This window comes from Lycium barbarum, chromosome 12, assembly GCF_019175385.1.
Source record: "Lycium barbarum isolate Lr01 chromosome 12, ASM1917538v2, whole genome shotgun sequence".
Taxonomy (NCBI): domain Eukaryota; kingdom Viridiplantae; phylum Streptophyta; class Magnoliopsida; order Solanales; family Solanaceae; genus Lycium; species Lycium barbarum.
In genome coordinates, this window is record NC_083348.1 from 43151785 (window position 1) to 43223873 (window position 72089).

General features: G+C 40.9%; 1 protein-coding gene and 1 pseudogene across 1 annotated transcript; one reads left to right on the forward strand and one right to left on the reverse strand.

Annotated features, from left to right (window-relative positions):
- Window positions 1-22362: 22362 nt before the first annotated feature.
- LOC132621180 (uncharacterized) lies at window positions 22363-25813 on the reverse strand (annotated as a pseudogene).
- A 22562-nt stretch (window positions 25814-48375) lies between these two features.
- On the forward strand, window positions 48376-51100 carry LOC132624236 (uncharacterized). Its single transcript, XM_060339044.1, has 3 exons — window positions 48376-48451; window positions 49328-49501; window positions 50484-51100. The coding sequence occupies exons 1-3, from the start codon at window positions 48376-48378 to the stop codon at window positions 51098-51100; spliced, it is 867 nt and encodes a 288-aa protein (XP_060195027.1).
- Window positions 51101-72089: the final 20989 nt, after the last annotated feature.

Below are 72089 nucleotides of genomic sequence, written 5' to 3' on the forward strand. Positions count from 1 at the left end.
TGGCCAACGAGCAAGGAAGGCTATGTTTGCAAGAGGCCTGATGAAAGATGAAGAAGATCAAGAAATCCAAGAAAATCAAGAAACACAAGATTGAAATTCAAGAAAAAGAAAAGTCCAAGAAGCTCAAGTTTGAAGATTATTTCCCATTCTTGTTTCTTGAATCCTTTTCTAAATAGCTTTCTTGTTTCTTGATTTATATTATAGTAGGATTTAATTTCCTATCATTAGTAGGATCTTTATCCTAGTTCTAGTAGGATTCTAGTTTTTTTTTATTCTTTTCCTTGTAGAATAGGGATTTTATTTTCCTTGTTTTTAGTTATTTCCTTTCTAGAGTAGAATATGGATTTGTAGTCATAAAAGAAGAGAATCTAGGCCTATATAAAGGGTTCTCATGACTTGTAAAGATACTATTCACGTTTTGAGCAGAAACCTAAATTTTGCAATAGAGTTATTTTCTCTATTTGGTGTTCTTTATCCTTGTTTTTGGTTCCAAGCAAGGTGGTGATAGTCTTTATCTTGTGGTGTTTCTTTATCACGTTAATTGATTTCAAGTGGTGGAGAAAGATGACGATTTGAACTATAAAAATAACTATTGAATCGTTTAAATCAAGTAAGTATTGAGGCCGGCACGATGGAAAGAAAATTAAGGTTTTGGGTATGAACTAGAACGAATTTTAATCAAGAACCGCGTTCTTGAATGATCAAAACAAATAAAGTTCCTAAGTCACCACTTGAAATCAATTAACGTGATAAAGAAACACCACACGCTATTGAAAACAAGATAAAGACTATCACCACCTTGCTTGGAACCAAAAACAAGGATAAAGAACACCAAATAGAGAAAATAACTCTATTGCAAAATTTAGGTTTCTGCTCAAAACGTGAATAGTATCTTTACAAGTCATGAGAACCCTTTATATAGGCCTAGATTCTCTTCTTTTATGACTACAAATCCATATTCTACTCTAGAAAGGAAATAACTAAAAACAAGGAAAATAAAATCCCTATTCTACAAGGAAAAGAATAAAAAAAACTAGAATCCTACTAGAACTAGGATAAAGATCCTACTAATGATAGGAAATTAAATCCTACTATAATATAAATCAAGAAACAAGAAACCTATTTAGAAAAGGATTCAAGAAACAAGAATGGGAAATAATCTTCAAACTTGAGCTTCTTGGACTTTTCTTTTTCTTGAATTTCAATCTTGTGTTTCTTGATTTTCTTGGATTTCTTGATCTTCTTCATCTTTCATCAAAGAACACCAAATAGAGAAAATAACTCTATTGCAAAATTTAGGTTTCTGCTCAAAACGTGAATAGTATCTTTACAAGTCATGAGAACCCTTTATATAGGCCTAGATTCTCTTCTTTTATGACTACAAATCCACATTCGCAAATTCAAGATTTTCATCTCCACAAGACTAGCCAAACAAGGCCCTTGCCTCATTAATGGCATATATGTAATAATAGGGTCTTCTATTATTTAGTTATTATAAATAGCCAGCCTTTTATTTCATTGGAGGCTTTTGATGAATTATGAAAATATTTTGAGTGTTTTGTGTTGTCTCTAGAGAGAGAAACAATTGAGAGTCTTATGGATTTAAGCTCTTGTTGATTTGAGATTTGTTGAGAGGTTGGTTGCAAGGGAATCTAATTCTCTTAAGGTCTTCCTAAGAGTTTGGTGCTCGTTAATGTTAATTAATTGAGGTCTTTAGGTTTAATATACCTTTAGGTTGCTTTTAATTCCATTTTCTTGTGTCAATCTATCTATCCTTTACTTTCCTTGTTATTCTATTGCTTCCGCATATCCGTTATTATATCAATTGGTATCAGAGCTTAGTTTAGGTTTGTTCCACCAAATCTAGTCTTGGGTTTTGATTCAACAAAAAAAAAAATCGAAATTCAAAAAAAAAAATCTCAAATTTTCTTGTTGATTTTGTTGAATCTAGTGTTAGATTAGAGTTTCTTAGTGTTTCTAGAGTCCAAATCTTCCATTTCGAGCTATTTGGAGTTAGGGTTTGTGTTCCACCATTGTTGAGCTTCAAAGCTTCAAGAGCAAGGTTGGTGAGTTTGAAGAAGGAGAAGAATTGAAGGTTCAAGTTGATTGAGGTTTGTTCTCTAGTGGATAAGGACTCTAAATCCGAAATTTGGAGGTATTTTGACCAAGGATTTAAGGATCTACCATTTTTGGTATTTGAAGCTTTGAAGAACTCAAGAACTTGAAAAGTGGGTCTTGTGATTTGTTTGAAATTGAAGGCTAATTTCTAGTGGGCTTTGTTGTCCATATCAAAGAGAGCCTACATCCGAAATTTGAGCGAATTTGGGTCAAAAGGTGTTTGTGGGCCCAAGTAAGCATTCAAAAAGAAAACAAAAATCAGAAATACTTAAATCTTATTTTCTAATTTTTGCAAAAAAAAAAAAAAAAAATTCACTACACGTGCGGTGCACGGCCATCGCACGGGTCCCAAAAAAAATTCCTAAAATTTTGATTCTCTGCAGAACGTGTGTTGCACAGATTCAGAGAGGGGTATTTTGTGCGATCCTTGTGCGACGCATGGCCATCGCACGACTCTGAAAACTCCGAAAATATTCTAAGTGTCAGATTCAGAGAAAGGTGTTTTGTGCGACGGGTGTGCGACGCATAGCTAACGCACGACCTGCAGAAGATTGTCTAAGTGCTCGAAAACGGTTTGATTCCTTCTTAACTTCCCTTCTTTGATTCTTACAACTAGTTAACAACTAGTAATCATCTTATTAGTTGCTAACTAGTTCTTGCGTCCGCATTTCTTTCATGTCAATTCTTTCGTGCTTTTCTTCGTTTGTGCTTCGTTGTTAATTTCTTGGTTCAAGTCCGTTAGATTAAATTGAGTCGTCCGTCTTTCTTAGTCTAACAAGAATCCATTCCAACCTCGAGTAGAAATTGTGCACCTTGCAAGCAACCGAATCCAATCGAGAATCAACATCGGCACATCCAATTGAGTGGTAAAAGGCAAGAGTGTGTAAGTTCATTTGAGTGGTGCTAGCCAAGCACAAAAGAATGTAAACACGAGTTTGGTGAGTTTCCTATACTACTAACGTTGTTTTCTTGTTTTTAAGTGTTCTTAATGTCACGACCCAACCCCATGGGCCATGACTAGTGCCCGAACTGGACACTCGTATACAGACCTGTTAATTATAGTCAAACTAAAACTAAGGACAATATGGAAACTTGTAAAAAAAACAAACGAAGGATTCACAACACCACATATTATGAACCTGTCTCCTGAGGAGTCACGGCTAGCCACAGCAAAACACAATACGCAAGCCGACGAGGCTGCCACTATACACGGGAATATCAAAAGCAAACCATATCGACAAAGCTGACCAAAACCTATATACAACCCACAAATGTCTATAGACCTCTAAGAATATAAAAGTGAAATATGAAGGGACAGGGCCCCGCCGTACCCCTGGACATATACATAAGTCTATATCAAAAGAACTGTACCAAAATAGTCTAGGCTCCGGAACAATGGAGCTCTCTCCAAACAGCTGAGCAAAAGTCCTAAGCTGGAGGATCACCAAACCGAGTGTCTGTACCTGCGGGCATGAAACGCAGCCCCCCGGAGAAAGGGGGTCAGTACGAGATATGTACTGAGTATATAAAGCATGAAATACAATAAGGAAACTCATAACTGAATAAAAGATTATAGGAGGCAAATATGATAATCAAAGATACCAATGCACCTGTGCCTTACGAGATGAGAATCATGCATGTTTATATCATATACCATACCCGGCCCATTGTGGGACTCGGTGAATAAAGTCATCATATACCATACTCGGCGCCATAATCACATTATATATATATATATATATATATATATATATATATATATGTATACCGTACCCGGCCCTCTAGTGAGGGGCTCGGTAAACAATGCAGTGGAACTGTGCACGAAAACATACCCGGCCCGGGACTCGGTGAAAGATATATTACAGCATGCATGAGCAGAGTAGTGAGCAACTATATGCAAACTAAGTCATGTCTGAGACTCAATAGAATAATTAAAATGAACTATCATTTGAAAATTAAAGACAATAGTCATGTCAAGTACCCTTCGAATGTCACTATGGATTATATCAAATAGAACTTCAGGAATCATAAACACGTATCAAGACATAATGAAGTAGGTTTTGGGAATCAAGAACATTAGCCATCCTAGTGTCACTAAGAATAGGAGTTTCTTTGGAGCTTATACATTCGTCGCCTGTTTGTCTCGCATAGATCATGCCAAAAGAAAGAAAGGATAGCTTTACATACCTGTCGTAGATCAATCGTAACCGAGCTTGCTTCTGTCACGACCCAGCTAGGGGCCGCGACGGGTACCCGGGGCTAGCCGCCGAGCACCTCTCGTTCTACTACTCATCTTACTCATTTAATGCTCTTTTATCACATTTATACTCAAATTATAGGAAAATCATATTTCATATGGAAACATAGATACTTTTATATACATATGCCTCTCGGCCATTAAAATAATTATGTATAATAACATCTCGTGAGACCATCTAATCCACAGTGCGTATCTACGAGCCTCTACTGGAGTGCTAAACATAAGGACGGGACAAGACCCCGTCATACCCAAAATACATATACACGAGTATACACAAAAGAATCATCATAAGCACCTCTGAACAATGGAGTGCTCTCAATCAGCTACTGGCTTCTACGAATCAGGATCAAGCTCACCTCCCTGTCTACCTGTGGGCATGAACACAACGTCCAAAGAAAACGGACGTCAGTACGAACATTGTACTGAGTATGAGAGGCACAAACAATGAAATAAGACAATGATATAAAAGAAATATCAATATGGAACATCTGTATCTAACTGTCAAGTACAAGGGAAATAATGCATGTTGTCTTACTCATAATCATCATCATGTCATGAATGCATAAATGTATAAGCTGCCCGCCCATATAGGTACGATGTAATAATGTATAAGCTGCCCGTCCATGTCAGATCGGTGTGATAATCATAACACTAGCCTGCGTCCAGGCCTCCCGCGTCCGGGGTATCATCTCATGCCGCCCACTAGTGGTGTCTGCCTATGCTGTCTGGCCATAGTGATAGCTGCCCGTCTTAGTGGTGACTGCCCGGCCATATAGGCGCGGTGTTATATCATCATCATACATGCTCATCATGGTATGCTTATCATAATATACTTATCATAATATGTTTATCATAGTACATGCATAGGGCTCAAGAACAACTACACTTTATCGGGGTGACGTAAGGTCGTGATCCCCCGATTTCATTATGGAGCATTCTTTGACATTCTGCCTCACCTTGAAGGAACTAACATATAAGGTGAGTGTGAGAAATAAATGACATCATTATCATTATAGGATCATCATATCATTATAGGGCTCATAACATGTCTCTTATCTTATATAGCTATTCATAGACATAGGCTTTTAGTTTTCTGGAATATAGGAGCTCATGAAGGGGAAAGAGAGTCATGCTATAGGATTCATGTCATTAGAAGGAAAGGACTAGCCTCACATACCTTTGACGTTTAACCAAGCTATCACTTGCTTGTTCTCCTTTGATATCACATTTCTACCTTCAAAAGAGAATTCGCATTAACGTTAGTTAGTCGACTATAAGAACGCGCTACTATTTCTAGAGAAAATTGGACAGCACTTCCTTTGTTTATACTACTTTCCCCACATTCTATATCAACTCTCAAACGTTCATAACAACATTCTCAATATGATAGACAACACTCATCATTCATTTACAATATCCGTATTTCACAATTTGTCTTCAATTTCTCCATAATCATGGCCATGGTTCATTGTTGCATTTTCTCACATAGGATACTTATTCCATGCTCTAAATGTCATTCATAACATTTTCATGATCACAAATTATCAATGATCATGGCTCAATTCAAACCTTTACTCAACAATACTACTATTCACACTTTCATGACCCATTTCTAGAATCCAAGTGTTTCAACTCTTCCATACCATAAATAACATGTAAATGCCATAAAACTTACCTTAGATGTTGTAGGAACAAGCCTTGAGTGGTATTACTCTTCTTGCACCAAAATCCTAGTTTGCTTCTCTTGAAATTTCTTAACTTGGATGAACTTTGATGAGTTTCATACACTTGATTCACTTGGATTCTTGATATTGATCTTTGATTTCCTTTGTTTTCTTGTAGATGAAGAGTGGAGAATATTCTAGAGGTTTCTAGAGAGGAGTATCGTGGAAATGAAATGAATTTAATGAGCTTGGGTCTCCTTTTAATGACTTAAAATCTGATTTGGAATGAACAGTAGTTGAAGTGCACAGTGGTCGTAAACCCAGTTTACGGTCCGTATTCCAGTTTATGGCCCGTATTCGGTGGACTTACATCCCGTATTTTCGTACGTCAGAAAGCGTGCGAGTGAAATGATATTAGTAACGGACACGAGGTTATCCCCCCAAGCTTATAGGTGATTAAAGTGATGGTACACATGTATCGTAAGGATTTGAAGTTAAACCAATCGAAGAAAATAAGTTTTATCGAGTTTCAACATTTATTTGAGTGAAATACGATCCAAGTCATAATATCCCGTATTTTTGGACTAGAAAAATTTAATCGTCCAATATGAGCAAAATTACCCGAGCCTGGAGAATTTGATCATATTCAAGGATGAAAATCGAGAGTTTGGTGTACAAAGAGTTTGAGGTCCCGAAATAATTTAGCCCTTAACAAGTGTGACCACGGTGATTAAGAATAATATTTTTGTGTGTATCAAAAGGGACTATGGACTAGTGATATGTCACATAATCATGGAAATGAGTATATGAAGTGTATTAAAAATAATTGGTATTAAAGTGAATTGAGATCAAAAAATTAATTATGCGTGTTATTGATTAAGAGGGGAATTATAGTGGAAGACAGGAAATTAATGGATATAATTTAAGTGGGCTGCAAGCACTACAAGTACACATGTTTAATTTAAGTGGGCTGCAAGCACTACAGGTACACATGCACGTTGTGCCTTGAATTAGTGATGACTAATGAAAAAAAAAATGACCAGCCAAGGTATACGTGTAAAAAAAAAAGCCAAAGGACCCTTATATGGCTGTTTCATCTTATTACACATAAAAAAAAAAAAAAAAAAAAAAGAGAGAAAGCTTCATTTCTATGGAGCAGCAACGTTGAACTTCATTGAGCAGCAACATTAGAATTATGGATATTCATGAGAGAAAATTCAATACATTAAAGGAATAGTGGATAAGGGATTGAAGTGGCAGACCTTTACACGTGGTTGCATGGAGTAAAAATATACTTGGTGACTAGTACAACCTATTTGAATCTACAAGAATTATCATATCAAAGAAAAGGTTTGTTGGGGTGGACCCCACAGCTATAAAAGGAGGTAATTGCTTTCTTTTTACATATATTTCATTGCTCAAGGTGAAAGGAAGTTTCAGATTTCCATTTTGAAGGGAACTAAACGAGACCTTATGCAAGAAACTAAGAGACCAAGATTTCTACGCCAAAGCAATAAAATAAAAAGAACGACATGGATATCACGCCCACGTCAGTTTCCTCCAGGTGGTAGCAAATCGGAAATTTCATCAAAGTAAAGTAAGATTGAAGAAAAGTAGTTCTTGGCATGTAAGGTAAGAAATCCTCTCTCCTAAATGTATTTGAGTATCTGAGTTATATCTACTTTGCTAGATGAAAGAAATATGAAAATTATATCGGAAATCGGATAAATTGTTATTATTATCGTGTGGGCTATTTGGTGATTGTTATGAGTTACTTTGTGGGCTGGAATATCATGGGGATTGGTTGTAGTTTTAGTTGTTATTATTTTTTTTGTTGCCGTTATACTATGTATATACCAAAATAAAGAAGTGTATACAAGTATTGGTATACATATGTATATTGGGCTGTTTTGGAAGTGATTTAAGAATGGATTTAATTCTAGTTTGATATGAAACTGACGGTATTGTTGTTGTTGGTACGTTGATTGATGTTTAGGCTGAATTGGAATCTCGAGGATTGTTAAGTTTTTAGGGGAGATGCTTCCCGTTTCGTTTTAGAATTAAGTTATTTATTAATATATATGATATACGAAAGCCATCTTAAGTCACGTGCATATTCTTACGATTATAGGTTTGGCATACTAATTGTGAAAAGCTCGTGATTAAGTTGAGTTCCTTGGACGACGTAAGGTATGTAAAGCTAACCCTTCTTTCTTTTTGGCATGATCTTTATGAAACAAACAAACGACGTGTATATGATCCCAAAGAAGTTCTTATTCTTAGAGCCACTAGAATGGCTAATGTTCTTGACTTCCAGAAGCTATTTCATTATGTCTTGATACGTGTATATGATTCCAGAAGTTCTATTTTGATATAATCCGTATTGATATTCGAAAGGTACTGGATATGGATATTGTCTTGATTTTCAAAAGATGATTCGTTTTGAATATTCTATTGAGTCCTTGAATTCCATAAGCTATTTCATGTTAGCTTGATATGTGTCTATGATTCCCGAAGTTCCATTTGACATAATCCATAATGATATTTGAGTGATACTTGACATGACAAACTCCTTTGACACTCAAGTGTTAGTTTATTTTACTTATTCTATTGAGCCTCAGATGATGACTTGGTTTGTATATGGTCACTCACTACTCTGCTCGTGCATGCCGTCATTACGTCTTTCACCGAGTCCCGGGCCGGGTATATTATCGTGCACAGTGTCACTGCATTATTCACCGAGTCCCTTACTAGAGGGTCGGGTACGGTATATGTATATGATGATATGATGATGGCACCGAGTCCCATGATGGGCCGGGTATGGTATACGTGTACACGACTTTATTCACCGAGTCCCTTACTAGAGGGTCGGGTACGGTATATGTATATGATGATATGATGATATAATGATATGATTATGACACCGAGTCCCATAATGGGCCGGGTATGGTATATGATAATGATATGCATGATTTTGTTTCGTAAAGCACAGGTACAGTGATTTCTCGATTATCATACCTGTCTCCTGGAATCTCTACTTCAGTTATGATCTTCCTTAATGTTTCATGCTTTATATACTCAGTACATATCTCGTACTGACCCCCTTTCTTCGAGGGGGGGGGGGGGCTGCGTTTCATGCCCGCAAGTATAGATAGTCAGTTTGGTGACCCTTCAGCATAGGACTTCTACTCAGCTGTCTTGGAGAGCTCCATTGTTCCGGATCCTAGACTTTTGGTACAGATCTTTTGATGTATATATACGTTTATCCAGGGGGTACGGCGAGGCCCTGTCCCGTCATATTTCACTATTGATACTCTTAGAGGTCTGTAGACATATGTGTGGGTTGTATATAGATGTTGTTCAATTGTGTCTATATGACTTACTTTGGGACGTTCCCGTACGTAGTGGCGGCCTTGTCGGCTTGTGTATATGTTTAGGGATGTTCCCGTACGTTGTGGCAGCCTTGTCGGCTCGTGTATTATGATATCTTTTGATTGGTTGTGACTCCTCAGGAGACAGGTTACCTTGATGCATGTGTGTGACGTTTTGAGATAACGTTATGTTTTCGCAAAGTTTCCATATTATGTTTAGTTTTAGTTTGATTATGTCTAACAGATATGTATACGAGTGTCCAGCTCGGGCACTAGTCACGGCCTACGGGGTTGGGTCGTGACAGATGTATTAAAGCATAACAGAACCAGAAAGTCAGGCTGAGGACATGGTGGTTTACGACTCAATTTACGGTCCGTATTTCAAGTCGTTTTTAACCATTCAAGTCTTTGGCAGAAAGTTGAAGTTTTGTAAGTTGAAATACGACATGGTAGTTTACGGGCCGTATACCACTTTACGGTCTGTATTTCATTTTACGATCGACTAGGCCAAAGTGCAAATCTGCAACTTTCACGTCTTCAAAACCTATAATTAGTCATTGTGGAGCATAACCTATCTCTTATTCCCATTGCCTTTGAAATCTTACTTAGGGTCGTCAAACGAAATTCCCTTCTGATTAAAACATCGTATACTCGTATACTCGTATTCTTCGTTAGTCTATTCATTGTACCACGGGGAAATTTCCGAGGTGTAACAGCTTCGTCGCCCCTTTAGCCTATTAATATGAGAGTAATAATATTGTTAATAAACTACGACCTTCCAAACTTATAAATCTACAACCAATCACTTATGGGAATCACTTCTTAGTTCATACTTCTTGATTCGTATTTTAATTAGTGAAGAACTTAATGGAAATCGGGCAGCATTTCCTCTATATAATTCGCCTAACCCGAACTTCCAATTAATCTCCGATTATTACAACAATACCAACAACAACGATAACAGAAATAACCATATCAAATCCTTAAAATCCAGCCATAAACAACTCAAACAACCCAATAACCTCTCTTAATCCTTTTTCAATCCAAATCATTAACATCTAAGACTATACACCAAACAGAACAATATACGCTTCCTATACGATACTTATACACTTCTTTCTTCCAAATTTATGAGCCAAATCAACAATAACACGACAACAACACCAATTACTCATACACAAGAAAACTATCTTAATATCACAATAAGTTCTAAAACAGCCCATAAAATATATACAAGTTCTAGCATGATTTAAACTTTCCTTTCCCAAATTCCACATCCATCAAATTGTACAAAGACCACACCAACTCTAGAACATGTAGGAGGGAATAAACCTTGCAATAACATGCCCCAAGAAGCCCATCAACTACAACAAGAACAGCCCCTAACCACATGAACGTCTAATCCAATTCATATCTCAACAATTTTATATAAACAACTACAACTTTAATTATCATGGTTCCTTCACTTTTAACACACAATCAACGATACCAACAACAATCAAACTTGATTAAATTGAAACAACTCCAATTCAGCCCAACTTACAATACCAACGAATTCATGCAATTTTCTTACTTCCAGTTTCGCCTAATACAAACTAATCTTTCCATTACAACATCATTAACTCCAATTACATTACAAGAAGAAGAAATCTTACCTCGAATTAGTTAGGACAGATCCTACAATTACTTGCACCAATTGCACCACTTCTTCTTTTTCAATTTAAATCCCAAGGTTGCTGCCTTCTTGAATGTGTAGAACACTTTTTAGATTTTTTTTTTTTTTGCTATCAAAATCTTGGGCTTATCGTGAACTGCCATGGCCGTGAGCTGCCATGGCTGTACTATGAATTTTTCTTTCAAGAAATTGTGAAATGAAGTTGTGATTAGATGAGTCATTACATGAATATATATGCACTCAGCCATGTTGACACATGTCCCACTATGGCATGGACCAATCAAATTTGGCCATGTTGTAGTGGGGTCCATTCAGCACACTAATTAACTTAATTTATCATTAATCCCCACTTAATAATCTAATCATGGTTAATTTATCCCTAATCTCCACTAACATTTCTACACTAATTATAATTTACAAGCAAATCGTGCACTTATTAAAATCGGGATTAAAAAGTCCTTGTCTCATATCTCAAAATAATCTTGTCCTTGAACTTATGTCGATTAACTTACAAATAATCCAATCATACAAAAATACGGGATATAACATCCTTCCCCCCTTTAGAACATTCGTCCTCGAATGTTAAACTAGTCCTATAGGGTCTTATTAAAGTTTTGGGAAAGTCTCCTCTATCGCTATACCTACCAACCTGCATTTAGCAACCCACAGATGCCTCACAGGGCCACAATAACATATAGTCTCATCTACCAATCAATGTAGTCAAGTAAGGGATTAATATTACCTGCAGGCATAAGGAACAAGTAAGGATACTTATCCTTCATCTCGTCTTCGGCTTCCTAGGTCATCTCTTCTCTATTATTGTTTCGCCACAATACCTTGACCGAAGCCACATCCTTAGTACGTAACCTTCTGACATGGCGATCAAGTATAGCTTATAGGGCTATCCTCATAAGACAACTCCTCCGTTACCTGGACATCGTCTACAGGGAATACTCTAGAAGGGTCACCAATACATTTACGAAGCATTGATACGTGAAAGACCGGATGTATCGCTTCCAAATCAGATGGTAGGTCCAACTCATAGGCAACCTTGCCTACCCTACGAATAATTTGATAAGGCCCAATGTACCTCGGGCTAAGCTTCCCTTTCTTGCCGAATCTCATCACACCTTTCATGGGAGACACCTTCAAGAACACCCAATCACCAATCTGAAATTCTAAGTGTCGACGTCGGTTATCTGCATATGACTTCTGTCGACTCTGGGCTACCAATTGTCTTTCCTGAATAAGCTTCACCATATCGACAGCTTGTTGAATCATGTCTTGACCTATCAATTTAGTCTCACCAACATCAAACCAACCGATAGGTGACTTGCACTTCCTCCCATATAAGGCCTCATACGGTGCCATTTGAATACTAGAATGGTAGCTATTATTATAGGCAAACTCAATAAGTGGCAAATGATCGTCCCAACTACCTCTGAAGTCAATAATACAGGCTCGCAACATATCTTCTAGCGTCTGAATGGTACGCTCGGCCTGTCCGTCAGTCTGAGGGTGAAATGTTGTGCTAAGACTCACCTGTGTCCCTAATCCCTTCTGGAATGATCTCCAGAAGTTAGCTGAAAACTGAGCTCCTCTGTCCGATATGATAGATGTGGGAACCCCATGAAGTCTCACTATCTCCCTGATATATAACCTTGCATAGTCCTCAGCTGAATAAGTAGTCCTGACTGGAAGAAAATGGGCTAATTTTGTCAGCCTATTCACAAAACCCATATAGAGTCATACTTCCGTGGAGTGCGAGGTAAACCTGTAATGAAGTCCATATTAATTACTTCCCATTTCCAAGTTGGGATCTCTATCTCCTGTAATAATCCACCAGGCTTCTGATGCTCGACCTTAACCTATTGACAATTCGGGCGCTGAGCAACAAACTCCGCATCCTTCTTCATGCCATCCAACCAATATAAATATCTGAGGTCATGGTACATCTTCGTTGACCCTGGATGAACAGAATAATGGGCATAGTGTGCCTCTTCCATAACCTGTTGCCGTAGCCTTGCAACCTCAGGTACACATAGTCTGCCTTCATATCATAGCACGCCGTCAGGTGTAACTTCGAACAGGGTCTTCTCCTTTTGAAGAGCTGTATCTCTATACCGTGCCAGAATAGGGTCCTCGTACTGGTGCCTCTTTACCGCCTCTATGATAGAGGATTCAGCGACTTCTCAAACAGAAACTCCACCATCTCCCGAATCAGCCAAACGGACTTCAAGGTTAGCTAGTGATACAATCCTAAATGGCACAAATGACTCAACTACTCAAACTTCTCCAAGGATTTATGTTGGAAGCAGATTCATGGAGGATGAAGCTTTGGGAGCATTTAAATGGAGTCATTGGAGGGCCTTCAAGCTATGAGAGATAGCATGGGAGAAGAAGTCAAGAGTCCAAGTCCCAAGGCTTGCCTCTTAAAGTGGCTACAATTGCAAGCTTGGGTGATTCAAGGCCGGAAGATGGCTATTTGCACAAAGGGCTATTTGTGCAAGTGGCTGCTTTGCGCAAGGAGGGTTATGATTGCAAGAAAGCCATGCATGCAAGGTTGATTAGAGGGCCATCTATGCAAGGAGGGACGTGTTTGGCCATTGAAGGCCAATCCTTGAATTGAAGACTACACTAAGAAGACTAGCCAAACAAGGCCCTTACTTCATTAAGGGTAGCATTGTAATTGCCTATTAGTCTTCTTTACTTAGCTTGTATATATAGCTTGTCTGTCATTTCATTTGGAGATTTTTGATGAATTGATAAATTGATGAGTGATTTTGAGAGTTATCTCTAGAGAGAGAATCTTGTGAGAGAGGCCATGGATGGCTCTTGTTTCTTTGATTGTTGAAAGGATTGGTTGCTTGGGAATTCAATTCCCTTGAGTTCATCCTAAGAGGTTGGTGCTATCTAGAGTGTAATTAGGAGGTCTTGGTTATTGAAGAATCTTGGTTGCCTAATTGTGCCTATTTTTGTGTCAATCTATCTATCTTTTCCTTTCCTTTTTGTTTATCTTTTAAATTTCTCGTTTCCGCGTATCCGTTATTGTATCAATTGGTATCAGAGCAAGGTTGATGAGTTGTTCCATCAATTCTTCAATCCTTGGTTGAAACAAAAAAAAAAGGTAGAAATTCGAAAATAAAAAAAAATAGAAAATTGTTGTTGTTTGGTGGATTTGAAGTTAGAATCAAGTTCCTTGTGGTCAAATCCATCTAGATCTCGAATTTGGGAGTGTTTGGAGGCGTTTTGAAAAATCATCATTGAAGACCTTCAAGCTTTTTGAAAAACTCCAAATGGGTTTGGGTAATTGAGGCTAAATTGAAGTTAATTCTTATTGGGCTTTGTTCTCTAGGTGAAGGGGAATCTAGATCTGAAAATTGGTGGAAAAATAAGTTGATTTGGAGGTGGATTGGATTTTGGATGTTCTTCATGTTCTTGAGCATCTTCATATCTTCATAGTGAAGAAGAAGACCAAAAAGGGAGTTTGATCCAAAATATTTTCCCAAAGTTGTCAAAAGTTGTTTTTCCACCCCAAAAGGGAAAGATCCTAGATTGAGTGGGCCCAATACATCAGCCAAATTCAGAAAATCCAGCCTAAAGTTCGAGAAAAACCTCACAGGAGGTTGTGCTTTGGTTGTGCTTCGCGTAACCGTCGCACGGTGAGGCTTGTGCTCTGGCTGTGCGTCGCACAACCATCGCATGACCGAAAAAACAAATTGCCAGAATCTCAGAAACATCAGTGTGTGTTGCAAAGATTCAGAGAGGGGTATTTTGTGCGATCCTTGTGCGACGCATGGCCATCGCACGACTCTGAAAACTCCAAAAAATTTCTAAGTGTCAGATTCAGAAAGGGGTGTTTTGTGCGACGGGTGTGCGACGCATAGCTAACGCACGACTTGCAGAAGATTGTCTAAGTGCTCGAAAACGTTTTGATTCCTTCTTAACTTCCCTTCTTTGATTCTTACACCTAGTTAACAACTAGTAATCGATCTTATTAGTTGCTAACTAGTTCTTGAGTCCTATTTTCATTCGTACCAATTCTTTCAAGGTTTTCTTCATTTTTACCTCGTTGTTAATTTCTTGGCTCAAGTGCGTTTGTTTTAATTGAGTCGTCCTCTTTCTTCGAGTCTAACAAGAATCCATTCCGATCTCGAGTAGCAATTGTGCATCTTGCAAGCAACCGAATCCAATCGAGAATCAACATCGGCCAATCCATTTGAGTGGTAAAAGGCAAGAGTGTGTGAGTTAATTTGAGTGGTTCTAGCCGAGCACGAATGAGTGTAAACACGAGTGTGGTGAGGTTTCTTTACTACTAACGTGTTTTCTAAGTATTCTTTGTAGGTACTACTCCATGGATAGAAGATGTTACTCAATGCCAGTGAGGGTGTTGAAAGAGGAGAGGATTCGTCTTGAAATTGATGACTACTTTAGTGAATGCTATGTTACTCCTCGTCTTGCGTTTGGGTTGGGGTTATCTATAGTGAAAACCGCAAAGCAAAAGGGAAGGTTAACTAATGTGGCATATGTGCTTTTCTCTTATGGGGAATACCATGAGGAAGTGTGTTGCGAAATACTTCCTATGGACAATTGTGACGTGTGCTTTGGGTTTGCTTGGTTTGAAGACCATGGGATTGCGGATGAACCAAATTGGCATAAGTATGTTGTGAATGAACGGGGGACACCTCTATTTCCAAACATACTTCATAGAACGAATCCAAGGATAAAAGTGCAAGAGCCCAATGTGAGTTGGCCTACCTTAAGTATGAACGCTAGTGGTGAAGAGTTTTATGAATGGGAACTCATGATGGACGAAATCTTTGCTAGCTACAACTACTCACGACTAAGGAAGATGGACTTAGCTTGTAGAGCTTTTGATGCAAGGCTTGTTGAACATTGGGAGTACGTGAAATATTGTGGAAGACAAGTGAGGAGTCCCATCAAGACTTGGGAGGACATGAAAAGGATATTGAGAAGCCAATATCCCCAGCCACATGTGAGAAGAAATGAATCTTTGAGGGGTACCCCTCTTGAGAGAACCCCATGCTTGCAGGCAAGGACGGTGGCCACAACCATTCCTTCCATTGGTCAAAGGAGTTTGCATGAACACCAAAAAACTTTTATAGGTACTCAAGGAAACGAATTGCTAAAGGAGTCTTCACGTGAAGAACTCCCGTACTTGAAAGGAGGAATAGAGGACAAGACCATCTCTACAATTGGTCAAGTGAGCTTGCCATGGATAGCTCAAGGTAACGAAAATTCTTCGTGTGAACTTCAAGGTAAGATAGCTAATCTTAACACCACAAATGATGTGATTGATCATGTTGTCGAAGTGAGTGTAAATCACTTGTCTTTAATTGAGCTTAATGAGTCTTTGCCTTGTGATGAGCTTAGTGCAATTGTGACAATTGACAATGTGTTTGATATGGGTGATCTAACACTAGTTGATCCTATTGATGACTATCTTGACTCTTCTTTTGAGTTCAAGTTGTGTCCACCTAGTGTTGATTCCTATGATTTGCATGTTAGTACATTGTCATGTGAAATGATAGCTCACCCACTAGTTGATCCTAGCGATGACCGAGTTGAGTCTTCTTGGAAGATTGATTTGCGTCCAACTAGTGTGGATACTTATATTGATCAAATTGTTTGCTATGAAAATCCACTATTTGAGGAACCTTGTGATGTGCTTAAGGACCCTCAATTTAGTGATGATATTAATGTAATTGATCATGTAAATAGTCATGTACCTAGTGGGAAGTTTGGTAATGTTGCAAATGTAGTTTCCTTTGGAGATTACAAGGTATTTAGTAACCCACTATGGGATGATGATGGGCTTGGTCTTGAAGACAAGCATGGGGTGGTTGAAGTTGTTGACACCATTCCCGATGACGAAAAATCCTTCTTGAGGGTTTATGACCCACTTGATGGACCAACGTCGAATTTTGGAATGGCTTCCGAAAGTGAAAAATGCTCTTTAAAGAAGGGGAGTGACATACATGAACAAGGGCATACTTCTTGGAAGGACTATGCTAGATCTTCTAACCTAAGAGGTGAGGAGATGCTACTCTTAGCTTGGCATAGGTTGAATGGGCATAATGGTAAAACACTCTCTCTTGATGAACTTGATTATTTGACTAACTTGCTTATGAAATCTTGTCAAAAGAGGAGCCTTGATGATGAAGACCATTTGAAAGAACCTTATTGGACTACACTTGGGTATGACGTCACATCTTGTACTTCCTTCAAGGACGGTATGTATTTTTGGCTCATGCTTATTCTTGGGCTTTCTAAAGCCATGAAGGTAGTTTCTTGGTGTGTTGAGTATAGTGGTAACACTTCTTTCCATTCATGTGATAATTTGCTAGTGTTATTACTTGATTTCATGTTGGGCTTGCATGGGGAACGTGGACAAATTAGTGTGGGTGATGCTTTTGTGTTTGACCCCGATGTCTTAGGAGTAATTCCTTACTCTAGGTGGGCTAGTGTGATGATTGGACCTTTGACTTGGGTTGGGCTTATTGGTGATATTGCACTTAGTCATGAGGGATTTCACTTGTTTCTTGACTTAAGGGGAGATGTATGCTTCTTAATTGCTAGGACCAATGTAGACTTGCATGTTGGGATTTCTATTTGCATTGGTTTCTTTGATTTACCCTTTTGTCAAAATCACTTGAATAGCCAAGTGTCTTTGGCATTATTTGGATACATGTTCTTTCTAAATCCATTTGATGCTTGGTTATATCATAAAAGCGAGCCATTTAGTATATTGGTTGCATGCTTTGCTTACTTTAGGTATTATCATTGGCCTTATGATGACTATCTTGCTTGTTTTATGAAAGGGTTTGTACTCATTCTCTTTCATATTTTGCAAGGTACGGATTCGAGGACGAATCCTTTTGAAGAAGGGGAGGATGATACAATCCTAAATGGCACAAATGACTCAACTACTCAAACTTCTCCAAGGATTTATGTTGGAAGCGGATTCATGGAGGATGAAGCTTTGGGAGCATTTAAATGGAGTCATTGGAGGGCCTTCAAGCTATGAGAGATAGCATGGGAGAAGAAGTCAAGAGTCCAAGTCCCAAGGCTTGCCTCTTAAAGTGGATACAATTGCAAGCTTGGGTGATTCAAGGCTGGAAGATGGCTATTTGCGCAAAGGGCTATTTGTGCAAGTGGCTGCTTTGTGCAAGGAGGGTTATGATTTCAAGAAGGCCATGCATGCAAGGTTGATTAGAGGGCCATCTATGCAAGGAGGGACGTGTTTGGCCACTGAAGGCCAATCCTTGAATTGAAGACTACACTAAGAAGACTAGCCAAACAAGGCCCTTACTTCATTAAGGGTAGCATTGTAATTGCCTATTAGTCTTCTTTACTTAGCTTGTATATATAGCTTGTCTTTCATTTCATTTGGAGATTTTTGATGAATTGATAAATTGATGAGTGATTTTGAGAGTTATCTCTAGAGAGAGAAACTTGTGAGAGAGGCCATGGATGGCTCTTGTTGAATCTTTGATTGTTGAGAGGATTGGTTGCTTGGGAATTCAATTCTCTTGAGGTCATCCTAAGAGGTTGGTGCTATCTAGAGTGTAATTAGGAGGTCTTGGTTATTGAAGAACCTTGGTTGACTAATTGTGCCTATTTTTGTGTCAATTTATCTATCTTTTCCTTTCCTTTTTGTTTATCTTTTTAATTTATCGTTTCCGCGTATCCGTTATTGTATCAGCTAGTCGGTAAATCTCACAAACTATCTCCTTCCTTTCTGGTTTCACATCTGTCAAGTTACCCATAGATTTACGGCTAAGAGCATATGCTACAACATTTGCTTTCCCTGGATGGTATAGAATATCAACATCATAATCCTTTAGTAACTCTAACCACCGCCTCTGTCGCAAATTCAGCTCTTTCTGCTTAAAGATATATTGGAGAATCTTGTGATCCGTATAAACATCAACATGAACACCATATAAGTAATGCCTCCATAGCTTCAAGGCATGAATTACCGCTGCTAACTCCAGATCATGAGTAGGATAATTCCTTTCGTGCTTTCTGAGCTGTTGGAAAGCATAGGCTATAACCCTGCCATGCTGCCTCAATACACAACCTAGTCCAACACCTAAAGCATCACAATAAATAACATAGCCATCTGGTCCCTCTGGAAGAGTTAGAACTGGAGCCATAGTCAACTTGGCTTTCAGCAACTGGAAGCTTTGCTCACATGCATCAGTCCACTGGAACTTAGCTGCCTTCTGAGTTAGCCTTGTTAAAGGCGCTGAAATCGAGGCAAACTTTTCTACAAATCTCCTGTAATATCCTGCTGGCCCCAGAAAACTACGTACCTCAGTAGGTGTCGTGGGTCTAGGCCAAGTCTTTACAGCCTCGATCTTCTGTGTATCTACCCGAATACCATCAGCTCTAATAATATGCCCCAAGAATGCTACTGAAGTCCACCAGAATTCACATTTAGAAAACATAGCATACAACTTCTGGTGCTGGAGTACTCTTATACCGTCCTCAAATGGTTTGCATGCTCCTCTTCTGAACGTGAATAGACCAGAATATCATCGATAAATACAATAACGAACATATCCAGGAATGGTTTGAATACTCGGTTCATCAAATCCATAAATACTACTGGAGCATTGGTCAGCCCAAAAGACATCACTCTAAATTCATAATGCCCGTATCGGGTCCTGAATGCAGTCTTCGGAATATCTGCCTCCTTCACCCGCACCTGATGATAACCTGACGGTAATTCTATCTTCGAAAAGCATTTAGCACCCTGCAACTGGTTAAATAGATCATTAATACTGGGGAGGGGATATCTATTCTTTATTGTTACTTTATTCAGCTGCCTATAATCAATACACATCTGCAGCGACCCATCTTTCTTTCTCACAAATAATACCGGTGCTCCCCAAGGTGATGTGCTAGGCCTGATGAAGCCCTTTTCTAATAAGTCCCTCAGTTGCTCTTTTAACTCCTTCAGCTCTGCAGGTGCCATTCTATAAGGAGGAATGGATATGGGCTGAGTATCTGGCAATACATCTATAGTAACCTCTATCTCCCGCTCAGGAGGAAGACCTGGAAGTTCGTCTGGGAATACATCTGGAAATTCATTAACTATCGAGACTGACTGAAGAGTCGGTACCTCTGCTTTCAGGTCATGCACACGAACCAGATGATAAATATAACCCTTTCTAACCATCTTCCTTGCTTCGAGGTATGAAATAAACTTACCCCTCGGTGATACAATATTCAAAACGAAAATGAAGAAAAATGACAAGAAAAATAAAGGATAGATAATTTGACACAACTCAAGCCCCAAATTAGCAACCAAAGTTCTTAAATTAACTTGACCTCTAATTTAGGAACTAAAGAGCACCAAACTCTTAGGATGACCAATAGGGATTTGATACCCTAATAACCAATCCTCTCACAAGATTCACAATCTCTAGCTTAGCAAGCTCTCAACACTCAAAAGAGTTCACAATTTGAAGATATCAATATTCAACATAGACTAAGTCTTCTAAATGAAAATAGACTACTATTTATACTAAGGTTTAAAAGAAGACAACTACACTATTACACTTTTACCCTTAATGAAGTAAGGGCCTTGTTTGGGTGTCTTCTTTTGGGAACAAAACTTGAATTTGCAAATCTTCAAGTAATAGTCACATTGCAAGTATGGCCATCTTCCAGCCTCTTCTCCAAACCATCCTCCCATGCTATCATGAACACTTGCAATCCCCGGGAAGGTGTTAGAATGTATTCAAGTATGTCCCTCCTCATGAACAATGCTTGCATCGCTTGAAGTTCCCTCGCTTGGCTCCTTGTAAAAGGTCTTGATGCCATTCGAGTTGTATCATTCTCCCCTTCTTGAAGAGAATTTGTCCTCAAATTTAAGGGATCAACATCTTGCACCACCATAGGAGAGAGATCACACACATTGAAGGTGTTATGAACTTGGTATTCGGGTGGAAGATCAATTTTGTATGCATTATCATTGAGTCGTTCAAGTACTTCAAATGGACCATCTCCTCTAGGCATCAACTTGGTCTTTCTTTTGTTGGGAAACCTCTCCTTTCGGAAATGTACCCAAACCCAATCACCCGGTTCAAGCACAACTCGTTTGCGGCCCTTGTTCGCTCTCTTGGCCGTTTCTTGATTCTTTTTCTCAAGGTGAAGCCTCACCTTCTCATGCAACTTCTTCATGGCCTCGGCTCGTTTGTTTCCATCTAAACTCAACACAACATCTTGAGATAAAGGGGTTAGATCTAAAGGGGGTTAGGGGGTTAAAACCATAAACGACTTCAAAAGGTGACATGCCAATAGTGCTATGAATGACTCTATTGTAAGCAAATTCAACCAAAGGCAATTGATCTTCCCAAGATGTTAATTTTCCTTTAACCATGGCCCTAAGCATAGAACCCAAGGTCCTATTGACAACTTCGGTTTGGCCATCGGTTTGTGGGTGACAAGAGGTAGAAAACAACAATTTAGTACCAAGTCGTCCCCACAATTCTTTCCAAAAGTGGCTAAGGAATTTTGGATCCCTATCGCTCACGATGGTTTTGGGAATACCATGCAACTTTACCACATGTTCAACAAACAAAGAGGCAACATGAGGAGCATCATCAACTTTATGACAAGCAATGAAATGAGCCATTTTAGAAAATCGATCAACCACAACAAAGATGCTATCTTTACCCCTTTTGGTTCTAGGCAATCCCAACAATCTCTAGCTTAGCAAGCTCTCAACACTCAAAAGAGTTCAAAATTTGAAGATATCAATATTCAACATAGACTAAGTCTTCTAAATGAAAATAGACTACTATTTATACTAAGGTTTAAAAGAAGACAACTACACTATTACACTTTTACCCTTAATGAAGTAAGGGCCTTGTTTGGGTGTCTTCTTTTGGGAACAAAACTTGAATTTGCAAATCTTCAAGTAATAGTCACATTGCAAGTATGGCCATCTTCCAGCCTCTTCTCCAAACCATCCTCCCATGCTATCATGAACACTTGCAATCCCCGGGAAGGTGTTAGAATGTATTCAAGTATGTCCCTCCTCATGAACAATGCTTGCATCGCTTGAAGTTCCCTCGCTTGGCTCCTTGTAAAAGGTCTTGATGCCATTCGAGTTGTATCATTCTCCCCTTCTTGAAGAGAATTTGTCCTCAAATTTAAGGGATCAACATCTTGCACCACCATAGGAGAGAGATCACACACATTGAAGGTGTTATGAACTTGGTATTCGGGTGGAAGATCAATTTTGTATGCATTATCATTGAGTCGTTCAAGTACTTCAAATGGACCATCTCCTCTAGGCATCAACTTGGTCTTTCTTTTGTTGGGAAACCTCTCTTTTCGGAAATGTACCCAAACCCAATCACCCGGTTCAAGCACAACTCGTTTGCGGCCCTTGTTCGCTCTCTTGGCCGTTTCTTGATTCTTTTTCTCAAGGTGAAGCCTCACCTTCTCATGCAACTTCTTCATGGCCTCGGCTCGTTTGTTTCCATCTAAACTCAACACAACATCTTGAGATAAAGGGGTTAGATCTAAAGGGGGTTAGGGGGTTAAAACCATAAACGACTTCAAAAGGTGACATGCCAATAGTGCTATGAATGACTCTATTGTAAGCAAATTCAACCAAAGGCAATTGATCTTCCCAAGATGTTAATTTTCCTTTAACCATGGCCCTAAGCATAGAACCCAAGGTCCTATTGACAACTTCGGTTTGGCCATCGGTTTGTGGGTGACAAGAGGTAGAAAACAACAATTTAGTACCAAGTCGTCCCCACAATTCTTTCCAAAAGTGGCTAAGGAATTTTGGATCCCTATCGCTCACGATGGTTTTGGGAATACCATGCAACTTTACCACATGTTCAACAAACAAAGAGGCAACATGAGGAGCATCATCAACTTTATGACAAGCAATGAAATGAGCCATTTTAGAAAATCGATCAACCACAACAAAGATGCTATCTTTACCCCTTTTGGTTCTAGGCAATCCCAACACAAAATCCATCGAAATATCAATCCAAGGTTATTGAGGGGTTGGGAGAGGGGTATACAAACCATGGGGAAGGAGTCTAGACTTGGCGCCGCAACATTCAATGCATTGGCCACAAATCTTAGCCACATCCCTCCGCATATGAGGCCAATAAAATTGCTCCTCAAGAATCCCCAAAGTCTTATCAATTCCAAAATGTCCCATCAATCCCCCATTATGTGCCTCTCTCACAAATAACTCCCTCCAAGAGCTCATGGGCACACATAGTCGCTTGTTCTTGAACAAGAAACCATCAAACTTGGAATAGGGAGTAGAAGACCTATCCCTAATCCACCTCTCCCTTTCCCATTCTTCGCAATGTAGAAAGATTTTAGCAAAGACGGGGTCCTCGGGATACAATGTCTTCAAGCTTTCAAAACCCATCAATTTGGAAGACAAGGTATTAATCAAAACATGTTTCCTTGATAGGGCATCCGCCACTACATTCTCCTTTCCCTTTTTGTATTGGATTACATAAGGGAAGGTTTCAAGGAATTCAACCCATTTGGCATGCCTTTTGTTCAACTTACCTTGGGCCTTAAGATGCTTTAAGGACTCATGGTCGGTCCGAATTACAAACTCTTTAGGCCACAAGTAGTGTTGCCAATTTCCAAAAGCACGAATCAAGGCATATAACTCAAGATCATAGGTAGTGTAATTTAAGGTCGCTCCCTTGAGTTTTTCACTAAAATAGGCTATGGGCTTTTGGTCTTGCATTAAAACGGCTCCAATACCCACTTTGCTTGCATCACATTCAATCTCAAATATTTTGTCAAAGTCGGGTAATTGCAACAATGGTGCGGAGCTAAGCATTTGTTTCAAAGTTTCAAAGGCATTAGCTTGCTCCACACCCCAAGAAAAAGGTTTGTTCTTTCGGATTACCTCGGTCAAAGGAGCGGCTATGGTACTAAATCCTTTAACAAAACGCCTATAGAAACTAGCCAAGCCATGAAAGCTTCTTACATCTCCAATGGATTTTGGAGTGGGCCAATTTCTTATGGCTTCTATTTTGGATTCATCAACCTCAACCCCCCTTGAGCTCACGACAAATCCCAAGAAAACAACTTCATCCACACAAAAGGAACATTTATCAACATTGGCATAAAGTTGTTCTTGTCTAAGCACTTCAAACACACATTTCAAATGACTAACATGCTCACCCATGGTTTTGCTATACACCAAAATATCATCAAAATAAACAACCACGAATTTGCCAATAAAAGGTTTCATCACATGATTCATCAATCGCATGAAAGTACTAGGAGCGTTAGTGAGACCAAAAGGCATCACCAACCATTCATATAGACCAAACTTGGTCTTGAATGCAGTTTTCCACTCATCTCCGAGTTTCATCCGGATTTGATGATACCCACTCCTAAGATCTACCTTAGAGAATATGCATGAACCATTCAACTCATCAAGCATGTCATCAAGACGGGGTATGGGATGGCGATACTTTACCGTTATCTTGTTGATGGCCCGACAATCAACACACATGCGCCATGATCCATCTTTCTTTGGCACCAAGATCACGGGCACGGCACAAGGACTCATGCTTTCTCTCACAACTCCCTTTTCAAGGAGCTCATCCACTTGCCTTTGAAGCTCCTTAATGTCATCCGGGTTGGCTCTATAAGCCGGCTTGTTTGGTAATTGAGACCCCGGAACAAAGTCAATTTGGTGTTCAATTCCCCTCAAGGGTGGTAACCCCTTTGGGAGTTCCGTTGGGAACACATCATCAAATTCCTGCAAAAGAGAAAAAATAGAGCTAGGAAAAGAAGGGGTTAGTTCATTAGTGTGCAATGCATAGTCCCTATGCATGAGGAGAATCACCGGTTGACGCTCCCCCAATTCCTCCCTAATTTCCCCACAATTCGCCAAAAGCGACACCTTAGTTTTTCCTCTAAGCTCTCCTTTCTTTCCACTCAACTCTTGAGAACTACTCTCCTCTACTCCCTCGTCCCCCACATTCTTCTTTTGCAATGCACCATGTCCCTTCTCCTTTAACTCCCTCATTTTGTTATAGATCTCACCCACTTGGGAGGGGGTCATGGGATTCAAGACATGTTTGGCACCATTGTGGCCAAGGTTGTATTGGTTAGTTCTCCCATTATGGTTGACGGACCTATCATATTGCCATGATCGGCCAAGTAGAAGATGACACGCTTGCATGGGAACAACATCACACAACACCTCATCATGATACTTCCCAACCGCGAATTTGATGATAGCTCGCCTAGTCACCTTCAACTCACCACATTCATTGAGCCATTGAAGTTTGTAAGGGTTTTCATGGCGGGTGGTGGGAAGTTTCAAGAAATCAACAAGGGTGGTACTAGCAACATTGGCACAACTCCCACTATCAATGATCATGATGCTAGTGTTTTGGTTAATGATGCACTTGGAATGGAAGAGATTTTCCCGTTGACTTGGGTCATCCATTGCTTTACTTATCATGGTTCGTCGCACCACATATAGAGGTACAATAGGCTCATCATCACCTTCAACACCATCCCCTTCACTATCATGATGTTCATCCTCATGATTGCCCTCTTCATCCCCTTCCTCGCATTCTTCCTCATCCTCACTATAAGTGTCTTTCAAAATAAACGCTCTACGATTAGGGCACTCACTTGCTCTATGACCGAATCCATGACATTTAAAGCATTGAATAGGAGTTTTCGTACCTCCTTCTTTTGGAGCAAACTTCGGAGGTTGCATGTCAACTTGCTTCTCAACTTGAGAATTCTTCACAAATGGTTTCTTGGCTTCTTGCATGGGGCCCTTATTCTTTTGCCAATTGGAGGAGAAAGCTCCTCGTTCTTTGTTATGGTTCCATGAACTCACATAGCCCCTTGATTTATTGATTTTGTCCTCCTTGAGACCCTCCTCTATTTCAATAGCCGCTTGAAGGGTTTCTTCAATGCTCCCATAGTTGTGGAGTCTCATTTGGGAGACAATGTCACCATTTAACCCGGCTCGGAACCGAGTCATAGCATTTAACTCATCCTCGTCAAAGTCGATTCTCATCTTGACAATTTGAAACTCATCATAGTATTCTTCCACACTCTTTTTGTTTTGCTTTAAGGTATACACCTTCTTGAGTTGTTCTTGTTTGTAGCGTTCGGTGACATACTTACGCCGCATGGCCTCCTTCAATTCATCCCAAGTAGGTGTGGGTGGGAGTCCAATAATTCTTCTTGCTTTTACTTGAGTTTCCCACCATGTGGAGGCATACCCCTCGAATTGAGCAATGGCGTAAGAAGCCTTTTTCACCTCGGACATGTCATTCGTCAAGAAGATTCTATCACAATGCATCACCCAATCAAGGAATGTATCGGGATCACTACTTCCTTTGAAGGTTGGGAGAGTAACCTTGATGGAATTGAGACTCGTGTCTCGCCCTCCGCCATAACCGTGATTCCTATTAAAATCTCCATCGTCGTCATAACCTTGATGGTCACGACCTTGGTACCCTTCACGAGTTTGGTACCCTCTTTGCCTACCCATGTGAGGATTAGGACCATGCCTTCCACCCCTTCCTCGATAACCTCCTTGTGCTTGCCCTCGTGGCCTCCAACCTTGGTCACCATAATGTTCGTGCTCAAGTAGAGCTTCCTCTATCTCTTCCTCATTTGGTTGTTGGATGTTTGGACGGTTTTGGGGTGGCATTGGTGCATTTGGGCGGGGGTCATTTAGGGGTGGGTCATTTGGATGTGGGTCATTTGGAACTTGATCTTGTTGGAGTGGGTTGTTCCGTTGGCCTATGGGAATGTTGTTTGGTGGGGTGAGAGTCGTGTTTTGAGGAGCGTTTTGGGGAGTGGGGTTATATAGATGATGGAAGGTGCCGGGTGACACTGTAGGTGAAGTGCTTCGAGTAGCTCCACTTGTGCCACCTTGGTATTGCACTTGAGGCGAATATGAGACCTCCCTACTACCTCCTTCAATTGCTTCCACCCTACTTCCCAAGTTTTCCATTCGACCACCCATGTTTTCCATTCGACCACCCATACTATCCACTTTATCGTTCAAGGCTTGTAAGGCTCTCATTACATCAACTAGTGTGAGTTCCCCGGTGGGAACTCGAGTTTCATCCTCTGTAGCCATGGTACCTATTAAGACACTCAACAAAGCAAGCAAACACGTTAGATTAGTAAAATCAACTCACAATCGCACAAGTATGCGCACCTTTGATTGCCTCACAAATTGCTTCCGCCAAAGATTGTGTGCTTGTCAATGTTGACTAGTCACAAGGGTTCAAATTCTACTCTTGGTCGGAATAGATTCTTGTTATCAAAAGAACGAGGACGACTCAATAAAACAAACGCACTTGAGCCAAGAAATGAACAACGAAGTAAAAAGAGAAAAGCACGAAAGAATTGGCACGAAAGAAATGCGGACACAAGAACTAGCGACACAAATAGGAACAACTACTAAATGGCTACTAGTTAAGAGACACAAGAAAAAAAAATGGAATTTCAAAAATCGAGAAAATAACTAAAATTTCGGGCCCGGGTAGGTGATAACTTGAAAACACGACCGGGAAGCCCCAATTGATCCAAGGTATCAATTTGAAATAATGATTTTTTTTTTTTTTTGTTCCCTACCAAAGGATTAGGGACACAAGATCATCAACTAAGGATCAAAAAAATTTTCAGAATTGGAAGAGGGATCAAAATGAAATTTGGACTTGAAAAAGGTACCTGGAGTTTATGATTTGAGCTGGACAAAATACGGTCCGTATTGTGATTTACGGACCGTCCTTCGTGACCGTATTTAGTGATGCCCAAAACAGAATGTACCTTGCACTTTACGACCCACAAGATATGGGCCGTATTGTGGTTTACGGTCCGTATTTAACACGGTTGCCAACTTCCAGTGAGCTACTATTTCAAGACCCCAGTTTACGACCTCAAATTACGGCCCGTAAATTGATTTACGGTCCGTCTTTAACGAGGTTGGCAATTTCCAGTGAACTACTGCTTCACGATCCAAGTTTACGACCCCAAATTACGGTCCGTAAATTGATTTACGGTCCGTAATTGGCAATGTTCCAGCTTCAGTGATTTTTGTGTTGAACTCGAACTTCTCGAATTTTTTTTTTTTGGACCAAATGTACCCTTTTGGGGTAGAAAAACACTTTTCCCAAATCTTGACTTGAAAACTTTGGATTAAATGCCCTTTTGGAGAGTCTTCTCCCCTATGAAGATTTGAAGATCTTCAAGAACACCAACAATTTCAAATTTTCAACTACCTTCAAATCAACTTGTTTTTCCTTCAAATTTCAGATTTAGACTCCCCAAGACTTTTAGAACAAAGCCCAATAAGTTTCAAGCCCCAATTTCACCCAAAATAACAAGACCCATTTCAAGTTCTTCAACTCAACAATGGTAGAACACAAACCCTAACTCCAAATGGATTCAAAATTGAAGATTTAGACTCTAGAAACACTAAGAAACTCTAATCTAACACTATATTCAACAAAATCAACAAGAAAATTCGATTTTTTTTTTTTTGAATTTCGGATTTTTTTTTTTGTTGAATCAAAACCCAAGATTAGATTTGGTAGAACAAACCTAAACTAAGCTCTGATACCAATTGATAGAATATTCAAAACGAAAATGAAGAAAAATGACAAGAAAAATAAAGGATAGATAATTTGACACAACTCAAGCCCCAAATTAGCAACCAAAGTTCTTAAATTAACTTGGCCTCTAATTTAGGAACTAAAGAGCACCAAACTCTTAGGATGACCAATAGGGATTTGATACCCTAATAACCAATCCTCTCACAAGATTCACAATCTCTAGCTTAGCAAGCTCTCAACACTCAAAAGAGTTCACAATTTGAAGATATCAATATTCAACATAGACTAAGTCTTCTAAATGAAAATAGACTACTATTTATACTAAGGTTTAAAAGAAGACAACTACACTATTACACTTTTACCCTTAATGAAGTAAGGGCCTTGTTTGGGTGTCTTCTTTTGGGAACAAAACTTGAATTTGCAAATCTTCAAGTAATAGTCACATTGCAAGTATGGCCATCTTCCAGCCTCTTCTCCAAACCATCCTCCCATGCTATCATGAACACTTGCAATCCCCGGGAAGGTGTTAGAATGTATTCAAGTATGTCCCTCCTCATGAACAATGCTTGCATCGCTTGAAGTTCCCTCGCTTGGCTCCTTGTAAAAGGTCTTGATGTCATTCGAGTTGTATCACCTCGGTGATGCTGTATTCCCCATCCACTCTATAATCGGCTCTCCTAAGAACTGAAATCAAACTATCTTTTCTCTACAATCAACGTTAGCATAACAAGAAGCTGACCAATCCATACCCATAATAACATCAAACTTAGTCATATCTAACTCTATCTGATCTGCCACGGTGTGATACAATAATGAAAACGAAAATGAAGAAAGAAGGACAAGAAAATAAAGGATAGATAATTTGACACAACTAAAGACCCAAATTAGCAACCAAAGTTCTTAGATTAACTTGACCTCTAATTTAGGAACTAAAGAGCACCAAACTCTTAGGATGACCAATAGGGATTTGACACCGTAATAATCAATCCTCTCACAAGTTCACAATTTCAAGCTTAGCAAGTTCTCAACATTCAAAAGAGTTTTACAATCTCAAAATATGAATAATCAAAATAGTCTAAGTCTTCCATGAAGAAGAAGAGAACTATTTATACTATGCTAGAAATAAAAGATAGCAAAAGGACATAAACACCCTTAATGAGACAAGGGCCTTGTTAGGCTATTCTTCTTTCTTCAAAATCTTGAAATCTCCTTTGCGAGAATAGCCAACTCTTCATCTTTTAGCCATTTCCTCTTCTTCTCTCCAAGCAATCTTCATCAACAAATGGACTTAGGATCCAAGGTGCTCATCAAAAGTATACTCAAGAGCCTCCCGCTTCATGAATAGGCTTTTCAAGTGTTGTAGTTCCCGGGCTTGGCTCCTTGTAAATGGCCTTGAGGAAAGTGGGCTTGCATCATTCTCCCTATCTTGAAGAGAATTTGTCCTCAAATTTGATGGCTCATCACATTCCATTACCATGGGAGATAGGTCACAAATGTTGAAGATGTTATGAACTTGATATTCCGGAGGAAGATCAATTTTGTAGGCATTATCATTAATCCTCTCAAGGACTTCAAAGGGACCATCCCCACGCGGCATCAACTTTGTCTTCCTCTTGTTTGGGAATCTTTCTTTTCGGAAGTGCACCCACACCCAATCTCCCGGTTCAAGGACCACCCTTTTTCTCCCTTGGTTTGCCCGTTTCGCCACCTTTTGATTCTTCTTTTCAAGTTGGAGCCTTGCCTTTTCATGGATCTTCTTCATAGCTTCGGCTCTCTTGTTTCCATCTAAACTTAATACCACATCTTGAGACAAAGGCGTTAGATCCAAGGGGGTTAGGGGGTTAAAACCATACAACACCTCAAAAGGTGACATGCAATAGTGCTATGAATAACTCTATTATATGCAAATTCTACTAAAGGCAATTGGTCTTCCCAAGAGGCTAGCTTCCCTTTTACCATGGCCCGAAGCATAGAACCTAAAGTCCTATTGACAACTTCGGTTTGGCCATCCGTTTGTGGGTGGCAAGAGGTGGAAAACAACAACTTCGTTCCAAGCCTACCCCACAATTCTTTCCAAAAGTGGCTAAGGAACTTAGGATCCCTATCGCTCACAATTGTCTTGGGAATGCCATGCAATTTAACCACATTTTCAACAAACAAGGAAGCAATATGGGGAGCATCATCAACCTTATGGAAAGCAATGAAATGGGCCATTTTTGAAAAACGATCAACAACAACAAAGATGCTATATTTCCCCCTTTTTGTCCTAGGCAATTCCATCACAAAGTCCATGGAAATGTCAAACCAAGGTTGTTGAGGGATGGGGAGGGGAGTGTACAAGCCATAGGGTTGAAGCCTAGATTTAGCTTTTTGGCATTCAAGGCATTGGTGTCACGACCCAACCCCGTAGGCCATGACTAGCGCCCGATCTGGACACCCGTATACATACCTGTCAGATTTAGTCAAACTGAAACTATGAACAATATGGAACTTTACAAAAGAACTCCGAAAGTTCATAGCGTCATCATATATGTATATTCAGATAAATTGTCTCCTAAGGAGTCACAACTGATCAATTCATAAAATGATACGCAAGCCGACAAGGCTGCCACTACACATCAATATTGTTATACCTCGTATTTTTATACGTCGAGTTATTCGCAAAAGAATCGACGTGAGTTAAAGACGGAACCCTTCTCAGACACGAAATAGAAACCCTTAATTTTTAATTTCTAAATTAGAACTAATTGTTATAAATTTTATTTAGTGTAAAAAAATATTATTGGAGATTAGGAATTAATTAATTGTGATTAGATTATTAAGTGAGGATTTGGGATTATTTTAATATTAAATTAATGTTGATATGGCTGATAGAGTGCATCGTTATATGGCTGATAGAGTGCATCGTTATATGATGGGGCTGGATCATTATTTGGTCGATAGCTGTATGGTAATGGCTTCTCAGCCAGGTATGGATATTGCTCGGGTACAGGCATATGCACAGGGGGTAGAGGATCGACACAGAGGGCGTCAGCCCGATAGAGATCATGACAGAGGCCAGCATAAGAGAGCTAGATCGGCTGGTTATCTTAGTGAGTTTCGAGGCGGGCAACCTCAGCAGTATAGTAGATATCCTTCTCAGCCAGCTCGGAGTGCACCCCCATAGTCCATAGGTAGGAGGTTCGATAGCACAGGGTATTCAGGAGCCGGTCAGAGCTCCAGGGTTTCAGGTCCACAGATGAACAGGGGTTCGCGCCAGTCGAGGCCACCTTTGCCTCGGTGTTCTCGTTGTGGTAGGCCCCATTTTGGGGAATGCAGTTTTGCTACAGGTGCTTGCTTTACTTGCGGCCGTCAAGGCCATATTATGAGGGAGTGTCCATTCGGGGGTAGTCCAGGTGGTGCAGCTCACCTTACTGGGTCAGTTGCTGGTTCATCTTCTTCTATGGCTATGCGCCCTATGGGGCAGGGTATTTAGACACCAGCAGACCGTGGTAGGGGTCGTGGTGGAGCTTCCAATTCTAGCGGTCCTTCGAACCGCATATATGCTTTGGCTAGTAGACAGGATCAGGAGGCGTCCCCAAATGTGGTTACAGGTATACTATCGATTTTCTCTCGGGATGTATATGCATTGATAGACCTAGGCTCCACCTTATCGTATATTTCCCCCTTTGTTGCTAGTAGAATCAGGATAAAACCCGAAGTGATAGAACCATTTGAAGTGGCTACACCGGTAGGAGATTCTGTTATAGCTACAAGTATATAGGAATTGTTCGGTGATTATATGTAGTCGTCGTACCGTGGCAGATCTAATAGAGTTAGATATGATTGAGTTTGATGTTATTATGGGCATGGACTGATTAGCTTCTTGTTATGCTAACGTTGATTGTAGAGAAAAGATAGTTCGGTTTCAGTTCGTAGGAGAGCCAGCTATAGAATGGTTAAGGAATACGGCATCGCCGAGGGATAAGTTTATTTCATACCTCAAGGCAAGGAAGATGGTTAGAAAGGGTTATATTTATCATTTGGTCCGTGTGCATGACTCGAAAGCAGAAGTACCGACTCTTCAGTCTGTTCCGGTAGTTAACGAATTCTCAGATGTATTCCCAGATGAACTTCCAGGTCTTCCAACTGAGCAGGAGATAGAGTTCACTATAGATTTATTGCTAGATACTCAGCCCATATCTATTCCTCCTTACAGAATGGCACCTGCAGAACTGAAGGAATTAAAGGAGCAGCTGAGAGACTTGTTAAAGAAGGGCTTCATCAGGCCCAGCACATCACCTTGGGGAGCACCGGTACTATTTGTGAGAAAGAAAGATGGGTCACTGCGGATGTGTATTGATTATAGGCAGCTAAATAAGGCGACAATAAAGAATAGATATCCCCTCCCCAGGATTGATGATTTATTTGACCAGTTGCAGGGTGCTAGGTGTTTCTCGAAGATAGACTTGCGGTCAGGCTATCACTAGGTGCGGGTAAAGGAAGCTGATATTCCAAAGACTGCGTTCAGGACCCGATACGGGCATTATGAGTTTAGGGTGATGTCTTTTGGGCTGACCAATGCTTCAGCAGTATTTATGGACCTAATGAACCGAGTGTTCAAGCCATTCTTAGACCTGTTCGTGATTGTATTTATTGATGACATTCTGGTCTATTCACGATCAGAAGAGGAGCATGCAGATCATTTGAGGACGGTACGCAGGGTACTCCAGCACCAAAAGTTGTATGCTAAGTTCTCCAAATGTGAATTCTGGTTGACTTCAGTAGCATTATTGGGGCATATCATTGGAGCTGATGGCATTCGGGTAGACTCACAAAAGATTGAGGCTGTCAAGACTTGGCCTAGACCTACGACACCTATGGAGGTACGTAGTTTTCTGGGGCTATCAGGATATTACAGGAGATTCGTAGAGAAGTTTGCTTCGATTTCAGCGCCTTTAATAAGGCTAACTCAGAAAGCAGCTAAGTTCCAGTGGACCGATGCTTGTGAGCAAAGCTTCCAGTCATTGAAAGATAAGTTGACTACGGCCCCAGTTCTAACTCTTCCTGAGGGACCAGATGGCTATGTCATTTATTGTGATGCTTACGGTGTTGGGCTAGGTTGTGTATTGATGCAGCATGGCAGAGTTATAGCCTATGCCTCCCAGCAGCTCAGAAAACATGAAAGAAATTATCCTACACGTCATTTGCAGTTAGCAGCGGTAATTCATGCTTTGAAGATATGGAGGCATTATCTATATGGCGTGCATGTTGATATTTATACGGATCACAAAAGTCTCCAATATATCTTTAAACAGAAGGAGCTGAATTTACGGCAGAGAAGATGGCTGGAACTGTTGAAGGATTATGATGTTGATATTCTATACCATCTAGGGAAAGCAAATGTTGTAGCAGATGATGCACTTAGCCGTAAATCTATGGGTAGTTTGGCAGACGTACAACCAGAACGGAAAGAGATAGTCCGTGAGATTTGCCAGTTAGCTAACCTTGTAGTCCGTTTGGTTGATTCTGATGATGGTGAAGTTTCTGTTCGAGGAATTGCTGAATCCTCTATCATAGAAGAGGTGAAGAAACACCAGTACGAAGACCCTGTTCTTGTACATTATAGAGATGCAGCTCTTCAAAAGAGGGAGACCCCATTCGAGATTGCACCTGACGGGGTACTACGATACAGAGGCAGATTGTGTGTACCGGAGGTTGTAGGGTTACGGCGACAGGTTTTGGGAGAGGCACACTATGCGCGTTATTCTGTTCATCCAGGGTCAAAGGAGGTTTATCACGACCTCAGGTGTCTGTATTGGTGGGATGGCATGAAAAAGGATATAGCGGAATTTGTCGCTCAGTGCCCGAATTGTCAACAGGTTAAGGTCTAGCATCAGAAGCCTGTTGGATTATTACAGGAGATAGAGATCCCGACTTGGAAATGGGAGGTAATTAATATGGACTTCGTTACAGGTTTACCTCGCACTCCGCGAAGATATGATTGTATATGGGTTATTGTGGATAGGTTGACAAAATCAGCCCACTTTCTTCCAGCCAGGACTACATATTCAGCTGAGGACTATGCCAGGTTGTACCTCAAGGAGATAGTGAGACTTCACGGGGTTCCCACAGTTATTATCTCCGATAGAGGGGCCTAGTTTACAGCTAACTTCTGGAGATCCTTCCAGGAGGGATTGGGGACACAAGTGAGTCTCAGCACAGCATTTCACCCTCAGACTGACGGACAGGCCGAGCGTACCATTCAGACACTACAAGATATGTTACGGGCCTGTATTATTGATTTCAGGGGTAGCTGGGATGATCATCTGCCACTTATTGAGTTCGCCTATAATAACAGTTACCATTCGAGTATTCAGATGGCACCGCATGAGGCCTTATATGGGAGGAAATGCAGATCACCTATTGGTTGGTTTGATGTTGGTGAAACTAAGTTGATAGGCCCAGATATGGTTCAGCAGGCTGTTGATAAAGTAAAGCTTATTCAGGAGAGATTACTGGCAGCCCAGAGTCGGCAGAAATCATATGCAGATAATCGACGTCGACACTTAGAATTTCAGGTTGGTGACTGGGTATTCTTGAAAGTATCACCCATGAAGGGTGTTATAAGATTCGGCAGGAAAGGGAAGCTAAGCCCGAGATACATTGGGCCTTATCAGATTGTCCGTAGGGTAGGCCGAGTTGCCTACGAGTTAGACCTACTAGCTGATTTGGAAGCAGTGCATCCAGTCTTCCACGTGTTAATGCTTCGTAAATGTATAGGCGATCCTTCCAGAGTATTTCTCGTAGATGATATCCAGGTGACAGAGGAGTTATCCTACGAGGAACAGCCTATAGCCATACTTGATCGGCAGATTAGGAGGTTACGAACTAAGGACGTGGCTTCCGTCAAAGTGTTATGGCTAAACAACAACAGGGAAGAGATGACCTGGGAAGCCGAGGAGGAGATGAAGAACAAGTACCCTTACTTGTTCCCTATGCCCACAGGTAACTTAAATTCCTCACTTGGTTATACTGATTGCCTGATAAAACTATATGTTATGACGATAAGGGGAACCTTTCCAAAAAAAATTTTAGGACCTTACGGGACCAATTCAACATTCGAGGACGAATGTTCTAAAGGGGGGAAGGATGTTATACCCCGTATTTTTATACGTTGAGATATTCGCAAAATAATCGACGCGAGTTAAAGAAAGAACCCTTTTCGGACACGAAATAGAAACCCTTAATTTTTAATTTCTAAATTAGAACTAATTGTTTTAAATTTTATTACATAACAATGCCCGATACACGTCGAAAATCTAAAGATACACCAAACAAGCCACATACGCTTCGTATACGATATCATATACATTTCTTTCTTCCAATGTTACACCTCGGAGATTTTTCCGTACTTGGGTGATGAGTAGAACAATGAAGGGCTTCAGTGTATGACGTTTTACTAAGTCGGGAATGGCTAATTATGAATTTTTGGAAATAAGGAAGTGGCGGAGAATTTTCAGCTCAGTGGTCGTAAAGGGCACTATACGGCCCGTAAAGTGATTTACGGACCGTATAGTGCAATCGTCCTCCAGCTGTCCAAAAATTTCAAGTTCTGTCAAAGTGTTGAAATGGCTAAAAACGACTTGGAGGACGGCCCGTAAACTGGTTTACGGACCGTAAACCTCGGTCGTAAACTGCCATGTCCCTTAGCCAAACTTTCTGTTTTTGAAATGCTTAAAAACGATCGCGGAGGACGGACCGTAAACCACAATACGGTCCGTAAACTGTGGTTTACGACCACTGTTCTTCCCGACAATTTTTCATTAAAAGATCAGTTTTGTGATTATTAAAAGGAACTTAGGCTTCATTTCATTTCATTTCATTTTTCTTCCATATAACTCAAGAATGCTCTAGAACTCTCCAAATATTTCCTCCATAAGAATTCAAGAGAATCAAAGGGTACATCAAGATCAACACCACTAAATTCATGAAAACAAGTGTAAGAACACATCAAAGGATCATCTAAGTCAAGAAATCCTTAAAAAGGGTGGAACTAGGGTTTTAGTTAAGTGAAGTATTTCAACTCAAGGCCTGTTCAATCGTCATTTAGGGTATGTTTCAAGACTATACCACGTGATTCAAGGTATTGGAAGGCTTAGATACTTAAAATGTAGGAGAACATAGGAATGGGTCATTATTGCGTGAATAGTGACATAAACGAATGATAGTGGAATTGAATCATGAATGTTGAAGTGTTGAGAGTACAAATACAATATAAATGATGTTTATAACGTGAAACAAGTAGTAAATGCACGAAAGCACTAAGGTGAGCTATAGGGAGAAATATGGGAAAATTGGAGGAAAATGGTGGATTTTGCTAATTGTGCATAAATGATGATTTTGATTGTGATATTGTGAATAGCATTGTGAATGATGGGGGTAGATATAGAACATGGGAAAAGTAGTATAAACGAAGGAAGTACTGCCCAAATTTTCCTAGAACTAGCGATCCGTTCTTGTAGTTAATTAACTAATGAAGTACGAATTCTCTCATGAAGGTGACGACGTGGTAGCGAAGGAGAATTAGTGGACAACAACTTAGCTAAACGGAAAGGTATGTGAGGCTAGTACTTTATTTCCAATGGCATGACTCTTATAGTCCGAATTACCATCTTTCCATGAGCTTCTACATTCCAAAAAGTTAAATGCCTATATGAGATAAGTTATACGATATGATGATGCTAGGATGATGATGATGTTAGTCCTTGCCTACACTCACCTTATGTACTAGTCCTTTCGAGGTGAGGCAGAATGTCCGTAATTGCTCCATAAAGTAATCGGGGGGTCACGACCTTAGGTCACCCCGATAGAGTAAAGTTGTTCTCAAACATTACGCATGTGCTATGATAAGATAAGTATTTCACAATGAGTACATTATTATGATTATTTTATGATAAGCATGGCATGAGCATTACATACCGGGCCTAGTTGGCCGAGCAGACACCGCTTCGGCGGGCGGCGATACGGATACACCATGACCTTCGGGCGTGGGCAGACACCACTAGTGGACGGCATGAGATGGTACCCCGGACGCGGGAGGCCTGGACGCGGGCTTATATTATTGATTATCACACCGTTCCGACATGGGCGGGCAGCTTGCATATGATGCATACATGTTACGATGATAAGTATGAGTAAGACAGCATGCATTATTCCATTTACGATTATCGGTCAGATCCATATGCTTTATATTGATGCTCTCATTATATTATTGATGCCTTTCTTCATTGTTCATGCCTCTCATACTCAGTACAATATTCGTACTGACGTCCCTTCTTTGGACGCTGTGTTCATGCTCACAGGTAGACAGGGAGGCGAGCTTGATCCAGATACTTAGGAGCTGTCAGCTGTTGAGAGCACTCCATTGTTCGGAGGTGCTTATGATTTCTCTTTGGTATATATGTATATACATTTTGGGCACGACGGAGTCTTGTTCCGTCTATGTATTCATTATGACAGTAGAGGCTCGTAGATACGTAGTGTGGGTCAGGTGGTCTCAAAAGATGCTATTATTATGTATATATTATTTTGATGGCCGAAAGGCATATGTATATAAAGTACTTATGTTTTGATACAAATTATGTTTCCTATACTTTCATGCGTAAGACTGGCAAAAGATCATTAAATGAGTAAAATGAGTAGTAGAGTGAGCGGTGCTTGGTATCTAGCTCCGGGTACCCGTCGCGGCCCCTAGTTGGGTCGTGACAGAAGTGGTATCAGAGCAGTTCGTCCTAGGAAGTGTCTACGAGCCGTGTCTAGTAGAGTTTTGTTTATGGTGTGTTGCGCGCCACATCAATAAACAAGAGGCTACAGGGCATTTAGGAAAATGACCATCTTTCTTTTTACTAGATCGTGCGATAGAGCCATGCATAGGATTTTATCCTTCCCTAAAAGTGCGTTGTGATTTCAGAATGCCGCCAAAAGAAAAAGCTACAGCTGCCCAGAAAGACAAAGTTACGACGAAGAAGCGGGCAGAAAGGGAGCCTCCGGCGAATGTAGAGGAAAGTGAATCACAGAATGAGGCCTCGCCTAATGTAGGAGAGCAGGGAGGAGCCTCAGTCCCAATTCCTCCGCCAGTTGCTTCGGGTCAACAAGTGACCGAGGCCTTACACCTACTGACATAATTGGTTGCCACCCAGGCACAGCGGCCGAATGCGGGCCCGAGTAACCGTTCCGCCAGTACGAGAGCCCGTGATTTCTTGACTTTAAATCCTCCAGAATTTTTCGGGTCGAAGCCGGATGAGGACCCCCAAGGCTTTGTTGATGAGACGTTGAGGACACTGAAACTTATGCATGCTTCTGAGACCGAATCAGTAGAGTTGGCCTCTTATAGACTCCGCGATGTGGCGGTGCTATGGTACAAAAATTGGATGACATTAAGAGGAGAGAATGCACCACCTCCCGTTTGGCAAGAATTTGTGGATGCCTTTATTCGTCATTACTTGCCGCCTGAGGTCCGCCGAGCTAGAGCGAACAGGTTCTTGAATTTAAAGCAAGGAAGCATGAGTGCTCGAGAGTATAGTATGTAGTTCAATTCGTTGGCCAGATACGCTCCAACTATGGTGGCCGACATGTGAGATAGAGTCTACAGATTTGTGAGTGGTTTAGGACCCCACTTGTTTAGAGATTGTTTGACGGCCTCTTTGCAAGATGGGATGGATATTTCCCGGATACAGGCTCACGCTCAAATCTTGAGGAACGACAACAACAGCAAAGGAGTGAGCGTGACGGTGATAGGAAACAAGGTAAGAGGGCTAGATCGATGGGAGCGAGTAGCGAGTATAGAAGGGGACCGAGGCAGACGCACTCTAGGAACTCAGGTCAGTCAGCGACCAGTGCGCCTCCCAGGTTCTCAGACAGGAGGTCCGATCGTTCTTTTCAGTCGGGACAAGGCCAGAGTTCGAGGGCCTCCGATTTTCAGTTCAAGGGAGATTTTAGCCAGAGGAGACCCCCAGTACCGCGGTGTAGCCAGTGCGGTAAATTACATTCCGTACAGTGTCGTCAGGGTACCGATGCTTGTTATGCCTGCGGGTAAGTTGGTCACATGATGAGGGATTGCCCTTCGGTGAGAGATAGAGCAGGGACTCAGCCCACAGGTTCAGCAGCGGGTTCTTCTTCAGTGCGTCCGACAGCACAGACTTCTCAGACTACAGCACGTAGAGGCAGAGGCAGAGGGGGAGCATCTACTTCAGGAGCTGTTCAGCCCCGCGTATATACTTTGGCAGGGCGACAGGATCTTGAATCCTCCCCCGATGTTGTCACAGGTACCTTGACTATATTTTCCCGTGAGGTATATGCTTTGATTGATCCGGGTTCTACTTTCTCTTATGTTACCCCGTATGTTGCTAATTGTATCGGGGTGGAACCCGAGCCGATTAAACCTTTCGAGGTGTTCACCCCGGTTGGTGATCCCGTAATAGCGAGGCAAGTATATAAGAATTGTGTAGTCGTTATATGTGACCGACAAACAAGGGCCGATTTGATTGAACTGGAAATGATAGACTTCGACGTAATAATGGGTATGGATTGGTTAGCGTCGTGTTACGCAAATGTTGATTGCCGAACGAAAATGGTTCGATTCCAGTTTCCGGGAGAGCCCGTACTTGAATGGAAGGGTAATACAGCATCCCCTAAGGGTAGGTTTATTTCCTACCTCAAGGCGAGAAAGATGATAGCCAAGGGCTATATTATCATCTAGTTCGGGTTCATGATACGGAGGCAAGGCCACCAGTTTTCCAATCTGTCCCGGTAGTAAATGAATTTCCAGATGTATTCCCGGATGAACTTCCAGGTCTTCCTCCAGAAAGGGAAATCGACTTTGCTATCGATGTATTACCAAACATCAAGCCTATTTCTATTCCCCCTTATCGAATGGCTCCGGCAGAACTGAAAGAGCTAAAAGCACAGCTAAAAGATTTACTTGAGAAGGGGTTTATAAGGCCCAGTTCATCGCCGTGGGGAGCGCCAGTCTTGTTCGTAAAGAAGAAAGACGGATCTCTACGAATGTGTTTCGACTACAGGCAGCTGAATAAGGTGACAATAAAGAATAAATATCCTCTTCCCAGAATCGATGATTTGTTTGATCAATTACAGGGCACTAAGTGCTTTTCCAAGATAGATCTGAGATTCGGTTATCATCAGGTGAGAATTAGAAAAGCAGATATTCCTAAGACTGCCTTCAGGACAAGATATGGTCACTACGAGTTCCGAGTGATGTCGTTTGGATTGATAAATGCCCTGGCGGTGTTCATGAATTTAATGAATAATGTGTTCAGGACATTTTTGGATCTCTTCGTGATAGTATTTATCGACGATATTCTGGTATATTCTCGCACAAAGTCAGAACATGTAGACCACCTAAGAATTGTTCTTGGCGTTCTCCGAGCCCGAGAATTATTTGTGAAGTTCTCAAAGTGCGAGTTTTGGCTAAATTCTGTGGCATTTCTAGGCCATGTTATTTCAGATGATGGCATCTGCGTCGACACCCAGAAAATTGAAGTTGTGAAGACTTGGCCAAGGCCTACGACGCCTACAGAAGTCCGTAGTTTTCTGGGTTTGGCAGGTTATTATCGAAGATTCGTAGAGGTCTTTTCATCTATTTCAGCCCCATTAACGAAGCTAACCCAGAAGTCAGCGAAATTTCAGTGGAATGATGCTTGTAAGCGTAGTTTCCAAGAGCTAAAAGATAGATTGACCTCAGCTCCAGTGTTAACACTTCCAGAAGGGCCGGATGGTTATGTCGTGTATTGTGACGCTTCCGGTGTGGGACTAGGGTGTGTGCTGATGCAGCATGGCAAGGTTATTGCATATGCTTCGAGACAGTTGCGGAAACATGAACAGAATTATCCGACTCATGATCTCGAATTGGCTGCGGTTATTCATGCCTTAAAGATGTGGAGGCATTATCTGTACGGTGTGCACGTCGATATCTATACAGATCACAAGAGTCTTCAACATATTTTTGAGTAGAAGGAGTTGAACCTACGGGAGAGGCGGTGGTTGGATTTGTTGAAGGATTATGACGTGAATATTTTATACCACCCCGGGAAAGCGAATGTGGTAGCAGACGCTCTTAGCCGTCGATCAATGGGCAGTTTAAGTGAAGTCCCTTCAGAAAAGAAATAAATGGTTCGTGAGCTCTATCAACTAGCAAATCTTGGGGTACGTGTAATTGATTCGGATAAGGCAGGAATTAGTGTTAATGATCCTGCAGTCTCACCCTTGAATGCGGAGATAAAAGAACGCCAGTACGAAGATCCACAGATGTGTCATCACAGGGATGTATCCCGTGGGAAAGAGAAGTCTCCATTTGCAGTTTCCATAGATGGGGTTCTTAGATACCGAGACAGACTGTGTGTACCGGATGTGGCAAAATTACGCCAGTGAATTTTAGAGGAAGCGCACTATTCTCGGTATTCTATCCATCCAGGTACGACCAAAATGTATCATGACCTTAAATTTCTATATTGGTGGGATGGCATGAAACGAGACATAGCAGATTTCGTGGCGCAATGTTCGAACTGCCAACAGGTGAAAGCAGAACATCAGAAGCCAGGAGGCTTATTGCAAGCAATGGAAATTCCTACCTGGAAATGGGAAGAGATTAATATGGATTTTATTGTGGGATTACCCCGTTCCCGAGGCAAATATGACTCTATATGAGTGATTATGGACAGGCTCACGAAAGCAGCTCATTTCCTCCCAGTCAGAACCACGTATTCGGTGGAAGATTATGCGAGGTTGTATTTGAAAGAAATTGTGCGACTTCATGGAATTCCTGTAGCCATTATTACAGACAGAGGGGCCCAGTTTACAGCTAAGTTCTGGAAATCTTTTCAAGAAGGGTTAGGTACTCAAGTCAAATTCAGCACGACATTTCACCCACAGACTGACGGGCAAGCCGAGCGTACCATTCAAACTTTAGAAGATATGTTACGAGCGTATGTACTAGACTTCGGCGGTAGTTGGGATGATCATTTGCCATTAATTGAGTTTGCCTACAACAACAGCTACCATTCTGGTATTCAAATGGCCCCATATGAGGCTTTGTACGGAAGAAAATGTAAATCCCCAGTTGGATGGTTTGAAACCGGAGAAGTACAATTAATAGGCCCCGACTTGATCCAACAAGCAGTTGAAAAGGTTAAAGTGATTCGAGACTAACTGTTAACAGCTCAAAGTCGCCAAAAGTCTTATGCAGACAACCGCTGACGGGATTTAGAATTCCAGGTAAATGACTGGGTATTTCTGAAGGTATCGCCAATGAAAGGGGTGATGAGATTTGGAAAAAAGGGGAAGTTGAGTCCAAGATACATCGAACCTTATAAAATTGTCCGTAAGGTAGGACAGGTAGCATATGAATTAGACCTACCTTCGGAGCTTGAATCAGTCCATCCGGTGTTCCATGTTTCGATGCTCCGCAGGTGTATCGGGGATCCTACAAGAATAGTCCCGGTTAACGATGTGCAAGTGACAGAGAAGCTGACATATGAAGAAGTACCTATTGCCATTTTAGATAGACAGGTGCGACGACTCCGAAATAAAGAAGTCGCTTCGGTCAAGGTTCGATGGCGAAACAACAACCGGGAAGAAATGACTTGGGAAGCGGAAGAAAAGATGAAAGCCAAATACCCGCATTTATTCCAACCCCCGGAAGGGATTCAAGACGAAACGTCAAAGATGTAAGGTATGTACACTTTAGTATTATGCTTTTAGTCGTGTGTGGCCATGGATGTGTTGATAGTGTGATATAGCCCTGTAAGGCCATGATATTGTGGGTTGCTATGACAGGTTGGTAGAGTCAAATTACAAAGGAGACTATGGCAAAAACTTTTCTAGAACTCCCGAGTGTCGAACATTCGAGGACGAATGTTCCAAAAGGGGGGAAGAATGTTACACCTCGGAGATTTTTCCGTACTTGGGTGATGAGTAGAACAATGAAGGGCTTAAGTGTATGATGTTTTACTAAGTCGGGAATGGCTAATTATGAATTTTTGGAAATAAGGAAGTGGCGGAGAATTTTCAGCTCAGTGGTCGTAAAGGGCACTATACGGCCCGTAAAGTGATTTACGGACCGTATAGTGCAATCGTCCTCCAGCTGTCCAAAAATTTCAAGTTTTGTCAAAGTGTTGAAATGGCTAAAAACGACTTGGAGGACGGCCCGTAAACTGGTTTACGGACCGTAAACCTCGGTCGTAAACTGCCATGTCCCTTAGCCAAACTTTCTGTTTTTGAAATGCTTAAAAACGATCGCGGAGGACGGACCGTAAACCACAATACGGGTCCGTAAACTGTGGTTTACGACCACTGTTCATCCCGACAATTTTTCATTAAAAGATCAGTTTTGTGATTATTAAAAGGAACTTAGGCTTCATTTCATTTCATTTTTCTTCCATATAACTCAAGAATGCTCTAGAACTCTCCAAATATTTCCTCCATAAGAATTCAAGAGAATCAAAGGGAACATCAAGATCAACACCACTAAATTCATGAAAACAAGTGTAAGAACACATCAAAGGATCATCTAAGTCAAGAAATCCTTAAAAAGGGTGGAACTAGGGTTTTAGCTAAGTGAAGTATTTCAACTCAAGGCCTGTTCAATCGTCATTTAAGGTATGTTTCATGACTATACCACGTGATTCAAGGTATTGGAAGGCTTAGATACTTAAAATGTAGGAGAACATAGGAATGAGTCATTATTGAGTGAATAGTGACATAAACGAATGATAGTGGAATTGAATCATGAATATTGAAGTGTTGAGAGTACAAATACAATATAAATGATGTTTATAACATGAAACAAGTAGTAAATGCACGAAAGCACTAAGGTGAGCTATAGGGAGAAATATGGGAAAATTGGAGGAAAATGGTGGATTTTGCTAATAGTGCATAAATGATGATTTTGATTATGATATTGTGAATAGCATTGTGAATGTTCGGGGTAGATATAGAACATGGGAAAAGTAGTATAAACGAAGGAAGTACTGCCCAAATTTTTCTAGAACTAGCGATCCGTTCTTGTAGTTAATTAACTAATGAAGTACGAATTCTCTCATGAAGGTGACGACGTGGTAGCGAAGGAGAATAAGTGGACAACAACTTACCTAAACGGCAAGGTATGTGAGGCTAGTCCTTTATTTCCAATGGCATGAATCTTATAGTCCGAATTACCATCTTTCCATGAGCTTCTACATTCCAAAAAGTTAAATGCCTATATGAGATAAGTTATACGATATGATGATGCTAGGATGATGATGATGTTAGTCCTTGCCTACACTCACCTTATGTACTAGTCCTTTCAAGGTGAGGCAGAATGTCCGTAATTGCTCCATAAAGTAATCGGGGGGTCACGACCTTACGTCACCCCGATAGAGTAAAGTTGTTCTCCAACCTTATGCATGTGCTATGATAAGATAAGTATTTCACAATGAGTACATTATTATGATTATTTTATGATAAGCATGGCATGAGCATTGCATACCGGGCCTAGTTGGCCGGGCAGACACCGCTTCGGCGGGCGGCGATACAGATACACCACGACCTTCGGGCGTGGGCAGACACCACTAGTGGGCGGCATGAGATGGTACCCCGGACGCGGGAGGCCTGGACGTGGGCTTATATTATTGATTATCACACTGTTCCGACATGGGCGGGCAGCTTGCATATGATGCATACATGTTACGATGATAAGTATGAGTAAGACAGCATGCATTATTCCATTTACGATTATCGGTCAGATCCATATGCTTTATATTGATGCTCTCATTATATTATTGATGTCTTTCTTCATTGTTCATGCCTCTCATACTCAGTACAATATTCGTACTGATGTCCCTTCTTTGGACGTTGTGTTCATGCCCACATGTAGACAGGGAGGCGAGCTTGATTCAGATACTTAGGAGCTGTCAGCTGTTGAGAGCACTCCATTGTTCGGAGGTGCTTATGATTTCTCTTTGGTATATATGTATATACATTTTGGGCACGACGGAGTCTTGTTCCGTCTATGTATTCATTATGACAGTAGAGGCTCGTAGATACGTAGTGTGGGTCAGGTGGTCTCAAAAGATGCTATTATTATGTATATATTATTTTGATGGCCGAAAGGCATATATACATAAAGTACTTATGTTTTGATACAAATTATGTTTCCTATACTTTCATGCGTAAGACTAGCAAAAGATCATTAAATGAGTAAAATGAGTAGTAGAGTGAGCGGTGCTCGGTATCTAGCTCCGGGTACCCGTCGCGGCCCCTAGTTGGGTCATGACATCCAAATTGGTGATTCATATCAGCAACAACACAACAACGACATCAACTACTATATGCAAGAAAACCATCCTAATATTACAACAAGTCCTAAAACAGCCCACCAATTATAACAACACAATACAAAATCTTAACCTCACTTAGTCTTCCAATTCCACAAGAACAGCCCATGAAACCAATATAAATTCTAGCAAGATTTAAGCTTTCCTTTCACTTTTAACACATAATCCATAACATTAATAACAACAACAATAATCAAACCCAATCTAAGTGGAACCCAATTCTGCCCATTTGCACGCCAACATTAATCATACAATTTTCTTACTTCCAATTTCACTTAATACAAATTAATCTCTCCATTACAACATCATTAACTCCAATTTCATGACAAATGAAGAAATCTTACCTCAAATTGATTAGGACAGATCCTACAATCACTTGCACCAATTACACCACTTCTTTTCCTCAACTCAATATTCTTATGTTGATGCCTCCTTGAATCCATTCATCCCACTAATGACTTAATTAATCTTAATTAATCACTAATCACCACTTAATAATCTAATCATGGTTAATTAATCCCTAATCTCCACTAATATTTCTACACTAATTGTAATTAATTAGTAGATCGTGCACTTATTAAAATCGGGGATTAAAAGTCCTTGTCTCATATCCCAAAAATAATCTTATCCTTGAATTTATGTCGATTAGCTCACAAATAATCCAATGTATAAAAATACGGGGTATAAAAAAAAGGAACAAATAAAGATGGGGACTTACCCTTCAAGATGCTTTCACCAAAGAATGGAATAAATTTTGCCTCTTTCTCTCTTGAAAACTGACTTTGGGGTCTTGAGGATAATGGTTAGGAGTTGAGGCATTAAAAAAGGGCTTTCTGCTCCCCGTTGGTCGCTGCCAGCGGCCAGTTGGAACAGCCCGAACAAAAACGGGCATAACTCCCTCATACGGAGCCAAACACGATGATTCTTTTTCTATAGCTTCGTAATTTCGATACAGATCTAATGGTTCAAACCTCACTAAAAAAAGGTCGTTTGATCAATCTGGAGCTGTTTCTATCCACAGACCTATGGCAAAAACATCTAATACGAGCGCGACAAAAATCCAAACCCATCTGAAACTCTTCGGAACCTCACCAAAACTTGTGGACAAGCTCGAAATCATCATATTAACATTTTGGAACTTCCAAAACATTGACACGGGGTCATCTTAACCCGACGTTGACCGTGGTCAACTCTAACTTGCTAACTTAACTAGCTTCTCCATCAATGACTCAATTTACACTCGAACCTTGCGGAAATCAACCCAATGACTTCATTAAGTCATAGATCATACTAACGGGACTTGGGGAAAGGGTCAAAAAGGTTAAATGGCTCAAAACACTATAATAACTAAACGGGTCATTACAGCCTTAATACAATCTAAAAAAGGCCTTTTTAAGAAAACCCTAAAATGGATAAGGCGTCTGTACGGATACTCTGACACCCGTACTGTTGCCAGCGCAAATGGCAGAACGATCAGGTGACGCGTGGCCTGGCCTATAATAGATACTCCGAGCCTATGTTGAGTGTCTTCGCCTCAGGATCGGGCCTTCTGTGCTTATTAACATACCCTCGGTTTTTTATACTCAGTTGGAAAAACTCACAACCCCTCGGTCCTCCTTCCCTTCGATCGTAACTGAGCCTAACGACCTCATTCCTCTTCGATCTCGTATCGGACAATTGTAATATTTACTCCGGTTCTTACCGAATACAAATTTCTTCGATTTTTACCGTATACAGATAGTCCCCACACTTCTCAGATCAAAGTTTCATCGAAGTGACGGGAAGTGGAACGATTACCTCGGTGACTTCCTTAGTAAGCCTCTTCTTCGAAAATAGGCGGGAAATTAAATGTCCCTTCATGTCACGTCTCTCTGACTTCGGACACATGTCGCCTTTTGGTTGGACGACTTCGGTAACCGCCTCAAAATTTTATTTATAAAAGGCGTTACAGTGATTTTAATTTTTCACTTTTCACCTTTCTCTTCTCTTTTTTCACTCTTCACCTCTTGATTATCTCACTTATCTTGTTATGTTCTTGCTTCCTCTTGAATCTTTGTTTCGAAATTCTGAGTCTTCAAAAATTTCTTGAGAAAATTCATCCGAGGTCCCAAAATCTTCTCCAATTTCTGGAAACTTCTCTTCAAGTCTTCACAAGTTCATCCTTTCCTTCTTCAAATCTTCATATCTTCATATTTTCAACCTTCAAATCTTTATACTTTCCTCTTCGAATCTTCAAATCTTCATATTTTCCTCTTTAAATCCTCAAAACGGCAATGAACATCGACCCTACTCCCGAAGATTCCTCTTCAGTTAGCTCTCCGAATACCGAGACTATCGCAAGCCCTGGAGGCAAATCACAAACCAGCTCCTTCGAACCCTAGGCCAAAGACATAATCCCCTCAAAATATAACTTCAACCACGAGTTCGCCATCCAAATGGCTATTACGACGTGAGGCTTTACCCATCATTGATCAGAGAGGCGCACCTTCCCAGAGTCTGAACTGAATGCGGTTGGGATAACCGCCCCATAGAGATTATTGCTCCTGGTGATGACGAAGCAATCACTGACTTTAAGGAGGGGTTTTCATATATTTACACATACCCCTTCACTTTCAAGCTTAACCCTCTAATAGATCAGGTTATCCTAGAGATGTGTTGGACATATGAAGTGTGCCTTGCTCAAATAGGCCCGAGCGTTTGAAGGATCGTAGCCTGCCTCCGTCTTTTGGCCGATAATGCCAAAGTTCCTGTACTATTTGATCTGGCTATATTGCCCGAGGATCTTCCGTGGCGGAGTTATAAAGCTCTCCAAATGAGGGAGGAACCCTATTCTCTTCTGCATTAATAAGAACAGAGATCAGGGCTGGTACAAGCATTTTGTCCGAGTTAGGACCGCAGACATTATACTGGAGGAGTACATGCCTTTCCCCAAAAGGTGGAATGAAAAACGTATGTTTTATAGGACTTATCTCCCTTTTACGTGCCTTTAAGCATTTCTTCTACTATTTCCGATGTTTCAGCTGACAGATGGTTTCCGAATGCAATCCCCGGATTTACTAGGTGGATCAAAAGTATTATCAGCCAACATCCGCACCAAGAGCGAACATGGAAAAATCTGTCCCGCGACCGGTGGGCAACACAAAATCATGGTATCTTTCTGTTCCCTTAGCTTCTTGTTATATTCTTTTGTTCAACCTTCTTCTGATTTAATTCTTTGATATTCAGGTTTGGGTAGACGCTCTTCGCCCCCACGGCCCGCATCAGTGGACGAACCCGCCACACTGGGTTCAAATTTTGATATTTCAGGATCAGCACGGCTAATTGCCGAGGCTAAAAAGAAGAAGAAAAAACCCAAGTCGAGGGGTCAGAAAAGAAAAAAGAGCTCAAAGGATGCCGCAGGTACATCCGCAGCTCGAGGTTTGAGGGATCGGACCCTTCTGTTGCTGCTGCTATCGAGGCTGAGACAACTTCGGCGGAGGTCCCGAAGAGTGTTGTAGCTGATTTGCCGGGCTCTGCCACGGGTGGGGAAATTGACACCCCTTTCCCCCCGATAATCGAATATCTCCAAGCCCCGCTTCCCTTGAGGGACGTCGAGCTGACGAACATTACGAGCGACACTTCACTCGAGGCGGTGCCTTTGGCAAAAAGTGCCAGAAGGGCTAAAACTATTTCAACACCTCCTCCTGCTCCATCCTTAAAGTAGGAGAATTTTGATAACATGTTTGCCGATAATCCTCCTACAACGGCGGAAGCCTCGGGGTTAGGACACCTTCCTATTCCACAAGCATCGAGGAGGCCTACTCGGTCTATTGAGTCTGTTCGAGGTCTCGACTTGTAGATATTTTTCTGGCTCTAAGTGCAGAGCCGAGGAGGACCAGGTTGACCATGGTCACTGTACCCGAAGATTGTAGTTTTTTGTCTCACCCCGTGGGGGTGGCCAGTTATCTCTGACCTCTTGTGTTGGAGTCTGACAAAGAGAAGATGACAAGACTCTCGTGGCAGTGCCTTCTCAACCAGGGTATGTATGTTGGAAACCGGGTGAACATTTTTTCTCCCTCCTTCCAACAAGTTTCAATTTATTTGGTGTACCCCTCACTGTTTGCTGATCTTTAACCTTGTTTCCCCTTCTCTTTCTTTTCGCAGGCTGTTATGCTTGTGCACAAGGGTTTTATTCGAGCTCAGCATGAGATAGATGACTTACGGGCCCAGTTGGATGCCTAGAGTCAAGAAACTGAGGAGTTTAAACTTCTCCTTCAACAAAAAGAAGATCAATTAAGCCAAATAGTCGGTCCTCCAACCCTCTGAGCCGAACTCGAAGAAGTTAATAAGGATAACCTTCAATTAAAAAATAAGCTCGATGATTCGGTCCAAAAAAACAAAGTCCTAGAAGAGGACAATAATCAGCTCTACCGGGGGAACTCCGAGTACGTCTCAAAGCTCAGTGAATTAGAGGCCACTATTACCCAATTGAGGCAGGGACTAGATTCGGTCAAAGGCGAGGCCGCAAACATAGAGGAGAAGTTTAGGCGGCTTGAGTCCAAAAGGGCCGCTGAGAAAGAAACCTTGAAGGTTGCCCAAGAGAAGGTCGAGACTCGAGCCCGGGCCAATGAGAAACTCAAGAGTGAGCTCGACGCCGCTATTCGCGACAATGATGGACTTCAGGCAAAGCTAGCAGCTTCTAACAAGGTTCGGATTACTCTGAGTGATATGAGGTCTGAGTTGGAGGAAAAATTAAAAAAGGCTCAGTTCGACCTGAAGAAAGCCTATGAAGAAATTGAGGCTACCGAGGCTCGATCCACCCTTTTAGTAGAATATGAGAAGTGGAAGTCTCGAAAGTCTATGCTCGAGGCAGCTCAACGAGGCATTGCGGATATTCCTGCTCGGATTGCCGAGGCAAAGGCAATTGAGGATAAAGCCAAGAAAGCACTTGAAGATAGCTCCGAGGAAGACCCTGAAGGGTCCAGCTCTAATGACTCGGGCTTTTCTTCGGCAGATTAAATAGGCTCATAGGACCTTTGTATTTTGTTTTTTATCTTTGTAATTTTCACAGGCTTCGACCCTTCATGACATATAAAATTTGTATGGGCTTTTGTTTTGCCAGTATCTATTTCTATCGTTTCTGATACTTAGTCATGTGAGACTTCGAACAGATCTTTAAGTCGGATAGAATTTATGATATTGTTCCGTATTGATATTATTTCGTTAAAAACGGGTGAGGTTCGACCTTAAGCCCTTAACAATTTTTGTCTTACCAAATAACCAGAAAAAATGAGCCAACTTAACTTTTGAGTTTTGGGCTTTACTTTAACCGGTTCCTTTTCAACCGATATCTTAATGAGGGCTTGTCCACGGGAGCCTTTTTATGCTTTGTGAATTCGGAAGTCTCCGAACCACTTCGGGCATTTGAGATGAAGTGTTTAATTACTCGACCCTCTTTCAACTGTTTGAATTCTTTTTAATTTGAGTTCGGTTAATTATAACCTTAGTGCCTTCGTCTATTTTGTGACGGCGATCCCCAGTTGAGGGTAAGCCCATGAGCTTTTAATAAATAGTTAATCTCGGGTACATTCATAAAAGGGCACATTTGATGCGTACTTTTACCGAAGTATTTTTCTTTATATTTCACATAATTGTGTCGTACAAGAAACTAATGGCTTCATCCAACCCTTTCTACCTTTTTGTCGTAGCAACACTATCTGGGCACGATTCATTCGATCGTTTGGCCCTTACAATGAATCCTAATGCAGAAGGCTCTACCAATACAAAAAATAAATAGTGAATTCGATTTTGACTCCGCTTCTTTGCTTCTTTGAGCTTTCTTTAATCTTGTCATTCTGAGGGCATCATAGTCCCCTAGTATTTGTGCGTGAAGCATGAGAAGAGAAACACTATATAAAAAAGCGATATTGTTGAATACCCAGTCCCCAGTGCTTAGCTGGTCTTCGAGTTCACGGCACTTAGCCCGGTTCTTAAATTCTAAAGTAACACATTGTACATTGTTGCCTTATTAAAAACCCAGCCGAAAAACCCACTTCGGGATAAAATCGAGCTAAGGAAAAAAGAGTGCAACACATGTGTTTTAGACCTAATTCTACTATCTTCGAATTCTGCTCCAGTTTGAACCTGCAAAGAAAAGGTGAGAACTATTGAAATTCACAAACGGTTAGTAGCTCGTACCTTAGCAATAATATTTCTTCAAGTGTGCCACGATCCAGTTGTTGTGCAGCTGTTGGCCATCTCCAGTCTCTAGTTGATACGGCCTTTTGCCGGTTATCCCGGTTATCTTATACGGTCCTTCCCAGTTCGGGCCCAGTTTTCCATCATCGGGATTCTTAGCGTGCAGGGTAATTTTTCGAAGCATTAAGTCCCTAACTTGAAATGCCAAAGGTTCGTTCTGCGATTGTAATGTCTCCCCATTCGTTGTTTTTGAGCTTCTAAATGGACCAGCGCATTCTTGTGGAGTTCGTCCGCTAAGTCAAGCTTCACGACTATAGCCTCTTCATTTGACTCGTTCGTCGCATACCGGACCCTTAGGCTAGGTTCTCCGACTTCTACAGGAATTAAAGCCTCAGCACCATAAACTAGAGAAAATGGTGTTTCTCTAGTACTTGACTTCGATGTCGTCCTGTAGGCCCATAGTACCTCCGGCAAAACTTCCTTCCACTTGTGCTTTGACGACTCTAGTCTCTTTCTTAGATTTTGAATTATGGTCTTATTCTTCGACTTCGCCTGTCCGTTTGCACTCGGGTGATACGAATTTGACAAAATCTTCTTGATCTTCAATCCATCGAGAAAGTCATTCACCTTATTACCTATGAACTGTCGACCGTTGTCACAAGGAATCTCGGCAAGAATGCCAAACCGACAAATGATATGGTCCTAAATGAAGTTAATGACCTCCTTCTCTCTGACTTTCTCGAAGGCTTGCGCTTCGACCCATTTGGAAAAATAATCAGTCATAAACAGAATGAACCGAGCCTTACCTGGAGGCCATGGCAAAGGACCGACAACGTCCATTCCCCATTTCATGAATGGCCAAGGGGATAACACCGGATGCAGCAAATCCCCCAGTTGGTGCATTATCGGTGCGTGCTTTTGGTATCCATCGCATTTCCAGACAAATATTTTAGCGTCTTCCTCCATCCGGTTCCAGTAATACCCTACTCTGATTATCTTTGGACCAAGGCTTTGGCTCCCGAATGATTACCACAGGTCCCTTCGTGGACTTGCCGCATCACATAATCTGTTTCTCTGAGCCCCAAGAATTTAGCCAAAGGTCCGTAGAAAGATCGATAATACAACTAGTCATCGACCAAGTAGAGTCTCGCAGCTTTGGTTTGAAGGGACCTCGATTCCTTAGGGTCTGTTGGAGCTTCCCCTCTCGTAAGTAATCTATGTATTTATTGCGCCAATCCCATGTTAGGCTCATTGTATTTATGTCGGCATGACCTTTTTCCACTGCTGAATTCATCAACTAAATAACCGTACCAGAATTGAATTCCTTCGCTCCGACCGACGAACCTAAGTTGGCCAGTGCATCTGCTTCATTGTTCTGTTCCCTTGGTACATGCTTCATAGTCTATTCTTTGAACCGGTGTAAGATTACTAGAATTTTTTCCAAGTATTTCTGCATTCGCTCGTCTCTGACCTCGAAGCACCATTGACTTTAATTCACGACCAGAAGGGAGTCGTACTTTGCTTCGATAACTTCAGCTCCTAAGCTTCGAGCCAATTCCAAACTTTCAATCATAGCCTCATACTCAGCTTCATTGTTAGTCGAATAATATCTCCTGCGGGGACCTTAAGAACAATTCTCAATCCGAACCGTTTCACATCCGATGCTCTGTCTGTGTACAGGGTCCAGATCCCTGCGATTTTCCCCGAGGTTAGCAAAAGCTCTTTTTCTACCTCGGGAACCATTGCAGGTGTAAAGTCCGCCATAAAGTCGACCAAAATTTGGGATTTTATAGCCGTTCTAGGTTTATACTCGATGTCATAACCGCTTATTTCTACGGCCCACTTCGTCAACCTACCCGACAGCTCCGGTTTATGCATGATATTTTTTAATGGGTAAGTGGTTACTACACATATGGGGTGGCATTGGAAATAAGGTTTCAGTTTCCTAGAAGCACTTATCAAGGCTAATGCTAATTTTTCGAGGTGAGGATAACAAGTCTCTGCATCCCCTAATGTTCTACTTGCATAATAGATAAGGAATTGCGTACCTTCTTCTTCTAGGACCAAAACGCCACTTACCACAACCTCGGATACTGCCAGATATAAGAACAGTTGTTCATCTGCCTTCGGTGTGTGCAGCAAAGATGGACTCGACAGGCACCGTTTCAATTCTTCCAAAGCTCTTTGACATTTTGGTATCCACACGAAGGCATTCTTCTTTTAGAAATGAAAAAACACGATGACTTTTTTCCGAAGACCTTCAAATGAATCGGCTCAGAGCCACTATTCTTCCGGTTAACCTTTGCACTGCCTTCACGTTATTAATCACTTTGACGTCTTCAATGGCCTTAATTTTGTCCGCATTGATTTCAATCCCTCGGTTCGACACCATGAAGCCCAAGAACTTACCCGATCTAACTCCAAAGGCACATTTCTCCGGGTTCAGCTTCATATTGTATTTGCGAAGTATGTCGAAGGTTTCCTGCAAATGCTTTAAATGGTCCTCTGTTTCCAGGGACTTCACTAGCATGTCATCAATATAAACCTCCATTGTTTTACCTATCTGTCCTTCGAACATTCGGTTAACTAGGTGTTGGTAAGTTGCACCGGCGTTTTTTAATCCGAATGGATTACATTATAGCAATAAGTCCCTTATTGGGTTATAAAATAAGTTTCTCCTGATCCTCTGGATCTATCCGAATCTGGTTGTACCCAGAGTAGGCATCGAGAATGTTACACCTCAAAAAATTCCATGTCTTTGCATAGTAAATAGACCAACATAGTGCGAGAATTATAAGATGTTCCTATAAGTAACAAAGGTTATTTAACGATCTAAGTAAGATTCCAAAGACGTTGGAAGTAAGAGGAGAAAGTTCCTTAAGAAAGGCAAAGCATATGTTGTGTTTTGGAAAAGTTTCGTAAAGTACCGAGCTAATGTTGACTTAATGATGTCTTAAGGAAGAGTTATAACGATCCTTAGATTGGTAATGAAGTGTTAAACAAGTGTTAAAAAGGTTCCATAAGAATTGGAGATCAAACGAACGACAGAAATCATTTCAGGAAAATGGAGTTGTACGACCACTTATACGGTCCGTATAACACCCAACAGAAATGTTGCTTCTCTGATGGTGAAGTATGGTCACTTATACGGACCGCATAAGTGCCCGTGGAAGTCCCTACGGGCTGAATAAGTTGCAAGTATATAATGATGTTCCCACTTCATTATTTTCATTTCCCATTCTTCTCCACTTCTCTCCAAGGTTCTAGAACATTCCACACCTTTCATATATAAGAATTCAAGGGAAATCAAAGATCAATATCATAAAACCAATCAAGTGCAAGAAACTCACTAGGGTTCATCCAAGACAAGAAATCTCATTGGAAGTAGAACTAGGGTTTCCACTCAAAGCTCATTCTCACACTATCAAAGGTAAGTTTAATTACCAATCCAAGTTGTTTAAAGTATTGAGAGGTTGAAAGACTTGGTTTATGGAAGAAGATAGAGAATGGGTTACAAACATGAGAATAGTGACATTATTGAGTAGTAGCTTAACATGAATCATGATTCTTGATATGTTGCAGTTATAATTATGTTATAAATGATGTTAAGAACATGGGAGAAACATTATATGAAGATGAATACAATGTTGTATTATGGCCATGGTTATGGATGCCTTTGGAATGGAATTGGGAGATTTGAATAACGTATGGTTGATAAATATTGTTGGATATGATATTAGGGATGTTATTATTGATGATTGGGAGTTGTTATATGATATGGAGAAAGTAGTAGAAACAAAGGAGATGCTGCCCAATTTTCTCTAGCTTTAGTCAAGTATGCTTAAGCTATCGATTATCTAATGTTAGTACAAAAACTCTATTGAAGGTAAAAACGTGAACATTGGACGAGAACGTTCAAGCGATAGAATAGCTAAACGAAAAGGTATGTAAGGCTAGTCCTTTCCTTCTGAGGCATGATTCTTATGATATGACCATCCTTATCCTCCATGACTTTCTTACGCTCCATGAACTACAAGTCAATGTTGACAGAGAGCTTTTTATGATATAAAGATGAGAAATACGTCGTGAATATGATAATGATGATGATGAGTTTAAAGCCAAGAGGTTCTAAAGCTTATGATACGATACTCTAACGAAGCTAATGATACTTATACTATTCTTTAATGTTATTCATTTATTGCTAGACCCACCTTATGATGCTAGTTCTTTCAAGGTGAGGCATGATGATTATGATTTTCCCATAATGGAATCAGGGGTTCTCGACCTTACGTCACCCCGACATAGTTATATATTATCCTTAAGTTCTAATGCATGTGTTATGACGAATGTATGATGATGACAAGTTATGATGAGCATATGATTACACCGAGCCTATAGGGCCGGGTATGACACCCCTAAGGCGGGTTGCATATGATTACACCGAGCCTATAAGGCCGGTGATGAAAGATCAAGAAATCCAAGAAAATCAAGAAACACAAGACTGAAATTCAAGAAAAAGAAAAGTCCAAGAAGCTCAAATTTGAAGATCATTTCCCATTCTTGTTTCATAAATCCTTTTCTAAATAGGTTTCTTGTTTCTTGATTTATATTATAGTAGGATTTAATTTCCTATCATTAGTAGGATCTTTATTCTAGTTCTAGTAGGATTCTTGTTTTCTTTATTCTTTTCCTTATAGAATAGGGATTTTACTTTCCTTGTTTTTAGCTATTTCCTTTCTAGAGTAGAATAGGGATTTGTAGTCATAAAAGAAGAGACCCTAGGCCTATATAAAGGGTTCTCATTACTTGTAAATATACTATTCACGTTTTGAGCAGAAACCTAAATTTTGCAATAGAGTTATTTTCTCTATTTGGTGTTCTTTATCCTTGTTTTTGGTTCCAAGCAAGGTGGTGATAGTATTTATCTTGTTTTCAATAGCGTGTGGTGTTTCTTTATCACGTTAATTGATTTCAAGTGGTGACTTAGGAACTTTATTTGTTTTGATCATTCAAGAACGCGGTTCTTGATTAAAATTCGTTCTAGTTCATACCCAAAACCTTAATTTTCTTTCCATCGTGCCGGCCTCAATACTTACTTGATTTAAACGATTCAATAGTTATTTTTATAGTTCAGATTGTCATCTTTCACATAGCTTTTGAATCACTTTAATCCAACGCTTATAACTTGAGGTACGCCCGTTTCTTGAATCTGCCCATCAAATCGCTTCAAGAACAAGATCCTGGTCGATTGGTTCTTTGTTAACTCGAAGAATCACATCAATTTGGTATCAGAGCACAGTTGAGTGATTTCATGGATTATATGCAAGAAAGAAGAGGACGTTTGGTTCAAGAAGATGAAAAGAAAAAGGAATCTCTTTTCCGCACTAGATGTACCTCACATGGTAAGGTATGTTCGGTGATCATTGATAATGAGAGTCATATTAATGTTGTTTCTGAATAGATGGTTTCTAAACTTGGCTTGTCAACCAAGCATCATCCATATCCTTACAGCATCGAATTTGAGAATGGTGATGGTTTAGAGGTAACTCATCAATGCCTAGTTTCTTTTTCTATTGGCAAAATATATAATGATCTTGTTTGGTGTGATGTAACAAAGATGGATGCTTGCCACTTATTACTTGGAAGACCATGGGTGTATGAAAGGTGTGCTAACTATGATGAATATCGTAATACCTATTCTTTTACAAAGGATGGACGGAAAATTAAGTTGGTTCCCTTGACTCCAGAAGATGTTGCTAAAAACTCCAAGTATGTTGATGATTCTTTTGTGACCAAATTACAAATCATTGGTCCCATAAATATGGAACAGAAAACGGAGGAGAAGAATGAATTGGATCCACAAGTTGAGGATTTACCTCCAAAGTTTGATGAGGATCCATTGGAGCATCCAGCTATTTGTGAGATTGAGTTTCCACAAAGGGATTTCAAAAAGAATACAGATTTTGTTTCTTACTCCACACCAACCAAAGTAACGGATTGCATAGGACCAATAGTCTATGAAGATTTGGAAGAGAAAGAGAATAAGTTGCTGAAAAAGGAGTTTATGAATGAGAGTTTAATTTATTATCTAATTCGAGCAAGATTTATTCCTCAAAGGGTTGAATCTTTGCAAGAAAGTGTAGATTTAATATCTCTCAATTTCATTGAGGTTAATGGCTATAATCATGTCAAATATGAGAGCATCAAAATCATCAAGGAGCTCATAAGAAGACATGATTTATTCTCTAACCCTGATCCAAAGGTACATGAATTTGATTTATTTAAACGTTTTTGTGGCACTAACTCAGATTTTGCATACAAGTATCGCATCGACACGGGAGTATTCAAGATTCATGAAGATCGGTTTAAGATGATAGGTTTGAGAAATTATGGAAAAAAGTTAATACTAAGAAAGTGGGATTTAGTTCGGCCATATGTAAAGCTTTCTTTCAACATGATGAAGCTCTATGACAAGCTAGAAAAATGCAACTTAGAGCCTGGTGAGTACGGGTTGTACCCAATTTTTTTTTGTTGTTGCTAATCTTTCATCGTTTATGGAGCCTTTAGACTCGAGGACGAGTCTTTCTCAACAAGGGGAGAATGATGAAAGATCAAGAAGATCAAGAAATCCAAGAAAATCAAGAAACACAAGACTGAAATTCAAGAAAAAGAAAAGTCCAAGAAGCTCAAATTTGAAGATCATTTCCCATTCTTGTTTCATAAATCCTTTTCTAAATAGGTTTCTTGTTTCTTGATTTATATTATAGTAGGATTTAATTTCCTATCATTAGTAGGATCTTTATTCTAGTTCTAGTAGGATTCTTGTTTTCTTTATTCTTTTCCTTATAGAATAGGGATTTTACTTTCCTTGTTTTTAGCTATTTCCTTTCTAGAGTAGAATAGGGATTTGTAGTCATAAAAGAAGAGACCCTAGGCCTATATAAAGGGTTCTCATTACTTGTAAATATACTATTCACGTTTTGAGCAGAAACCTAAATTTTGCAATAGAGTTATTTTCTCTATTTGGTGTTCTTTATCCTTGTTTTTGGTTCCAAGCAAGGTGGTGATAGTCTTTATCTTGTTTTCAATAGCGTGTGGTGTTTCTTTATCACGTTAATTGATTTCAAGTGGTGACTTAGGAACTTTATTTGTTTTGATCATTCAAGAACGCGGTTCTTGATTAAAATTCGTTCTAGTTCATACCCAAAACCTTAATTTTCTTTCCATCGTGCCGGCCTCAATACTTACTTGATTTAAACGATTCAATAGTTATTTTTATAGTTCAGATTGTCATCTTTCACATAGCTTTTGAATCACTTTAATCCAACGCCTATAACTTGAGGTACGCCCGTTTCTTGAATCTGCCCATCAAATCGCTTCAAGAACAAGATCCTGATCGATTGGTTCTTTGTTAACTCGAAGAATCACATCAGCCGGGCATGACACTGCTAGGCGGGATGCTTATAGTTACACCGAGCCTAGAGGGCCGAGCATGACACCACTAGTGGGCGGCGTATGATGGTTACCCGGACGCGGGTTAACGATGATGATATATGTGATATGTATAAAATGCATTTACTCTTAAAGGCTAAGCAGATTATATCTCCACCTTATGTTCAAGATTTCTTTATTATGCCAGTTTCTTTTCATGCCTTACATACTCAGTACAATGTTCGTACTGACGTCCCTTTTCTTTGGACGTTGTGTTTATACCCACAGGTAGACAGGGAGGTGATCCAGGTTCATAGGAGCTGACCAGCAGATTTACGAGAGCACCCCATTATTCCGGAGGTGCTATTTGATTCATTATTTGGTGTACATATTTGGGCCCGGCGGGGTCCTGTCCCGTCCTTATGTCTAGTACTCTAGTAGAGGCTCGTAGATACGTATGTGGGTAGTATGGTCTCATGATCGCCTCATTGTATATATGTGTATGTATTATTTTGATAGCCGAATGGCTTATGTATATTAATGTGGTTATGTCTAAAAATAAAAATAGTTTCCGTATGATTAGAAGGATGAGAGTAATAAATGAATGCGGATAAGTAGAATGAGTGGTGCTCGGTAGTTAGCTCCGGGTACCCATCATAGCCCGTAGTCGGGTCGTGACAAAAGTGGTATCAGAGCAGTTCAGTCCTAGGAAGTGTCTACGAGCCGTGTCTAGTAGGGTCTTGTTTATGGTGTGTCGCGCGCCACACTTACAAACAGGAGGCTACAGGCATTTAGGAAAAATGACCATTCTTCTTCTTATGAGATCGTGCGATAGAGTTGTGTTATAAGATTTTCTCCTCCCTAATTGTGCATTGTGATTTCACAGATGCCGTCAAAGAGAAAAGCTACAGCTGCCCAGAAGGGCAAGACTACGATAGAAGGACGGGTAGGAAGGGAGCCGCCAACTAATGTAGAAGAGGGTGAATCACATAATGAGGCTCCATCTAATACCTCTCATACTCCGCCTATTGTTGAAGAACAAGAGGGGGCTTCAGTCCCAGCTCCTATGCCTCCAGTTCCTCCACCGACTACTTCGGGTCAACAAACGACTGAGGCTATTCATCTATTGACACAGTTAGTTGCCGCTCAGGCACATCGGCAGAGTACCGATTCAGGTGACAGGGCGACTAGTACTCTAGCCCGGGATTTTATGAGTTTAAACTCTCTAGAGTTTTTCGGGTCAAAGCCGAATTAACACCCGCAAGGTTTTATTGATGAAATGTTGAGAACATTAAAAATTATTCATGCCTCCGATACGGAATCCGTGGAGTTGGCATCTTATAGACTCCGGGATGTAGTAGTCCTTTGGTATAATAATTGGATATCTTCAAGAAAAGAGGATGCACCTCCTCCAGTTTGGCAAGAGTTTGTAGATGCCTTCATCCGCCACTATTTGCCACCCGAGGTTCGTCGGGCCATAGCGAATAAATTTTTAAATTTGAATCAAGAAAACATGAGTGCTCGGGAGTATAGCCTTCACTTTAATTCATTGGCTAGATATGCTCCGACCATGGTGGCCGATATGGGAGATAGAGTGCATAGGTTTGTGAGAGGCCTAGGGTCGCATTTGTTTAAATATTGCTTGACAGCTTCATTACAAGAGGGGATGGATATTTCCCGTATTCAGGCCCACACCCAGAATTTGGAAGAGCAGCAACATCCGCAAAGGGGTGGGCGCGATATTGATAGAGGGCAGAGTAAGAGGGCCAGATCTATGGATGCCGGTAGAGACTATATAGGGGGATTGAGGCAGTCATATTCCAGATATTCGGGCCAATCAGCGACTAGTGCACCTCCTTGGTTTGCAGGCAGGAGATTTGATCGCTCCATTCATTCAGGACAAAGTCAGAGTTCAAGAGCCTCAGGTTCTCAGTTTGGGGGTGATTATTGCCAGAGGAGACCACCAGCCCTACGATGCAGTCATTACGGGAAGTTACATTCGGGGCCATGTCGTCAGGGTACAGATGCTTGTTATGTTTGTGGACAGACTGGGTACGTGATGCGTGACTATCCCTCGAGGTACGGTAGAGGTGGGGCTCAGCCCACAGGATCAGCAGCTGGTTCTTCTTCTGTGCGCCCGGTAGGGAAGACTCCCCCGATTCTAGTAGGTCGAGGTAGAGGCAGAGGCAGAGGGGGAGCGTCCAGTTCAGGTGGTATCCAGCCCCGTATCTATGCTCTAGCCGAACGGCAAGATCTTGAGTCCTCCCCGGATGTGGTTATAAGTATATTATCTATATTTTCTCATGACATTTATGCATTGATTGATCCGGGTTCTACGTTATCTTATATTACTCCCTATATTGCTGGTCGTATTAGGGTGAAACCTGAGATAATTAAACTTTTTGAGGTATCTACTCCGGTTGGTAAATCCTGTGATAGCTAGACAAGTATACAAGAACTGTGTAATTGTGGTATGTGAACGCCAGACTAAAGTTGATATGGAAATGCTAGATTTTGATGTGATTATGGGTATGGATTGGTTGGCCTCATGTTATGCCAATGTTGATTGCCGAATGAAAGCAGTTCGATTCCAATTTCCAGGAGAACCCGTGCTTGAATGGAAAGGTAATACAGTGTCTCCTAGAGGTAGGTTTATTTCCTACCTCAAGGCAAAGAAGATGATAGCTAAAGGTTACATTTATCACCTAGTTCGAGTTCCTGATACCGAAGAAAAGCCATCGACTTTTCAATCCGTTTCGGTAGTGAATGAATTTCCGGACGTATTTCCAGATGAACTTCCAGGCCTTCCTCCGGAAAGAGAGATTGACTTTGCTATTGATGTATTGCCAGACACCAAGCCTATCTCTATTCCTCCTTAGCGAATGGCTCCCGCCGAGTTAAAAGAGCTAAAGGCACAATTGAAATATTTACTTGAGAAGGGGTTTATAAGGCCCAGTTCATCACTGTGGGGAGCACCTGTCCTATTTGTAAGAAAGAAAGATGGTTCCCTACGGATGTGTATTGACTATACGCAGTTGAACAAGGTGACAATTAAGAACAAATATCCTCTCCCGACAATCGAAGATTTGTTTGACCAATTACAGGGTGCCAAGTGGTTTTCCAAAATAGATCTGAGGTCAGGTTATTATCAAGTGAGAGTTAGAAAAGAAGATATTCCTAAAACAGCTTTCAGAACAAGATATGGCCATTATGAATTTCGGGTAATGTCATTTGGGTTGACAAATACTCCGGCAGTGTTTATGAACTTGATGAATAATGTGTTCAGGCCACTCTTAGATCTGTTCGTGATTGTGTTCATTGATGATATTCTTGTATATTCTCGGACAGAATCCGAACATGCAGACCATTTACGTATTGCCCTTGGAATTATTCGGAGTCGAGAATTATATGCTAAGTTTTCGAAATGCAAGTTTTGGTTGAATTCTGTGACTTTTCTGGGCCATGTTATTTCAGCTGATGGCATACGAGTTGATACTCAGAAAATGGAGGCTGTGAAGACTTGGCCAAGGCCTACAACCCCTACCGAAGTCTGTAGTTTTCTGGGATTGGCAGGTTATTATAGGAGATTTGTGAAAGGGTTTTCCTCTATTTCAGCACCATTGACGAAGCTAACTCAGAAACTAGTGAAATTTCAATGGACTGACGCTTGTGAAAGCAGTTTCCAAGAATTGAAGGACATTAACTTCAGCCCCAGTCTTGACACTTCCAGAAGGGCCAGATGGTTATGTTGTATATTGTGATGCCTCTGGTGTTGGGTTAGGATGTGTATTGATGCAGCATGGTAAAGTCATTGCCTACGCTTCAAGACAGTTACGGAAACATGAGAAGAATTATTTGACCCATGACCTTGAGTTGGTTGTGGTTATCCATGCACTAAAGATGTGGAGACACTACTTGTATGGTGTACATGTTGATATTTATACGGATCACAAGAGTATCCAATATATTTTCAAACAGAAGGAGTTGAATCTTCGACAGAGACGGTGGTTAGAATTATTAAAAGATTATGATGTGAGTATTTTATACCATCCCGAAAAGGCGAATATAGTGGCTGGTGCACTTAGCCGCAAATCAATGGGTAGTTTATGTGAAGTTCCTTTGGAGAAGAAAGAACTAATTCGTGAGTTCCACCAACTAGCTAATCTTGGGGTTCGCCTAATTGACTCAGGCAGTACAGGAATTGGTATTAATAATCCAATTGTTTCATCCTTAGATATGGAGGTGAAAGAACGTCAATATGAAGATTCTAAATTGAGCCACTATAGCTATATGTTTCATGAGAAAGAGAAGTCTCCATTCGAACTTTCTATAGATGGAGTTCTTAGATATCGAGACAGGTTATGTGTTTCGAATGTTGCAGAGTTACGTCATCGGATCCTAGAAGAAGCTCATTATTCTCGGTATTCTATTCATCCAGGAGCGACAAAGATGTATCACGATCTCAAGTTAATGTATTGGTAGGATGGAATGAAGAAAGACATAACAGAATTTGTAGCCCAATGTCCAAATTGCCAACAAGTGAAAATCGAGCATCAAAAGCCAGGAGGATTATTGCAAGCAATAGAGATTCCGACTTAGAAATGGGAAGCGATAAACATGGATTTCATTATAGGGTTACCTCGTTCCCGAAGCAAGTATGATTCTATATGGGTGATCGTGGACAGACTCACGAAATCAGCCCATTTTCTTCCAGTCAAAACTACCTATTCAACAGAAGATTATACAAGGTTATATCTCAAGGAGATTGTACGACTTCATGGCGTCCCGATATCTATTATCACATATCGAGGAGCCCAATTTACAGCTAAATTCTGGAAGTCTTTCCAAGAAGGTTTGGGTACTCAGGTAAAGCTTAGCACGGCGTTTCATCCACAAACTGATGGGCAAGCCGAACGCACTATCAGACCTTGGAAGATATGTTATGGGCATGTGTGCTAGATTTCGGTGGTAGTTGGGATGACCACTTACCTCTTATTGAGTTTGCATACAACAATAGTTATCATTCCAGTATTCAAATGGCCCCGTATGAAGCTCTATATGGAAGAAAGTGTAGATCCCCAATTGGGTGGTTTGAAGTCGGGAAGACACAATTAATAGGTCCAGAATTGATTCAACAAGCAATGGAAAAGGTCAAGGCTATCCGAGATCGATTTGTTGACAACCCAAAGTCGCCAAAAATCCTATGCGGATAGCCGTCGGCGAGACCTAGAATTTCAAGATGATGACTGGGTATTTTTGAAGGTATCACCAATGAAAGGCGTGATGAGGTTTGGAAAGAAAGGAAAATTGAGTCCTCGATATATTGGACCCTACAAGATCGTCCGCAAGGTACGCCAAGTAGCATATGAATTAGACTTACCCTCAGGACTTGAAGCAGTCCATCTAGTTTTCTATGTCTCAATGCTCCGAAAATGTGTTGGAGATCCTACTAGAATTGTGCCAGTAGATGATGTTCAAGTGACAGAAAAGTTGACCTATGAAAGAGGTGCCTATTACTATGCTAGATAGGCAAGTGCGGAAGCTCAGAAACAAAGAAGTAGCTTCAGTCAAAGTCTTGTGGCGAAATAATAACCGAGAAGAAATGACTTGGGAAGCGGAAGAAAATATGAAGTCTAAGTACCCGCATTTATTTCAACCCTCGGAAGAGATTCAAGATGAAACATCGACATTACCTATGTATGCTTTCTTTTCATGCTTTTGGTCGTGTGTGGCCATAAATATATTGCTATTGTATTGTGGCCCTGTGAGGCATGTTTATTGTGGGCTGTTGTGACCGGATGGTAGTGACATATTACAGGGGAAACTCTGGCAAAATTTTCGTAGAACTCCCGAGAACTTAACATTCGAGAACGAATATTTTTAAAGAGGGGAAGGATGTTACTCCTCGAAAAATTCCATGTCGTTGCATAGTAAATAGACCAACGTAGTGCCAGAAGTATACGATGTTCCTATAAGTAATAAAGGTTATTTAACGATTCTAATTAAGATTCCAAAGACGTTGGAAGTAAGAGGAGAAAGTTCCTTAAGAAAGGCAAAGCATATGTTGTGTTTTGGAAAAGTTCCGTAAAGTACCGAGTTAATGTTGACTTAATGATGTCTTAAGGAAGAGTTATAACGATCCTTAGATTGGTAATGAAGTGTTAAACAAGTGTTAAGAATGTTCCATAAGGATTGGAGATTAAACGAACGATGGAAATCATTTCAGGAAAATGGAGTTGTACGACCACTTATACGGTCCGTATAACTTTATACGGTCCGTATAAGGGTCCGTATAACACCCAACAGAAATGTTGCTCCTCTGATGGTGAAGCACGGTCACTTATACGGCCCGTATAATGTTATACGGACCGTATAAGTTCCCGTGGAAATCCCGACGGGCTGAATAAGTTGGAAGTATATAATGATGTTCCCACTTCATTATTTTCATTTCCCATTCTTCTCCACTTCTCTCCAAGGTTCTAGAAAATTCCACACCTTTCATATACAATAATTCAAGGGAAATCAAAGATCAATATCATAAAACCAAGAGAATCAAGTGCAAGAAACTCACTAAGGTTCATCCAAGACAAGAAATCTCATTGGAAGTGGAACTAGGGTTTTGCTCAAGTGAAGTGTTTCCACTCAAAGCTCATTCCCACACTATAAAAGGTAAGTTTAATGATCAATCCATGTTTTTTAAAGCATTGAGAGGTTGAAAGACTTGGTTTATGTAAGAAGATAGAGAATGGGTTACAAACATGAGAATAGTGACATTATTGAGTAGTAGCTTAATATGAATCATGATTCTTGATATGTTGCAATTATAATTTTGTTATAAATGATGTTAAGAACATGGGAGAAACATTATATGAAGATGAATACAATGTTGTATTATGGCCATGGTTATGGATGCCTTTGGAATGGAATTGGGAGATTTGAATAACGTATGGTTGATAAATATTGTTGGATATGATATTAGGGATGTTATTATTGATGATTGGGAGTTGTTATATGATATGGAGAAAGTAGTAGAAACAAAGGAGATGCTGCCCAATTTTCTCTAGCTTTAGTCAAGTATGCTTAAGCTATTGATTATCTAATGTTAGTACAAAAACTCTCTTGAAGGTAAAACCGTGAACATTGGAGGAGAACGTTCAAGTGATAGAATAGCTAAACGAAAAGGCATGTAAGGCTAGTCCTTTCCTTCTGAGGCATGATTCTTATGATATGACCATCCTTATCCTCCATGACTTTCTTACGTTCCATGAACTACAAGTCAATGTTGATAGAGAGCTTTTTATGATATCAAGATGAGAAATACGTCATGAATATGATAATGATGATGATGAGTTTAAAGCCTAGAGATTCTAAAGCTTATGATACGATACTCTTACGAAGCTAATGATCCGTATACTATCCTTTAATGTTATTCATTTATTGCTAGACCCACCTTATGATGCTAGTTCTTTCAAGGTGAGGCATGATGATTATGATTTTTCCATAATGGAATCAGGGGTTCTCGACCTTACGTCACCCCGAAATAGTTATAGATTATCCTTAAGTTCTAATGCATGTGTTATGACGAATGTATGATGATGACAAGTTATGATGAGCATATGATTACACTGAGGCTATAGGGCCGGGCATGACACCGCTAAGGTGGGCTGCATATGATTACACCGAGCCTATCAGGCCGGGCATGACACTGCTAGGCGGGCTGCTTATAGTTACACCGAGCCTAGAGGGCCGGGCATGACACCACGAGTGGGCGGCGTATGATGGTTACCCGAACGCGGGTTAACGATGGTGATATATGTGATATGTATAAAATGCATTTACTCTTAAAGGCTAAGCAGGTTATATCTCCACCTCATGCTCATGATTTCTTTATTATGCCAATTTCTTTTCATGCCTTACATACTCAGTACAATGTTCGTACTGACATCCATTTTCTTTGGACGCTGTGTTCATGCCAACAGGTAGACAGGGAGGTGACCCAGATTCATAGGAGCTGACCAGCAGATTTACGAGAGCACCCCATTATTCCGGAGGTGCTATTTGATTTATTATTTTGTGTACATATTTGGGTACGGCGGGGTCCTGTCCCGTCCTTATGTCTAGTACTCTAGTAGAGGCTCGTAGATACGTATATGTGGGTAGTATGGTCTCATGATCGCCTCATTGTATATATGCGTATTTATTATTTTGATAGCCGAAGGGCTTATGTATATAAATGTAGTTATGTCTAAAAATGAAAATGGTTTCCTTATGATTAGAAGGATGAGAGTAATAAATGAATGCGGATAAGTAGAATGAGTGGTGCTCGGTAGTTAGCTCCGGGTATCCGTCATAGCCCCTAGTCGGGTCGTGATAGAGAAAACTTAACATCTCATGCCCGGCCGTCGCATCGATCATTCGATCAATGTGAGGCATAGGGAATGAATCCTTCGGGCATGCTTTGTTCAGATCCTTATAATCAACACACATTGACAACGACATGAGCTAACCAGTCCAGGTATTTAACCTCCCGGATGGAACCTATTTTTAAAAGCTTTGTTACCTCTTCTTTAACAAAGGCATGCTTTACTTCGGCCATCGATCTCCTTTTCTGTTTCACCGAGGAAATGTTTTTATCGAGGCTTAACTTATGCGACGTTACTTCCGACGGCACTCCTGTCATGTCTAAATGGGACCATGCAAAACAATCGGCATTAGCTTGAAAAAACTTAATTAACTTATGCCTGAGCTCCGAGGTTAACCCCGTGCCTAGGTATACATTTTTGTCCAGCAAGTGCACAAACAAGATAATCTGTTCCAACTCCTCTATGGTAGACTTGGTTGCGTCTGAATCATCCGGTAGCACGAACAATCTGGGCACATCGAAATCATCTTCTTCGAAGTTCGGGCTCATCTCTTCCGTTTCTTCACCCGAGCTGACCGCGGCCCTACTCTTTAATTACTATTTAGTATCTTTGCCTAAGGTTGATTCAACAGCTTTTTGGACCGGTTCATTCTTAGTGAGGGGTGCTTCTTCGACCGCGAACATCTCCTTTGCTACGGGTTATTCACCACGGACCGTTTTGATCCCTTCCGAGGTCGGGAATTTTAACATTTGATGCAATATCGAGGGTACTGCTCTCATGCTATGATACCACGATCTGCCGAGCAACGCAATTATACTTCATCTCACCCTCGATGACATAGAACACCGTTTGCTGAATAGACCCGGCGATGTTGACCGGCAAAGAGATTTCTCCCTTAGTAGTTTCGCTTGCCATATTGAATCCGCTGAGAACCCGAGCTACCGGCACAATTTGGTCCAATAGCCCCAGTTGCTCTACCACTCTCCGTCAGAAAATGCTGGCCGAACTACTTGGATCAATCAAAATACGTTTAACTTGAGATTTAAAAAGAAAGATAGAAATTACCAACGCATCATTGTATGGTTGAATGATGCCTTCTGCATCCTCATCGTTGAAGAAAATAGATCCTTTAGGTACATAATCCCTGGTCCACTTCTCTCGAACAATTGAAACCTTTGTCCTCTTCATCATCGGACCTCGTGGTACTTCCATTCCTCCGATTATCATATTGATCACGTGTTGAGGCTCCATGGGCTCGAGCTGTTTGTGATTTTCCCTGCCTTTGTAGTGTCTTTTGGGTCGGTCACTCAAGAATTCGCGAAGGTGACCGTTTTTCAACGACCGAGCCACCTCTTCTCTCAATTGGCTACAGTCCTCGGTCCTATGACCATGAGTTCCATGATACTCACACATTGCGCTTGGATATCTTTGAGCTGGATCGGATCTTAATGGTCTCGGCCACCTGGCATCGTTCATATAGCCAATGGCCGAGACAAGATTTGTGGTGTTAATATTGAAATTGTACTCTGATAACCTCTGGCTGTCCCCATTGTTGACTGACCCACCACCGGTATCACCTCTAAATAGCAAACCTCGACTGGTTGATCCGCGTTTAGCTCTTCGATCACCCCTACTCGAATGATGACTGGGACCGTTTCTTCCCCTATCCGATCTAAAGTTGGATTTCTCTGGTTGAGCATATGGTCGGTATCTATCCTTCGGTGGCCTTATATCTGGTTCAAAAGTCCTCCTCGACCTTTCAGAATTCTTACTTCCATTTATCGGGCCAGGTGGAAGTTCAAGTTGGTCATCTGCTACCCAAATCTTGGATTCGTACCTGTTATGAACATCGGCCCAAGTTACCGCCTCGTATTCTAACAAGTTTTCTTTTAATTTGAACAAGGCAGTGGAGCTTTGGGGGTTGAGACCCTTAGTGAAGGCTCGGCCCAGTCTTCCGGGACCGAAGGGAGTTCCATTTGTTCCTTTTGGAACCTATTCACGAATTCTCGGAGTAGCTCGTTATCCTTTGGGTGATTCTGAAGATGTCCGCTTTTCTTGCCAGTGCCTTCTTGGCTCCGGCATGGGCTTTGATAAACGCATCTGTGAGCATCTCATAAGAAGTGATGGAATGCTCGGGCAGATGGTCATACCAGGTCAGTGCCCCTTTGTATAAAGTTTCACCGAACTTTTTCAGTAACACTGATTCGATTTCGTCTTCTTCAACATCTTTGCCTTTTATGGCACAAGTATACGAGGTCACATGCTCCTGCGGGTCCGTCGTCTCGTCATATTTCGGGATTCGGGCATTTTGAACCTTTTCGGGATCAACTTTGGGGCCGCACTCGAAGGGAATGGCCTTTGTATGTATCTCTTTGAGTCCCATCCTTTCAGGATCGGAGGTGCCCCCGGGATCTGGTCCACTCGAGAGTTGTATGTTTCCACCTTTTTCTCAGTAGATTCGACTCATTTAGCCCATGTTTCGAGCATTTTCAGGACCTCGGCAGATGCACCGGACCCCGATCCATTGTCACTATCAACGACCCGGCCTTCCTCTCGCCTTAGATCGGTAGCCCGACTTGGCTATGCCGATACTGTTCCGTTGTCTTTTGAGCTATAGCTACCTATTGTTCCTGCAACATTTCAAATATCAAACTTAAGTTAATTTCATCCACGACATCCGGCGTCTTTCGGGCTTGCGCCCCAGGAAAAGTGGCTGAATTGTTGCTATTTAAAGGATCTGTGGCCTGTAAAGCAGCATTATCCTGGTTGACGGTATTCTGGTTAAGTCCCTCGGTCGAGTTGACCGCATTCGGATTGGCTGGATCAGCAGGGGGTGCATTCGGGTTCGGTAACCCGCTGTTGTTGTCGTCTTCACCAACTATCTCGTTGTTGTTCACGTGACCAGATCGACCACTGCTTGCCATCTCGGATTTTTTTGAAGCACAAACTTTCAAAGAACAAGTGAAAGATGGAGTTGTAAATTCAACACCACTATTATCCTATGCCCCACGGTGGGCGCCAAATTGTTTACCCTTAAAATGGTAACAATTAAATTTGTAAGTGGTTTATAGGATACATGGTTAAATTAATAGGTTACGTATAACAATAGTATGTGAATGATAAAGGTATATTGATGAGTAATAGTAAATAAAGCTTAAGAAACCAAATTTGTCGACCCAGCGAACTGGTCCAGTTTTGGAAATTGCTTCTTTAACTCGAGCCAATCACTAAGAAAATTCCACTGCCTTCTTTTTCAGATTACAAGTGTGATGAATAATGAAAATCTAACACTAAAATGAAGGGGGTACACTCCTATTTAATGCTACAAATAGGTGGGCCTTAGTACAATCTAAAAAAGACCTTTTTAAGAAAACCCTAAAATGGATAAGGCGGCGTCCGTAATGGCTAAGGCGGCGTCCGTATGGATACTCTGACACTCGTACTGTTGTCAGCGCAAATGGCAGAACGGTCAGGTGACGCGTGGCCTGAATCCGAGCCTATGTTAAGTGTCTTCGCCTCAGACTCGGGTTTTCTGTGCTTATCAACATACCCTCGGTTTTTGACACTCAATTGGAAAAACTCACAACCCCTCGGTCCTTGTTCCCTTCGATCTTAACTGAGCCCAACAACCTCATTCCTCTTCGATCTCGTATCGGACAGTTGTAATATTTACTCGGTTCTTACCGAATACAAATTGATTCGGCTTTTACCGTCTACAACGTTCAAATCCTGTTAAGCAATCAAATCCTTGTGAATTTCTATTCATTACGAATTCAGATTCCTTTTCTCATAGTCGTACCTTCCAGTCTTGCAACTTTCTTCACTATGACTATATACAAATTAAAAATGAACGAAATACTTCCAACACTGTTATAAAAGAAGTACAGTGACCAAGGGCAACACGTTTGCAGACGTATATAGACCATCTTTACAATTTTGATCATGCTTCATCTTAAAGAAAAAGAAATATAGCATCTTAGAAACCTGGTCCTAACCTTCAAAAGAGATGTGGCGCA

Excerpts from the sequence above, each read along its gene's own strand:
- LOC132624236 (XM_060339044.1), top strand. The coding sequence starts at position 48,376 with ATGAACATCGACCCTACTCCCGAAGATTCCTCTTCAGTTAGCTCTCCG. Across the intron at positions 48,452-49,327 it reads GACTATCGCAAGCCCTGGAG|GTTTGGGTAGACGCTCTTCG; the intron begins GCAAATCACAAA and ends TTTGATATTCAG. Across the intron at positions 49,502-50,483 it reads GAGCTCAAAGGATGCCGCAG|TCCTAGAAGAGGACAATAAT; the intron begins GTACATCCGCAG and ends AAAAAAACAAAG.